This window comes from Schistosoma haematobium, chromosome 1 (assembly GCF_000699445.3).
Source record: "Schistosoma haematobium chromosome 1, whole genome shotgun sequence".
NCBI classification, from domain to species: Eukaryota; Metazoa; Platyhelminthes; class Trematoda; order Strigeidida; family Schistosomatidae; genus Schistosoma; species Schistosoma haematobium.
The window spans coordinates 45,766,280-45,819,913 of record NC_067196.1 but is presented as its reverse complement, the minus strand read 5'-3'; the positions used below and the strand labels follow the sequence as shown (position 1 = coordinate 45,819,913).

Genomic DNA, 53,634 nt, shown 5'->3' with positions numbered 1-53,634 from the left:
TTTTTATTAAAAAAACAAAACAAAACATAAAAAACATTTTTTTAACGCTATTACGTGGGCTTGAGTATATTTTCCATTTTTTCGCCGACATTGTGTTTTTACGCACATACGAGTGTATTTCGACATGCACTTACACTTTCTTTTTTCTTTTCCAGGACGACTGGAAAAGAACGATGCAGTTAACGAGGAGTCGAAATTTTCGTTGTAACTCTTTCTTTTTTTACTATGTTGTACCTCGGTCCCATATAGTAAGGAAAGACGACCAGACGCTGCTACACTTAGTAAGCTATCAGAAGAGTGTTTACCAACGACAAACTCGTTGGGTTTAAACTTCTGGCTGGCCACGTCTTAGGGTCGTCACTGCCCCACTAGGGGAGGGAGTGATCTGTAGCGGTAAATAAATCCCCAAAATAAATAGCACTGTAAGTTTTCGACATTGGATGCTGACCATATGTTTTAGTGGACTCATCTAGCTGAAGGCGCTCGGTCAGGCATCCGCACCAGATCACGTGTGGTAACGACGTGCTCAACATCAACCGCAATCGCTAACTAGATTAGATCAGAGAATTCCGATATATTGGTAATCGCCAAATACACTCTTCCGATCTCCTCGACTCTGTCTTTTGATTTCTCTGGGTGGGAACGAAATATATTAGGTGTTACTGGTAGAAGCGTTGTCAAACACTGAATACCTGTGACATCTTCATACGAAAACATTTGAAAAAAGTCCATGAACTGAGAGCGAACTTATTGTCAGGCAGCTATCAATTTTCTTGTCGAGTAGGCAACAAATGAAAAATCTTGGACCAGAATGCCAGGCAAAACTTTGGATTTACTTCAAATTCTTACGCTGAGATTTTACAAATATATTCTTTTCTTTAATGAAATCGATTTTCACTACTCATTGAACAGCTAAATAATCTGTCACAGATTCATGAGAGAGATTAGTAGTGGTGACATAATGTTTAGTATTCTAAGGCACGATAATGCAATTCGTAATTTGTTTGTGTATACTAAAATCTGTTATTTGTTGGCAGCGCATTAATTCAAACTGCTTTCTGAGGTGTTTTCGATGTTCAGATTGGGGCATGCTGCGGGATATAATATATAAGGGAAAGGAATTAGCTGACAAAGTGTAGGTTCTGGTAATTCAAAATTACTTTAGAAGAACGAATATAATGATGAATTACACGGAGGCGGAAATGAAGGTTCGAGAAGCAACTAATGATGATATGTGTTGTCCAAGTGGTCGTCTTTTACAAAAGTTGGCAGATTATACTTATACCTATGAAACATGCTTGGAAGTCATGTCAACTTTATGGAAAAGAATGCATCCTGAAGATAGGCTGAGTTGGGGGAGGGTTTATAAGGCATGTATATTTAAAAAGGGAGCTTCATTCATCACTATGTCTTTTAAATGTGTTCAAGGTGTCTCTCGTGTGCAAATAATTTCGTAGGCAATATAACTCATTAATCTTGATACGGTGTCTGCAAAGTTTGTCACATTTTAGCCATATAAATTATAGAAATCTACTGAAACTGTAGAGCCAAACAGTAAATAGTCAAGCCTAAACGCAACAAAATATGTTGATAATAGAAATCCTGAAGCTGATTTCACTTTTATAACACTTCATATGTCATTTGACCTTACCTTACTTAATTTTGGCCTTGCTAAATTATGACCTGGGTTGTCGACTTGTCTTATCAGTGAGCGACAATATTTCATGTCGTCAGATTATGGTGACCTTGTGTCTGATGTAGCCACAACATCATATGTACGCAGGATAAGTTAATTAGTCACTTTACGTGTGTAACCGACTCGATCTCGATTTTTGAATTTCCAGGGAACAATTTGATGACCAGTTCTAGATAAACGGAACAATAATAATTGACACCATGATTGATGGATAGACGGTAACCCAACTTAAGGCCATATCAACCCACAACAAGCATTTTGGTAGAATTAGTGTCTCACCCTTTCTTTATATGCAAAGCAGTTACGCCATTTCAACATTTGGGTTTATGCCCCTTGAACCTGTTTTGGCACATTTACCTCATATTCAAGACCTAAACTCTGTGTTCAAATCTCACAATCCAGGTCTGCCTGATGTATGTTAACTACCAGGTGCTGGACTATCTTGTGTAGATTCCAAAAGTTAACGAAGAGACCTTGAGTTTTCAAAGCTTCGGTAGATTTCGCCTTGGATTTATCTGTAATTTCGAGGTAATGATTTATGACAATTTTTCAGTTCTTAACAATAACAAGCGTAGTTTATAGTGTATCACTTGTTGGTTTTCTGTTTCCTATTAGGATCACTCACCTTCACTCTCTAGTCTCTTTCACTGGCAACGTTTTTAGTCCATTTTCTAAATGTGCTTTCGATTCCAAAACTTTTCGGCTACGTTCCGAAGTATGGGATTTAGTCTAAAACTTTGAGATCTACATGTGTGGGGGATAAGGAAATGAGATGACCGAGTATAATTCATTATGTTTGATTATGTTATACTTCCTTTGTCCTGGTGATGCTATTCAGCTACCGGAATTTTCGCAGGCAACATGTTCTTAAGCCTACAACTCAGTAGTTTAAAGTCATATGGTTTAGCCACTAAGCCACTGTTGATAATCTTAAACTAGGATACATTAAGAAATTGAAATATGTAACATGGGTTACTCGTTTTGGTAGGATTGTCAGAGAACGTTTAATTTGGATCTTCGCAGTTTTTAAAACTAGGCTTTTCGTCAAAAATCATCAAGATATGACATTGTGAATAATTCGTAACGAAATTACTTAAGTGTGAAGGTTCATAAGTTTACTGGATACAATCTTACACATAGAAGCATGTGGCTACTCAGTGGGGATAATATGTTTGTTTTTGTGCTAGTGTTTTAAGGTTTGCATAGAATCTTCTATCTAACTCACACTACTCAGTGAATTTGTTTCTGTGTGATAATTGGATATATGTTTATTGATCAGGTTATTTATCTTGTTAAAAATAATTGCTGAAATTATCCTTGTATATGTCTTTGTTTGGGTGGTTGATTTGATGAATTTTTTAACTGACTCGTGATAATTTTCAAAATATCCAGATTGAAATCTGTCAGTAGCTACCACATTAAGCAATCTGTCATCATAATAACGTACACTAACTGACCTGCCAGCTTTCTGACTTAATGTATTTCTGTATTATTATTTGAATAGTTTTTGGTGTTACAATACAGACCACTAAGGTTCCTTCCATAGTGGGAATTAATAGATCTACAACTTTATGATGCAATACCACTCCGATTTATTGTCATAATTTATTAAAAAATTTCACAGTGAAATTTCAGTACTAGTCCAAACGTTTCGTTTTATTTTTTACTTGTAGTCTTTGGTTGTCCTTACCTTTCTTTTGAAAAATGGTTCTGATTATGTGTTACAAAGTGCTCAAGATCATATATACGACATTCGTACACTCGAATCTTTTCGGTATTTTGATGAGAATGGAAAGGATCAAGGAATGAATGGTAAGCGATTGTTCAGTACTCCATAACGTGTTTATGTATTATCAGATTTTTATATGATAACTTGCAGAAGGAACTCTAAATATGAGTAAAGCACAATCAAGCTGTTAAAACTGGTGAATGATACGACTTATCGTGTATTTAGTATTTGTTAGTCACGAATGTTACTGTTAATTCGTATGTCCTTGTGCTACCGTGAGTGACCTTTATTTTACTTAAACGCAAACATTGGTACAAGAAAGCACCAAATAGATATGCGCCACATAGATCGAATGATTTATGTGAGGGCTGGGATACTACTTGGATGCCCAAACTGAAGCAGGTGGTTTTCTTGAGGGGTCACATCGCGAGCCTTCGACCTAAAGGTCTGATCCACAAGGTAGTGGAGCATCGTAAGGAGATACAGTCCGATGGTAGCCGGTGACCAACGATTCGTTCATACGCCGTTTCCTCTCTCAGGATACTGGAGCCCATGTGCACCATGGTTTGGAATCAGGGTTTCCCAACTCCCTTAGGTGGACCGTACGTGTCCACCAACTCGGTTAAAGCGTCGGAGTTTCGTTTGTTGTTTACGAAACTGAGAGAACTAAAAGCGAATGTCCGGCGCTCTAACCGAGTTGGTGGACACGTGGAGTCTACCTAGGGGAGTTGGGGAATCTTGATTCCAAACCTGAAGAATCAAACTGGATCTCAGCTTACCCTGGCATCTCATCTTACGATGCTCCATTGCTTTATTTATTATTATTGCTTTATATAATATGTCACTTATCTGCTTTCTTTTATTCCTACCTTATGTATCCTTATTTTTCAACTTATACATCAGCTCACCCATGGTGGAAATTCAGTTCTATCTAAACGTTCTCGAGTCACTGCCTGGTTGAAAATTGTATGCTACCACCGAATATGAGTACTGAAGCAGTTTTTCTGAAACCACGTGCACCATTCAAACTGGCTGTCTTCAACGTTCGCACACTTATGCAGGTTGGACAACAGATAGGGCTGGCTATGTCTTTAGAAAGTCTTAATGTCGACGTTTGTTGTCTATCCGAGACCCGTACTGAAGACTAGTGAAGTACTACAAATTCGCTCTCCATCTGTCGCTTCAAAAAGCTTGTTTTACGTGCGACTATCCGGGGACCCTGTGGCATCTTCGTCTGGTCTTGCTGGCGTTGGTGTCGCACTAAGCGTTAGAGTTGAGGCAGCACTAATCGATTGGATCCCCATTAAAAGTAGGTTGTGTGCTGTCAGATTAGGACGTTCCATCAAAGTGAGAAGAAATCGGCGTGAGAAACGATGTCTCTTCGTCATCTCCGCCTATGCCTCGACAGATTGCAGCCCGGATGTGATCAAAGATGAGGATTCAAATGGTTATGAACGGAATAGAAAAAGCTTTCACTTAACGGGCTTCTATGTCTAGTTGCAGTTGATCACCAATACCTCCAGACAGGAACCTAGGTATATTGACAATAATAGAGGAAAAAGGATGAGTTATGCCACCAGTTAGCTGTTTTTCTACAGAAAGAAGGTTCGACAGATATTGCAGTACTAGCCGGAGACTTGAATGTACAGATCAGGCGTTTAGGCACAAAGGAAAATCGTTTGAGTGACCAATGGGAATTTGTTGGTCACGGGTCAGATAACGGGAACCGTCTACTGCAACTTTGCATAGACCACAACCTGTTTCTAGCTTGCACTAACTTCCGGCACAGTCATCACCGATGTGCCACCTGACGCCCTCCATCTGCATCTCAAGCCTGAACTCAGATTGATCACATCGCGATCAGCTACCGCTGGCATGGTTGTATACAGGACTGCCGCTTCTTTTGGAGTACCTATCTGGACTCTGATCATGCCCTTGTTTGCGCCAATCTTACCTTACTTTTCAGTGGCCAACGAACTCATCGTCTTAAACGGATTGGTGTCAGTAAACTGTTGCAACCCTGCTTCGGTTTGGGCACCCGGGCAGTATCACAGCCCTCACACATATCAAATGAGATTTGTGTGGCTCATATGTAACTGGCGCCCCCTTGTGCCGGTATTTATGTTTTCAAATAAATAAATAAATAAAATATGTTGCAACTAAGTATCAAACCAAGCTAGGTTCTAGGCTAGCTAGCATTCCACTGAAAAGTATGGATGAGAATTGGTTGCATTTGCATGACGCTATGAAAATGGCGAGTCAAGTCGCTTGCGGCTTCGCGAAACGTCCAGCCTATAAGCACTGGGTTTCTTCAGGCGCCTTACAACTCACTGAGGCCCGTCGGTCTACTCCGTGTGACCGCGAGTTTGACCACAAACGACGACTGTTATGTAATGAAGTTGAGCAAAGCTTGCTTAAGGACCAAGAAGCCTGATGGTCGGTGGATACCAATGATTTGGAAGCAGAAGCTGCATTTGGTAACTGCCGGAAACTCTTTCAACTCATCCGGCCACTGGCAGCAAGAAGTCTAGTGTGAGCGAAACAATCTGTGAGGATGGCGTGACGCCATCTACCAACATCTGTCGACATCTTGGACGATGGGCAGAGTTCTTTGAAGGGCAGTTCAACTGGTTTGCTGCCTCGGCAAAATCTATCAGACTGTCCTGTCCTCCATGGCCTGTGACGACTGATCTACCAAGTGAGGCGGAAGTCCGCAAGAAATCCCAATTCTTGAAACGCTACAGATCCTCGAGCTCAGACGACTTACCTCCGGCTCTTTTTAAAGATGGTGGTGACTTTCTGGTTTAAGAACTGACTACGTTGTTTACAAAGGTTTGAGAGGTAGAGTGTTTTCCGACATTATGGAACGAGTCGACAGTTTTCCCTGTCTTTAAAAAGGGTTCACGTTAATTCTGTAACAACTATGGGGGATAGGTTTACTTCCGATTGCGTCGACTGGGATGGTTGGGGCCTGAACACCGATTACCACGACGTGCAATGGTAACCGGTGTTCGGGATGGTTGGAAGAAAGTTAGGGGCGGCCAAACCAAAATGTGGCATCAGTGCTTGAAGACGTTAACTTCTAGTCTGAGCCATGTTGGGAGATGCAGACTACTTGGTTGGGGTCCGCGTGACTATCGTAAGCAATGGTTGGAGATTGTGGGTGACATGGCTCAGAATCGATCACAATGGCGTCGGTGTATACACTCTCTATCTTCCCTTAAACTAGATTAAAATTGCTTCATATCTTTCTTTCTACGAACTAATTCTTTCTTCCTATACTATATCCTTATACGCAATCTTTCTTTTATATATTACCACCATTGACTTAAGTCAGTCAGTCGGCTACAACGTAGGACCAGACACATATATGCATCGGTCCAAGTTGCCACACCTCATTAAAACAACAAAATGAACACCGGATTCATAAAAGTAGTTAATTTAGAGGTGGTAATATATAAAAGATTGCATGTAAGGACATAGTACAGGAAGAAAGAATTAGTTCGTAGAAAGAAAGATATGAAGCAATTTTAATCTAGTTTAAGGGAAGATAGAGAGTGTATACACCGACGCCATTGTGATCGATTCTGAGCCATGTCACCCACAATCTCCAACCATTGCTTACGATAGTCACGCGGACCCCAACCAAGTAGTCTGCATCTCCCAACATGGCTCGGACTAGAAGTTAACGTCTTCAAGCACTGATGCCACATTTTGGTTTGGCCGCCCCTAACTTTCTTCCAACCATCCCGAACACCGATTACCATTGCACGTCGTGGTAATCGGTGTTCGGGCATACGTAACACGTGGCCCAACCATCTCAGTCGATGAAGATTCACAACCTTATCGACTGATTTACCATCATTCCCTAATACCCTGCGTCTAACCTCAGCAGACGCCAACAATATTTCTGAGGCATCTGTGGTCAAATACTAGTAGCTTACGAGTGTCTTCTACTCTTAATGACCATGTTTCACAGCCATAAATTAAAACAGAACGGACTGCCGCGCAGTATACTCGTCCTTTTATTGATAGACGGATATCTCGCCTTCGCCAAAGGTGACGTAAGTTGGCAAAAGCCAATTGAGCTTTTCGAATCCGTGCAGAGATTTCGTCAGACACCAACACATTAGGGCTGACCAGACTTCCAAGATAAGTGAAGTTGTCAACGCGTTCGACTACTTCACTCCCTATCCTTAGTTCAGGTGTTGACGCAGACCAGTTCTGAAGCAACAACTTGCATTTAGAGTGAGAGAAGTGCATTCCAAACATTCTGGCATTGTTGCTCAGTGCTACCAAAAGACTCTGCATTTTGTCAGCGTCTTCACCAAACAGGACTATGTCATCCGCGTATTCTAAGTCGATAAGTGGACCTCCTGGTAGGAGATCAATACCCGAGAACTCAGTCGACGAGAAAGTTATTTCCATCAGTAGATCTATGATGAAGTTAAACAAAAATGGGGAAAGTGGACAGCCTTGACGGACACCACTTGAGGTTGCAAAAGCAGATGAAAGTTCGCCATAAGCTCTGACTCGACTAGTAGTGTTCGAGTAAAGAGCCTTCACAAGGTTTATGTACTTCTGTGGTGCACTTTTCAATGACAGACACTGCCACAGAATCTCGCGGTCTACCGAGTCAAATGCTGCTTTTAAATCAAGAAAGACCACCATTGTCGGACGCCGATAAGTATGTCTGTGTTCTAGAACCTGACGAATGGTGAATATGTGGTCGATGCAGCCACGACCAGGTCTGAAGCCAGCTTGATTCTCTCGTGTTTGCAGTTCACGAGTCCTAGTTAAGTGTCTGATAATTATCGAGGCTAGTATTTTAGATACTATATTAGTTAAACTAATCCCTCTATGGTTGTCACAGGATGATTTTGACCCTCTCTTATATATTGGGACGATAAGTGATTGTGACCAGTCAGATGGGATAACGTCTAACTCCCAGGTCTTAGTTAAAATATTCGTCAACCTAGTCGCTAAACTTGGACCACCATCTTTAAAGACCTCTGGAGACAATCCATCTGCCCTTCCTCGTTTCAGATTAACTATAGCCTTTTGAACTTCTGCTAGAGTTGGGGAACCTACTTCAATGCTCCATTCACTCTGTCTGGGAATGGAGGGTAGTTGTAGAGTAGCTGAAGGCCAGCTGAACTGTTCTCTGAAATGTTCCGCCCATCGTTCTAAACGTCTGGACTGGGAGCAGATGAGTGTCGTCTTTTTCCGAAATAGTCTGACTTACACTTGACTTATTAATTCCAGTTTCTTTTATTAGTCTGTAGAGCTGTCTTGTGTTCCCTATAGTCGCCGCCTTTTCCATCTCTTTTGCTTTCGTTGCCCACCACTGCTCACGGTCGTTCCTTAGACTTTTGGTTAACCTAGATCTAATTTGTCGTCGCTCTTCATCGTGTTCAGAGCCTGATGGGATGAGTTTACGAGAATCCATCAGTGCAATAGACCTAGAGGAAATCCATTGGTTTTTTGTAACCCTGTGGTTTAAATCACTGATAGATGTCACTGCTGTTTGTATAGCTTTCCAAGCAACATCTGGGTCAACCACGTTTTCAGAACTACCTAATTGTGACCTCAGTTGTTCCTGGAACCTACTTTTGGTTTTCTCGTTACTCAATTCAGTTCTAATGGGTCTTTTTACTGAGGCTTTTTGGCGTCCAGTGAGGCACAAGCAGATGCGTGTCCGTATTAGGGCATGGTCGGAGTTCAAGCAGGTACTCCAGAATGAGCGGCAATCTTGTACCGACCCTCTCCAACGATGACTGGTGGCAATATGGTCTATTTGAGTCCATCGTTGGTTTGGTGTAGGGGGTCGCCATGTTAGACGATGTCTTTCCTTATGCTTAAAATTTGTGTTTGCTAAAAATAAACGATTGTCTGAGCACAGTTGCAGCAGACGATCACCATTATCTGTTCGCTGAACCGGAATACTGAAATACCCACCTAAATGCCTTTCTGTTTGGTTTAAATTACCTATCTGGGCATTAAAGTCACCCCCTACGAGTACTATGTCTGAACGTTTAGCTTTCTGAAGAAGTTCAGATAGCTTTCTGTAAAATTCATCTTTTACTTCATCTGAGCTGCACTCGGTGGGAGCGTAGGCAGAAACGACAAAAAGGCAACGACGTGTGTCCCTATCCTTCCGAGTTCTTACGGAGCCGTTTAGCCGAACAGCACATAAACGACTGTTAACGGGGATTCACTCTAACAGTGCTTGTTCCGCCCTCATGCTTAGTGCTATGCCTACTCTTGCCAGTCCACGAGAGCTGGCCGTCGGGTCACGAGATACACGGAGGGTGTATCTCGTTGGCTCTCCGTTTTGACGAGGTGAGGTCAAGGGAATGACCACACTGGGATCCTGTATGTGTGTTTCAGAGACACAGCATACACCAATGGTACGAGATTCTAGGGTTCTAGCGAAGGGAGCTTGTTGACCGATTTGGCATAGGGTGCGTACGTTGAAGGCTCCAATGTGTAGTTTGGAGCGAGGTTTCAGTAGACATGGGACAGTGTTTTGAGCACTAGAATCGTTGGCTATGGTGACGCTTGAGGAGGAAGCTGAAAGAGGAAATTTAGAGTTGAAAGTCGATGTAGGAGGAATAATAGAAAGTGAAGACGGAGGTTGGTTATGAATACAGTGGTCTTGAGTGCTGTTAGAGGTATGAGGGCGGTTATCACTTCCCGGTTGCCCACACCGTGGAAGGGTTCTTCTGGAGGTACCTGAAAAGGAAATTGGATTCGGTGTGGTCTTAGTGACCTAGGAGCGTGACCGCAGTGCCCAAGGGACAACTGCTTGAGGTCGGTCACACACGACCTTCCTATGGGTAATTTTTGTGTTAGCTCCGTACTTGTTGAGACCTTACCGCCGGAGACGAATATCCGTGGGATAAGGCGAGGTGTGCACTTTTAGGGTCGACCTTTTCTAACCCCACCCCTCCTTGTGAGAAGACAGCATCGCTGTCATGCTGGTTGCTTGAAGGAAACACCTTACTGCTGTCACACCTCTGTACATGTAGCAGTACGACTTCGCCTTCGGACCTTGGGTTTGTTGCTTTTAGTCTTACCGCTGTTCAAACGACCTGTCTGACATGGTAAGACCTTGAGGAGCAATTGTTCCAGCCAGTATAGCTCGGTTGCTTCACTACGATATGCAAGCCCGACCACCACGTCAAGGTAGCAACAACGGTCGGGACCATTGACTTAACTACTTCTATGAATCCGGTGTTCATCTTGTTGTTTTAATGAGGTATGGCAACTTGGACCGATGCATATATGTGCCTGGTCCTACGTTTTAGCTGAGGGACTGACTGCTTCCAAACTTTTGGCTTCCGTTGTACTTAGGTTGTTCAAAACCCGAGAATGATTGACTCGCCAGGAGCAGTCTGGTTTTCGTTCTGGTCGAGGATGTATTTACCATATCACCGTCATACTTGTCATAGGCGAGCAATCGTAGTGTTTCCTAACATCATGACTGCCTTCGATTCGTTGAACAGCACTGCACTCTGTGATTGTATATTGAAAAGGTGTGACTGCGACGTTTATTGACATCCTAAAAGCTCTATATACATGCACATCGCCTCCAAATGCCCTGGTATGGCCGCCCTCCCTCTCGAAATGCTCACACACGGTCACGCGTATACAGTCTCTGCCAGGGAAGTCCTACTCACTGCCTTCTCGTGGCAGGGGTGTTGTTTACGAAATCGAGAGGACGAAAAGCGAATGTCCGGCGCTTTAACCAGATTCCAAACCAATGGTCCACATGGGCTCCAGTATTCTGCGGGAACAAATGGCATATGAACCAATCTTGGTCACTGGCTACCATTGGACTGCATCTCCTCACGATGCTCCACTGCCTTGTGGGTTAGACCTTTAGGTCAAAGGCCCGGGGTGTGGCCTCCTAAGAAAACCACCTGCTTCGGTCTGGGCACCCGGGCAGTATTACAGCCCTCACACAAATCGAGTGATTTATGTGGCGTATATCTATTTGGTGCCTCTTTGTACCAATGTTTATGTGTTTAAATAAGTAAATAAACATGCACCTCAGGCAGATAGAGGGCATAAAACCACCTCTCTCCACTGTTCCACTCAAGCAGTGGGGTTAGACAGGTTTGCTCAATCTCACCATTCTTCTTCGACTTTACCATCGATGACATTCCGGAAATAGCCCTGATGAATGTAAGTAACGGCGGTGTGGATTTATTGCCTGGAGCAATACTTCTCGACCTTGAGTATGCGGATGATATTGTCTTACTGTGCGATAATCCTCAAGCCATGCAATCCGCACTTAATCAGTTGGCAACCAGTGTCCGTAGGTATGGTATGTGCTTTGCACCTTCGAAGTGTAAAGTACTTCTACAAGACTGGCAGGATTCTAATCCTGCACTCTGGACGGTGAGCAGATAGCAGTAGTCGAGAGGCTCGTGTATCTGGGTAGCTGCATAAGTGCTGGTGGTGGCGTGAGTGATGAGATCAACGCACGTATAGTGAAAGACAGAGCGGCTTATGCCAATCTGGGCCATCTTTGGCGCCTTCGTGATATCAGTCTGGCCGTAAAAGGTCGGATCTACAACGCGTCGGTGAGAACAGTTTTACTCCATACTTGTGAAACCTGGCCTCTCCGAGTTGAGGATGTTAGACGACTCTCTGTGTTTGATCATTGTTGTCTCTGAAGTATTGCTGACATCTAGTGGTAACACCATGTTGGTAATGCAGAGGTTCGGCATCGTGTGTTCGGGCACAGAGACGATAATGCAATTGGTGTCACCATCTTGAAACACCGACTTCGGTGGCTTGGACATGTTTTACGAATGTCGTCCCAGAGAATTCCACGTCGTGCATTATTTGCCGACTCTGGGACTGGTTGGAAAAAGCGGAGAGGTGGTCAGTGTATGACATAGTGTCGGGGTCTGAAAGAAAGCTGCAAAGGGCTGGCTTCTGTTGGTCCTTCACGACTCCCTGGCTGGGGTACAAGAGATGGTGTAACACATTGGCTAGAGACGTTATCAGATATGGCTCAGAATAGAAGTCAGTGGCGATCGTGCTGTTACCTTCTACTTCCCTCATAAAGAGTGGTTGTATCTTCCTTAACTGAAAGATCTCTTCTGACTATACGTTTCTGTTTCCCCCATTATTATTACTAGTTCACTACCATACACTAATTTGTGGTCATTATTGTTTTTTTTTACACGCACCTTACGTCCTTTAAGTCTTCCCATTCTCATCATTGTGTGGCGCATATATATTTGGTGCCCTCTTTTACCAATATTTATATGTTCAAATAAATTAAACAACAGTTTTGCCGTGAGAAAGTAGTGAGTAGGACTTCCGTAACGGTAGTTGTATGCATGTGGCCATGAGAGGGCATTTCTAGAGGAAGTGCTGACTCTCCCCTCCTCGGCCGTACCAGGGCACCATGCAATTGTTTTTAAGCACTTCCGTATAATGTGTGCTTGCTATCATTTTTGTTGGAAGATTCTCACCTTAACAATGGTTTTGATGTACTCTTTATGCAATTGAAAATTATTTGAAAGACTAAAATATGAACAATGAGGAAAAATTAGTCGCTCAAATTGCATTTATCTTCAGTTTTCTCGGTAATATAAAAAATAATGTGATTGCAGTTGATTAAAAATTTCTTATGTTATTAAAGAGACGAAAATTTACATTGTTTTAAACCCTTTGAAAGTTCGAAAACATCAACTATATAAACAGCCAATAAAATAAATATCATGAATAGTTCATGATGTTTCTAATTCATTCATGCTATCCTGGGTTAATAAGTCACTATTTTCTCTGAAATGTTACCTAAGATAATTAGTTGTAAAAACTTCATGGATATCTTATGTTGTAATGAGTGGCCTAGTTCTGTGACAGTTCTCAAACCAAATTGCTGCCAAGGTTCAATTCTGAATTGAATGAATGACTTTCAATTCTCTGTAAATTGTAGATAAATTAAACTGGTTGATAATGCAGTATTGTGTATATTGAGGAAAAATAACTTAGTTGCAAAGGAAATAAAGTTTTTTCGTAAACCAGTGTTTTTCACAGTAAAAGTTCAGATCTCAGATTGATTCATCACTCGTTTGAAGGTTTTCATGAAGAGTTTACGAAGTACATGTTTTCTTCGTTCATCCATACATAGCGACACTACTTGTATAATTACTTAGTGGTTACATGTAAATATCAGGGTCCTCCAACTAAGTGACAAAAGATGGACATAATGTGGTGAAAGTCTAATGTATGTTGAAAACATCTCGTAGAATGAAAATAAGAAACAGTTAATTTTATTCCAAAAACAGATGTGCTTAATGCTATTGCTGTGTTATTATGTTATATTTTGTTCAGTATATAAGCGCTCTTTTTCCATATACCTTAGTTTTAATTTAAAACATTCATATTATAGTTCGCATCAGAGTTCAAGAAGTAATCGACCTTATACAAGACTCAGAAAAGTTACAGCAAGAACGTCAAAAGGCCAGGGCTAGTCGACACATTTACACAGGTTATGGAAATACCAATGATTTAGATTGGGGTTATTCTTCATATAAGAATGGTGGAGATTACGGTCAAAGATCGTAAGTTATCGTTATACCAAATATTCTGTCAAATATTGCAGCTTACTTACTTACTTACTTACGCCTGTTACTCCTCGTGAAGGAGCATAGGCCGCTCACCAGCATTCTCCATCCAACCCTGTCCTGGACAATCCTTTCTAGCTCCGTCCAGTTGTAATTCATCGCTTTCATATCTGCTTCTATTATCCGACGCAATGTGTTCTTTGGCCTTCCTCTTTTTAGCTTCCCTTCAGGATTCCAAGTTAGGGCTTGCCTCGTGATGCAGTTCGACGATTTGCGTAATGTATGTCCTATCCATTTCCATCGTCTTTTCCTAATTTCCTCTTCAGCTGGAAGTTGGTTTGTTCTCTCCCACAGAAGGCTATTGCTGATGGTATCCGGCCAATGGATGTTGAGTATCTTGCGTAGACAGCTATTTATAAATACTTGTACTTTCTTGATTGTGGTTGTTGTAGTTCTCCAAGTTTCAGCTCCATACAGTAGAATTGCCTTGACGTTCGTATTGAAGATTCTCACTTTGATATTGGTTGAAAGTTGTTTTGAGTTCCATATGTTCTTCAATTGTAGGAATGCGACCCTTGCTTTGCCGATCCTCGCCTTTACGTCTGCATCGGATCCTCCTTGTTCATCGATGATGCTTCCCAGGTATGTGAAGGACTCTACATCTTCCAGAGTTTCGCCATCAAGTGTGATTGGATTGCTGTTCTCCGCTTTGAATTTGAGGACCTTAGTTTTCCCTTTGTGTATGCTGAGGCCTACTGATGCAGAGACTGCTGCTACACTGGCTGTCTTCATCTGCATCTGTTCGTGTGTACGTGATAGGAGGGCTAGGTCATCTGCGAAGTCCAAATCGTCTAATTGGTTCTGAGCTGTCCATTGTATTCCGTGTTTTCCTTCAGATGTTGAGGTCTTCATAATCCAGTCGACCACCAGAAGAAAGAGGAAGGGAGAGAGTAAACAGCCTTGTCTGACTCCGGTCCTTACTTGAAATGCATCTGTCAGCTGTCCTCCATGCACTACTTTGCACTGTAGTCCGTCGTATGAGTTCCGGATAATATTGACAATCTTCTCAGGAACTCCGTAGTGTCGAAGAAGTTTCCATAATGTCCTCCTATCTACACTGTCAAATGCCTTTTCATAATCAATGAAGTTGATGTATAGTGATGAGTTCCACTCAACTGATTGTTCGACGATGATCCGTAGTGTTGCAATTTGGTCTGTGCACGACCGATCCTTACGGAATCCAGCTTGTTGATCTCGAAGTTGGGCGTCTACTGCATCCTTCATCCGGTTCAGCAACAATCTGTTGAAGACTTTCCCTGGTATTGACAGTAGTGTAATGCCTCTGTAGTTTTCACATTTGCTCAGATCTCCTTTCTTTGGAATCTTGACGAGGTGTCCTTCTTTCCAGTCCATCGGCACTTGTTCCTCCTCCCAAATCTTTTTGAATAGAAGATAAAGCATGCTTGTGGTTGCTTCGACGTCTGATTTCAGTGCTTCAGCTGGTATGTTGTCGGGTCCTGCTGCTTTCCCGTTCTTGATTTGTCTGACGGCCATTCTAATTTCTTCCGTCGTTGGTGGATTGACATCTATAGGAAGATCTATGTGTGCTGCTTCGATGTCCGGTGGATTCATTGGAGCCGGCCTATTCAGGAGTTCCTCGAAGTATTCTACCCATCTGTTACGCTGTTGTTGAATTTCGGTGATTGGCTTGCCTTCTTTGTCTTTGACCGGCCTCTCTGGTTTACTGTATTTCCCTGATAGTTTCTTCGTTGTATTGTGAAGCTGTTTCATATTTCCTTCTCTAGCAGCTTTTTCTGCCGTCGTTGCTAGTTCTTCAACGTATTTCTTCTTGTCGGCTCTAATGCTCCTCTTCACTTGTTTGTTTGCTTCTATGTATTCAGCTTGTGCTTGGACTTTCTCTGCTCGTGTTCGGCTGTTGTTTACTGCTGTCTTCTTGTTCTTCCCTTCTTTGATCTTGTCCAGTGTTTCTGTAGAGATCCATTCCTTATGATGGTATTTCTTTAGACCGAGAACCTCTTGACACGTTGAAGTTAATGCTTCCTTGATGCCTTTCCAGTTGTCCTCCATAGTAGTTTCTTCTTCTTTCAGTAGATCTTGTAAGGCTTGGAACCTGTTGTTGAGAGCTATCTTGAATTCATTGAAGTTTGTCAGTATCTCGAAGGAAGGCTGTATTGAACCTTTGTATTGCTGTTTGTCCACTTGTCCAGTTCTTTTTTAGCTTCAGTTTTAAATTGGCTACAACTAGGTGGTGATCTGAAGCTACGTCAGCACCTCTCCTGGTTCTCACATCTTCCATTGTCCTTCGGAATTTTTTGTTGATGCAAATATGATCTATTTGGTTCTCTGTAGTGTGGTCCGGTGAGATCAATGTAGCCTTGTGTATACGCTTGTGTGGAAATATTGTGCCTCCTATGACCAATTTGTTGAATGCACATAGATTTGCAAATCTTTCTCCATTTTCATTTCTTTCTCCCAGTCCATGTCGTCCCATAATATCTTCATATCCAGTGTTGTCTATTCCGACCTTGGCATTTAGATCTCCCATCAGAATGGTGAGGTCCTTTCTTGGGCACTTCTCTATGGTTGACTGCAGCCGCTCGTAGGATTGATCTTTAATGTCGTCGTTGCTATCATTGGTGGGTGCATAACATTGGATAATATTCATTAAGATCCCCTCCTTTGTTTTGAATGGTGCTTTGATGATTCTGGATCCGTGAGATTCCCATCCTACAAGTGCATTTCGTGCTACTTTGGACAGCATAAGAGCGACTCCCTGAGTGTGTGGAGCATTTTCCTCTTCGTGACCGGAGTATAGCAGCATCTCTCCCGTGGCTAGCCTTTTCTGTCCAGCTTGGGTCCAATGGGTTTCGCTGATTCCCAGTACTGCTAAGTTGTATCTCCTCATTTCAGTTGCTATTTGACTGGTCTTCCCGGTTTCCCACATTGTTCGAACGTTCCATGTACCTATAAAAATTTTTGCTCTGGTTGTTAGAAGGGGCATCGGCCTCGTGGCCTCCGAAGGAACTCGGCTTTCACCATGAAGCGTCATAATTCTTCTAAATGAAGACCTTCTAACTCCCAGGGCAGAGTTAAAATGGTTTGGATTATTTTTTCTGGTAAGCGTTTTTTTAGCGAGTTAGTTTTCTACGGGATGGGGACGCTAACCCCATGCCCAACCCTCCTCCTTTACCCGTGCTTGGGACCGGCAGTAACCCTATAAGAGCTACAGGCGGAGTTAAATATTGCAGCTAGCTCTTTGAAATTCCACTGAAGACAAAGTGTCTAAATAATGACTTATGTGTTTCGGCACTAACTGTTTGTTTTGTGAATATATACAGTCAGTCAGTGATCTTGAGTGTTGTTAGAAGTATGAGGGCGGTTATCACTTCCCGGTTGCCCACACCGTGGAAGGGTTCTTCTGGAGGTACCTGAGAAGGAAGTTGGATTAGAGGAGGTCTTAGTGACTTGTGAGCGTGACCGCAGTGCCCAAGGGACAACTGCTTGAGGTCGGTCACACACGACCTTCCTATGGGTAATTTTTGTGTTAGCTCCGTACTTGTTGAGACCTTACCGCCGGAGACGAATATCCGTGGGATAAGGCGAGGTGTGCACTTTTAGGGTCGACCTTTTCTAACCCCACCCCTCCTTGTGAGAAGACAGCATCGCTGTCATGCTGGTTGCTTGAAGGAAACACCTTACTGCTGTCACACCTCTGTACATGTAGCAGTACGACTTCGCCTTCGGACCTTGGGTTTGTTGCTTTTAGTCTTACTGCTGTTCAAACGACCTGTCTGACATGGTAGGACCTTGAGGAGCAATTGTTCCAGCCAGTATAGCTCGATTGGTTCATCACGATATGCAAGCCCGAACACCACATCAAGGTAGCAGCAACGGTCGGGTTGAATAAATCCATATTGATATAAGATGAGATTTATGTGGGATTAAATATTGGTTTCTATAAATCCTTATGAGACATTAGATACCATAATAAGTAGTGTTAGCAATGTGCTTTATGACCCTAGTAATTAAGATTAAGATGTTATGCCAAGTAACTTGCTGCTATCTCCTCTCAGATGAATGAATTCACTCTTTCCACGAAATCCTTACCTTTGTTAGTCTAAACAAGAATTAATGTCAAGTTACATGCATCATATATATAATCAGTTGATGCGTGCATGATATATTATGTCGTAATCAAATAATATCAACCATTCGTAAGCTATGTACTAACTACTGGTAAATTGTTCACAAATTTCGTTCTTTCCTCAAAATTTTCCGTCCTTATTTATATATGCCACTAAAATTCAATCCATCGCTGTTCATCCTCGTATTTACGTTATTAATTTAAATACCTAGTTGGCTTCTATGCTATAATATAGATGTAATTTCTAAGAAACGTTTAGTCGGAAATATAAAATCTGTAAAACTCTTAAGAAATTAGACGCGATTTATTCCATACAGATTTTTATCGCTTCTATATATGTTTCAATAAATTAGAGACGACTAAGGAGTACTAGGTGAATATTTTCAAAATACACTAAATATCTTCAAGTGTTTACCTTTGGCTACTATTGTGCGCTTGCGCAAACCTTTTATATCTACTGGTTTGTTAGGGTCGGGAGAGGGTTTTGCGAATACTTACTGTCAGAGGGTAACTACATACGGCGGTAAATTTTGAATATCTCCAGAATTTTGTGGTAAAAGTATCTTTTAACTTACTACTCTGTATTTTGATATAGTGTTACACAATCACGCTAATTAGAGTATTAAACGTGTCATTTATTACTACGTGTCACTAATTGTTTCTTATTGTTTTCTTTCCCCCTATTCTTTTGGAATTCTATATATGTATATATGCGAATGCTTACCGTATAATTTGGTCCTTGGACCATTGTTTTTTCTGCTTTGTGTGCTTATATGTTTCATCCTTTTGTTCTGCTTTCCGCTCCTTGTATTTCATTGTAAATTCATGCTTGGCTATTTTGCTGTCCAACATATTTCATCCTTTATGTGTACTTACATACATATGTATATGCTCGTGCTTTACATGAATTCTTATGTTATTTGAAGTGATTCACTTGATGACTATGATAAAGAAACTTACGCATCCAAAAACTTTACATTTCAATCGCGTGCCAAACCTAGAGTGACAATATCCGAACATAAATCAGACCTACCCCCGCCTAGGTTGGGTAATTTTGATGATTGGCATGTGGGTAAAGAACGTGGTGTAATGGACGATGTTTTAGAGCAGTTCAAAGAAGCGTGGGATTTGGCCAAAGAATCTACTAAGGATTTAATTTTCTCCAAAAATCCTCAAGATAATAGATCAAAGTAGGTGGTTTATGTTCTCCAATGAAACAAAATGAGCACTTTTTGTGTGGAAAATACCGGTTTTAACGTTTATGCCCCTGTTTTGGTTGTAAATTAATATATGATAAATTTTATATGATCTATCATTTCATAATCATCAATATATTTATCTTTCAAACATGTATTATGGAGAAAAAATGAGTAGCTTGCTACCAGTCACATAGATTCACAGCTTCATCTAGTTTAATCATCATGCAAACAATCGGTAGCCTACAAGGCGTTTAGTTAATTATTGTCTAATTTCAACAAATTTAAATCATTAACTAACAATCTGTCGCATTATTCGTTATATTAACAACCATATATGTACCTTGATTCATCAAAGAATAACTTGTGATTGCTGATAATTTAACTTACGTTTGATAGACTTCATAATGTTCCATTCATCTCCCCTCTCTTTCACTCTCTCTGTTAATCCTTGGCATAAGCACATTGTTTTGATCATTGTGGTTGTCTTATTAATAAGTAAAGAATCTAATAACGCTAGGATACTTAAACTACTTTTGTAAGATATAACTGTCTTTGAAAATTCATTGGAATAACTTAATCAAGCTTGGTTTTTATGTGTGCATTCTCTTTAAGTTTGTATACGTTTGTCACATTCTAATGATGTAGTTTTGGTAAAAAAAGTTATTTTTTGCTTACTATAAAAAGAATAGTGATATTGAAACAAATCTTTTTTAAATCAAAAATTGCATACATGTTAATTATCGCTTTTAAGCGGCTTGTTTTTGCTTATGTAGCTGAATGTTTTTCATTTACTGGGGCAAGTTTTTTTACATGATCTCATATCGACACCTGATAATGAAAACAAAAGTTTGAAGAAAAATATCGGCGTATAACTCAAATACATATAAGTTCTTTGTTCATTGATTGATTGATATAGTTTGAATACTTACACCTAATTATTGTCTAAACTCTAATCCATAAATTGAGATTTTTAAATGAAAATCCATCGTAGCTGCAAGTAATTTATATGAGTGAAAGGTTTAATCGGCACAAGCTAAATAAGTTGCTTATTAGTGACAAGATTAAGTAACAAAACTGAGTAAGGTCTTTACACTGTATATTACTTAATTTATATTTTTTCTCTATGAAAAATTGAGTAGAAATGTTAGAGTTGTCAGGGACTACATGATTAGTGTCATATTAATTTCATTTGTTTTAATAGTTTGCTGTAATCGTAATCTCGATTATTTTTCTTTTTCTTAGCTCTCCTACAAGTACATATTTCATGAAAATAACAGTATATTAGCATATGCAGTTTTTTCTAGTACTGTTAAAAAATCTCTTGTACAAGCTGATTAGCACTTAACCATATTGGTTACGGACAATAATTAAGAACTTCATGATATAGGTTTAACACTTCTTAAAGTTCGTTAAAACGTATTACTGTAATATTTCAAGTAAATTTAACTTTAAAAATGCATCACTTTTCGACTCGACGTTGATATTGATGAGCATTTTATTATACTGAGTTATGTAATTTATCACTGCCGGTCAGTGTCGAATATTAAGAACATGATATAACTTGGCATTTCATAACCGATTCTCTTTATTATCATATTCTCTATTTGTCAGAGACTAATTACCCTTTGATTAACTTTTCATAATAGTATATTAATAATTATATATATCCATTGCTTAATGTGTAAACGGATTTGAGATAATTTGAAATTATTCAAAAAAAAGTGTGACTGCTCAAGAAGCTTGTTTGTTTCTCAAAAGTCACGTTCTATCATTGATTTGCTAAGTCAGTCAGTAGCGTGTAAAGAAAAAAAAGATAGCATATATCCCCGAAATTTGCAGCGTATCTGTTTTTCAATGTTCACTGTGTATGTTGTATCAAACATTTTCGGACATTTTTACGTTCACATGGTCGGTATAAGAGCATAATTACTACTGAGGATTTCATTTGAAGCTTTGAATTTGACTTACTTTTTTTCATCCCGCAAATTAAGATGCGCTATAGTGGTCTATTTAAGAAGACATGTATGTATAGCTTTAGATGACTGAAGTGAAATTTCCATTGAGAATCATGCTCTTATATTCAGTCCTCACCCACTAAATGAATGATAAAGTGCTCGATAATGCTGGACACCACACTTTTGTTGGACATTGAAAGGAGGATGGTTAACCTCACACAATAAAAACAAGCTGACTGTCGAGTATGATTATTAGTGGGACATTTCGTTCACTATTAAGCTAAATATTTATTTTAAAAATTACGATAAACAGTAATAAACTGCAAATGCACTCTTTGTCGGTCAAGAGCATTGTTCTACCTATTTATTTTACTTAATAATGACCTGCCATACAGAATCATAATATTTCTTTTGTTTGTCACTACTCAGTGACTTTTCCCTTAATTGGCATACAATTTAACAACTGTTATCGTCTTTCTTATGGGATTTATAAGGTTCTTATTTCCGGCGGGTATGTTTGTGTTTGTGTGTATGCCAATGCGTCAACATCCAGAAATTTTTATAGATACTTCATTGTTCATGTTGTAATTCGTTAGTCGTTACGTTCTTATATCATTTGCATGTTATTTAATTAGCTATTTTCATGACTAACAATTCAACTGGTTTATAAAGAAACTGTTTCCTTTTTATTCACTCTCAATCCCAGTTTAGTTATTTGTACAAATAGATATTTTTATAACTAAAACACAATTGTCGTTTACAATAAATAACAGTTTTATGCATTTCATTTACGTATTTTTTTAAAATAACCTCCAAAGTGAGTTCAATCCACGTATGGTTTCTGAAGAAGTTTACGAGTTCCCATCAAATGCTGTTGAATCCAGTGGAACATATGAAGCGAAAACCCAGTCATCCTATGGGGATTATTATGCACAGAATGAATTTTCATCGAAAAAAATTTCAAGATCCAGTAAATGTAATAGTGTTGATAGTCGTGTTAATAATAATAATAATAACGGCGACACACATACATCACAATCTAATGAAAAATCTCTGGGCCAAGTTATTGTGACACCTAGAAATCAAGTATGTTATTTTACCTAAGTTTTTAATATGTGTATATACAACAGTCTTTGTGTTCATTGTTGACTTCTAAAATAATATCGTAGTGAAGAAGGAGAATCTAAATGAGGCTCGGTAAAAATATACCGACTACCGTTTTCCATCTTCTGAATTTGTGCCGTTGGTTATTACGTTTCTCGATAGACAGTTTGAAGCCCACTCAATCATTTTAGCTACTTATTTTTCAACTGTTGCATTGTAACAATAAACTTTCTTGCTTTAGATTTGTTTGGACTGATTTTAATTATGTATAATAACCGTATACACCCACACACTTTTATGAAAAGCTTGTTACTTATGATGATGCTATTTAATGGAAAGCTCAAATGAAGATACCACAGTTCATGACATATTTCCTTCCTAGTTTATACTTTGAAATTCATGCATCATATTTATGATGGATGGGAAAAGTGGTTGTATCAGCTAAATTAGTAGAAAGTTTTCACAATTGAAGATATGATAAAAGATTTTGACTATTTAAGCACTTTTTATTAGATATATCTCTGAATAATTACAATTCGAGTGGATGTAAGAAAGAAATTGGATGCAATATTGAATAACTAGAGTTGAGAATTCTTTACTTACTTACTTACTTACTTACTTACTTACACCTGTTACTCCTCGTGAAGGAGCATAGGTCGCTCACCAGCATTCTCCATCCAACCCTGTCCTGGGCAATCCTTTCCAGCTCCTTCCAGTTGTAATTCATCCTTTTCATATCTGCTTCTATTATCCGACGTAATGTGTTCTTTGGCCTTCCTCTTTTCCGCTTCCCTTCAGGATTCCAAGTTAGAGCTTGCCTCGTGATGCAGTTTGACGATTTGCGTAATGTATGTCCTATCCATTTCCATCGTCTTTTCCTAATTTCCTCTTCAGCTGGAAGTTGGTTTGTTCTCTCCCACAGAAGGCTATTGCTGATGGTATCCGGCCAATGGATGTTGAGTATCTTGCGTAGACAGCTATTTATAAATACTTGTACTTTCTTGATTGTGGTTGTTGTAGTTCTCCAAGTTTCAGCTCCATACAGTAGAATTGCCTTGACGTTCGTATTGAAGATTCTCACTTTGATATTGGTTGAAAGTTGTTTTGAGTTCCATATGTTCTTCAATTGTAGGAATGCGGCCCTTGCTTTGCCAATCCTCGCCTTTACGTCTGCATCTGAACCTCCATGTCTATCGACGATGCTTCCCAGATATGTGAAGGATTCTACATCTTCCAGAGTTTCGCCATCAAGGGTGATTGGATTGCTGTTCTCCGCTTTGAATTTGAGGACCTTGGTTTTCCCTTTGTGTATGCTGAGGCCTACTGATGCAGAGACTGCTGCTACATTGGCTGTCTTTATCTGAATCTGTTCGTGTGTACGTGATAGGAGGGCTAGGTCATCTGCGAAGTCCAGATCGTCTAATTGGTTCTGAGCTGTCCATTGTATTCCGTGTTTTCCTTCAGATGTCGAGGTCTTCATAATCCAGTCGACCACCAGAAGAAAGAGGAAGGGAGAGAGTAAACAGCCTTGTCTGACTCCGGTCCTTACTTGAAATGCATCTGTCAGCTGTCCTCCATGCACTACTTTGCACTGTAGTCCGTCATATGAGTTCCGGATAATATTGACAATCTTCTCAGGAACTCCGTAGTGTCGAAGAAGTTTCCATAATGTCCTCCTATCTACACTGTCGAATGCCTTTTCATAATCAATGAAGTTGATGTATAGTGATGAGTTCCACTCAACTGATTGTTCGACGATGATCCGTAGTGTTGCAATTTGGTCTGTGCACGACCGATCCTTACGGAATCCAGCTTGTTGATCTCGAAGTTGGGCGTCTACTGCATCCTTCATCCGGTTCAGCAACAATCTGTTGAAGACTTTCCCTGGTATTGACAGTAGTGTAATGCCTCTGTAGTTTTCACATTTGCTCAGATCTCCTTTCTTTGGAATCTTGACGAGGTGTCCTTCTTTCCAGTCCATCGGCACTTGTTCCTCCTCCCAAATCTTTTTGAATAGAAGATAAAGCATGCTTGTGGTTACTTCGACGTCTGATTTCAGTGCTTCAGCTGGTATGTTGTCGGGTCCTGCTGCTTTCCCGTTCTTGATTTGTCTGACGGCCATTCTAATTTCTTCCGTCGTTGGTGGGTTGACATCTATAGGAAGATCTGTGTGTGCTGCTTCGATGTTCGGTGGATTCATTGGAGCCGGCCTATTCAGGAGTTCCTCGAAGTATTCTACCCATCTGTTTCGCTGTTGTTGAATTTCAGTGATTGGCTTGCCTTCTTTGTCTTTGACCGGCCTCTCTGGTTTACTGTATTTCCCTGATAGTTTCTTCGTTGTATCGTAGAGCTGTTTCATATTTCCTTCTCTAGCAGCTTTTTCTGCCGTCGTTGCTAATTCTTCCACGTATTTCTTCCTGTCGGCTCTAATGCTCCTCTTCACTTGTTTGTTTGCTTCTATGTATTCAGCTTGTGCTTGGACTTTCTCTGCTCGTGTTCGGCTGTTGTTTATTGCTGCCTTCTTGTTCTTCCTTTCTTTGATCTTGTCCAGTGTTTCTATAGAGATCCATTCCTTATGATGGTGTTTCTTTAGGCCCAGAACCTCTTGACACGTTGAAGTCAATGTTTCTTTGATGCCTTTCCAGTTGTCCTCCATGGTGGTTTCTTCTTCCTTCAGTAGATCTTGAAAGGCTTGGAATCTGTTGTTGAGAGCTATCTTGAATTCATTGAGTTTGTCAGTATCTCGAAGGAAGGCTGTATTGAACCTTTGTATTGCTGTTTGTCCACTTGTCCAGTTCTTTTTTAGCTTCAGTTTTAAATTGGCTACAACTAGGTGGTGATCTGAAGCTACGTCAGCTCCTCTCCTGGTTCTCACATCTTCCATTGTCCTTCGGAATTTTTTGTTGATGCAAATATGGTCTATTTGGTTCTCTGTAGTGTGGTCCGGTGAGATCAATGTAGCCTTGTGTATACGTTTGTGTGGAAATATTGTGCCTCCTATGACTAATTTGTTGAATGCACACAAATTTGCAAATCTTTCTCCATTTTCGTTCCTCTCTCCCAGTCCATGTCGTCCCATAATATCTTCATATCCAGTGTTGTCTATTCCGACCTTGGCATTTAGATCTCCCATCAGAATGGTGAGATCCTTTCTTGGGCACTTCTCTATGATTGACTGCAGCCGCTCGTAGAATTGATCTTTAATGTCGTCGTTGCTATCATTGGTGGGTGCATAACATTGGATAATATTCATTAAGATCCCCTCCTTCTTTGTTTTGAATGATGCTTTGATGATTCTGGATCCGTGGGATTCCCATCCTACAAGTGCATTTCGTGCTACTTTGGACAGCATTAGAGCAACTCCCTGTGTGTGTGGAGCATTTTCCTCTTCGTGACCGGAGTATAGCAGCATCTCTCCCGTAGCTAGCCTTTTCTGTCCAGCTTGAGTCCAGTGGGTTTCGCTGATTCCCAGTACTGCCAAGTTGTATCTCCTCATTTCCGTTGCTATTTGACTGGTCTTCCCGGTTTCCCACATTGTTCGAACGTTCCATGTACCTATAAAAATTTTTGCTCTGGTTGTTAGAAGGGGCATCGGCCTCGTGGCTTCCGAAGGAATTCGGCTTTCACCATGAAGCGTCATAATTCTTCTAAATGAAGACCTTCTAACTCTCAGGGCAGAGTTAAAATGGTTTGAATTATTTTTTCTGGTAAGCGTTTTTTTAGCGAGTTAGTTTTCTACGGGATGGGGACGCTAACCCCATGCCCAACCCTCCTCCTTTACCCGGGCTTGGGACCGGCAGTAACTCTAGAAGAGCTACAGGCGGAGTTGAGAATTCTTTGCTATGGTATTATATAAGGGAAATATCATTGTCATCCTAACATAGGTTTTCTTCCAGTTGTTGGTCGCAGTCATCTCCATTTGATATCAGAGAGCGTGTGTGGTGTGTGCTACTGATGTCGACAGTATGTATCGTCAGTCGAAAGTGAAATATCTGGCGGCAGAAGGTTAAGAAGACCGAAGAAAAGAGAACGGGAACAAAAAAAATTGGTGTAGAAAAGAAACAATGAAGTCTGAGACGGTTGATGGATATTTTGCAAATGAAGTGTTTACTGTGTGGTACACAGATTTTACTAAGAGTTTCTGTAACTTTGTGTTCAAATACATTCGATTGTCCCCATTTGTGTTCTCGTTCACTACACGTGTAGTAACCATGATTACGATGAAGTTTAATAAAATATTATTGCTTTAAGCGAAGTTCACTTAAGCGAGATTCTCCACCATCTCAAGATTTTATTCTTAAATCCGTATTTTATTAGCTACGGCGTATCGTTGACGTGACTGTCTGAATACCTTTGCTCAATGATACAGAACTTCTGTTAACTAATTAACTCGAATGTGATGTCTACCATTTTTTCCACTTTTGTATTCAGACTGTTATTGTTCTGTCACATTGCTGTTTTTTTCGTGTTGCTACTAGTCAGAACTGATTTTAATAATAATAACAACAACAACGAAAAATAATAATCCTGTATTGATTATTTCATTCGTTCGGTGGTCGATATTTCTCAACTATGTTAGTTCTTTCATATTATTCAGTGTTTTATATTAAATTTTGTTTATTTTTCTTTTCTGTTTATGCGTGTGTGTGTGTGACTGTGACTGTGTACAAAGTTTTTTTGTGAATGACGCATACTTATAATTTTCAGTTTTAAATTTATCTGCTTTTTCATATACTGTATTTACACTTTAGATTTATTTATCTATACATGATTGTTATCTCTTAGTGTGTTTCTTCATGATAAAAGGTGCTAGTAACACTCACGAATAAGTTATTGGCCATTTATTTTTCTTAATTATCTCCTAATTTAGATGATCAAAAAATGTAGTTTTCATATGGTTGTGCACAAATATTAAATTTATAGAAATATCCGTATGAAAATGTTAAAAATTGACATATATAAAATATTTTACCAATAAATCTTCACAGAACACTGTGTTTGTTTATTCATCACAAAGTTGACAGTATGTAGGTTAAGTAAATAATTTTAGCTATGTGTGTCAGTCAGTGAGCTTGTGTAAAGCTGGATTGATCAAAGTATGACTGTTCACCATCACCTGCATTATATGATATCTGGAGTGTACACAAGTTTTTGTAAGATTATAATAACCACTCTTTGTTTTCTCTCAAATTCTAATCTCCTGAATTCTTCGTGTTCCTTTTTTCTTCTCTTTCCAAATTTATTTCACTGGATTATACTCCTTGAATAACATCTTCAAACCCTAATATTTCCGACTACTGCTTATACTCTTACCACCTCTACCACTATGGGGTTTGAATCGACAACTGCATCTCTGTGTTAGTGTGGTATGGCAACTCGAACTGATGTACGTACGTACGAAGTTCTACGTTGTTACTGACTGACTGAAGATTATAATAAAGCATGCTACTAATTATTGAATTTTCTGATTGAGTTCAGTATTAATCGTTAGTCATCATACCACTTGTCATATATAGTGAATTAGTCTTAATTTTTATTGCTATCTGTAACACTTCTGTAACTGGTTTTGACGTTTTAGTGTGTGAATCCTTGACTCTTTTAATCCTCTTTCATACTTCGGCTATTATCATTCATTATTGATATCAGGCTGGCTTAGCGCACGTAAGGTAGTACCAGTATCTTTCACCTGATAACTTCATCTATGAATGGTGCTTCTAAGTAATTGATTATTGGGTATCCTTAGTTTAAAACAAACATACAGTAAAAATGTTGAGAATATAAGAATTGCAAAGGAAAATCTTCACGAAAATTACAATTATTCAGATCTGTTTTTTGATTGTTCACATAATATTCTTGTTGTTCCGTTGTACTATTTAAACTTGGATTAATTCTAGTTTGGTTATTTATTCTTTGAAGAAGTGGCTTACATTAAGTCACGAAACGTCAGAAAATCTAGTTTTTCTACTCATTGGGTTATTACAAATATATTATTATTTATTTATAACAATCTACCTAATGCTCAACTTATTCGAACAAATCATGTCATACCTTGGTAATGATATCTACAATTAAGATAATAGGATATTGCCGATGTTCAAACCAAATCAAGAATCAATACGTTTAAAAGAAGTTCGAGTATTATGCTTCCTATGTTTTTCAACATATAGTTCAGATGATTAAATAATCGTAATAAAAGTGTTTGACATAACCTTTTTAATTGCTAACATTATCAATAAAATTAATCATAAGTAAGTGCTCATTTTTTCTTAACAGCTACAAATATTTTTGATTAATTTCCTTTTTCTATTTTTGCGACCAGAGTACTGAAAAGAAAGACAACATAAAGCCAAGACCACCATCCTGTGATTTGTTAGATTCATTTGATAGTGGTAATAGTATCATTAAATCAGATCAAATGATAGATCTGTTTGATGCAATATGCAGTTCACCAACATCAACTACAACTGATGTACACTCTCAGCGGCAACAGCCAGCGCAAATGGGATTCGAAATTAATTGGCCTAGGAATGTATTAACACCATCAGGCGTATCTTTAAATACCAATTCAATTCAAAATCATGCTACTGCACCATGTCAAAACCCTGATAAGTAAATTTAATAATATTAATTATATGTTGAATGCTAAGCGTTACTATACATTTTTAATTTATCTCATAATTGCTTTGGTTATTTTAGCTTCCTTGATAAATTTGAATAGAACAAAGACAAGGTTTGGTGAATAAAATGAATTCATTTTATTTCACGGTTTCTCATCGTCTGCATACAACTTGAAATTACAAATAGTAATATAAATATGATTTTAATTCATTTTTGTTTTGGTCACTTGGATCTTCCCATTGATGTTTAGGACTGCAATTGATCAGTCGCTTATTGGCAAATGGGCATCCTGTACGGATCACCTCGACATTACCTTAAATCACAAGCATTATAACAAGAGATGGATGGTTGTTAACAGTGAAGTCCAGGACGCGCGTTTCGTCGTGGATTCCACCGCTAGCCACCATCCATCTCTGCTTATAGTAAATATAATTAGTAACAAACATTTAGCATACCGTAGTTTGCGAAGTTTAGATAAATGTTGAATTGGCAACGAGCCCCTTTCGTGCAAAGTAGTAATAGTTTTCTCAGCTCATTTTTGGGCAAAGGAGGTAATTTAGATTGTTCTTAAATAATATTTGCAGTTTCTTCTAGTGGTATACTCTGTTTAGATTTCTCTCCATTTCTTATTTTTCAAAAAAATGTATCCCAGTTGGTTAGATAATGAGTTTGGTGATTTCACTTCAGCACCATCTGTACAGTTTCCTGCGAATACTGGTCCAACAGATTCATCCCTCGATGGTATCTTTTTTTCCAACTTTTCAAATACTGAGGCTTATTCATCCAATCAAAATGTAAGTTGTCATTGTCAAATAATGTTGGATTGTGTGTAAAAGGGATCGGAACAATTGCTTGATCTCCAGAAGTATGTGCGATATCTGATTGTGTATTAACTTTTGTCTATTTTTTCTAAAGATGAGGTATTTATGAGATTTCAATTACACACTTTGAAACCAAAGGAAGAACTATTACATAAATACACTGTGACTATGTATTTTTTTTCCATTTAGTTTCTTTAAATGGTCAGAACGTGGTATCAGTTGTTTACTCTGTCCCAAATCATATTTGTATCTGATTCAGAGCTGTGATTCGTCCATAAACACGGGAACATCTCAGTGTTCATATGTACTGTTTCTAATCTTAATACCAGTAGTGTTAATGTTTGTAGGATATGATAGTAATTTATAAATTTTTTCAAACAACAAAAGTAGATGTAACGGGACTATTTAATTTTAGAAGTGTATCGTAACAAATTTCCTCCTGGTAAAGATTTTAAAAATTAACAGTTCATTACCATTAATATTTGGCCCATGGTATTTATTGTTATTCATTACATAGTTTTTGACATGAAACATCACTAGACAGTTATCAAACTTACTTACTGAAGCTCGAATTCTTCAAGTAGTTCCTGTGTTTTTTTATTCAACGTTTTTGTACTGTGATACTCTTTCCTGATTCAAAGGGTCAGTTATGTATCAGAAGTTTTTGAATTTGTCTAACTAATCATCAATCCCCATTTTCTGTTTATCAGGTAAAGGCTATTTATCGTGTAAGCGCAGGTTTTTATTTCAGAGGCACTTCTTCAATTTTCTGGTCCACAGATGGCGGCAGTACTAGTATTGTAGTGGACGCTACTCCCAAGGTTGCTTGTAAGTAGTATGCTGCGGGACGCGGCATCGAAGCTGTTACAGTCGTCAAACAGAGGAATGAGTTTTAGTACATCAGGAGCGCAGCGTAGGTAGAACATTTGAAGACTAGACGAGAAGGCAGTCCGGAATGCGGAACACACGGCAAGATGAAAATGGATGATCGAAGGCTGTGTATTTGTGTTATATGAAGACTTTGTAATTTCTCGCAATAATAATTAGTTTGGATGAACTGTTAGTTATACAGCACTTATGAAGTAGCTTTTGAGGACTGTCATCTGCTAACATTCTTTCTGATAGGACTTATTCGAATTCACTACTTATCGACTTCCATCATGTTTTCAACACCAGACACATTCATGTACTCTGGTTTTCATTTAAGATAGCTTTAACTGTCTCCAGCTTAATACTTATTGAAGTGAATAGGATTTTGAGCAAATGCATTATTAAGAAGCGACTTTATAAATTAATTAACTTTCGTAATTGCCTGACACCTTTCTATTCTGTTAGCTGAATCTAAGCATGTGCTCCAGAGTGAGCGACAGTCTTCTATCGAGTAGGATGGAAGAAATCTAGGGGCGGCCAGACCAAAACATGGCACAAGTCCATGAAGTCACTGACAAGTGGACTGAGTCATGTTGGTAGGTGTAGACTACCTGGTTGGGGACCGCGAGATGATAGCAACCGATGGTTAGAGACCCTGAATGACATGGCTCAAAATCGTTTGCAATGGCGCAGGTGCATACACTCTTTGTGTTCTCCCAAATTTTGATCTCCTTATTCCTCCTTGTCTCTTTTTTTTTCTCTTCCCAAATTTATTCCACTGTATTATACTCTTTAAATAACATCTCCAAACACTAATCTTCCCGATTACTGCTTATACTCTTATTACCTCTACCACTACGGGATTTGAATCGACCACTGCACCTCTATGCTAATGTGGTGTGGCAACTCGAACTGATGTACGTACGTACGAAGTTCTACGTTGTTACTGACTGACTGACTGATTCTGTTAGCTAGCAATTAATAGAGTAATTCTGTCTTTTGAATGCACAGAGTACCTTGTTGTGGTCCATGTGCTTATCGTATGTAGTGGTTAGAGACTTTAAGTGACACAACTCAGAATATTTTTATTGTTAAAGATGTGTTCCCTTATATCCTAAGTTTCTTGAGTATTTTAAGTTTTTTTCTGTTCCGTTGATTTATGTGTTTTCTAATCATATCCTCTGTCCCTAATCTTATCTACTACTAGGACTGACACTATTACTAATTGTAATACTCTGAAATCTATTCCGATATGATGCGGCAACGTGAACTAATGCACATGTTTGTTATACTGTTTATTTTTACCAGATCACTCAACTATTCGTCATAGGGGTATGTAGACATTGATTTTTAACGCTGTTTGTCCCTATTCATACTAATCAAATCGCCACAAATTAGTCAATAGTAATCTTTTCCCTTATCTGAGTGTTTATAATTTACCTTTCACTGTGCTTTTTTTCTTTGACTTATTAACTAGTCTCATCAAAACAAGCAAACTGAGGAATTCAAACAACACGTGGTTCAATCCAATCCAATTTCACCATCCAAATCTAAACCGCTAAACATTGGCAATACATGGAAAGAGTTAGGATCATTAAGTATTGATTTAGATTCATTAGCGAAACCGGAAAAATACGGTGCGCGAACACAAGCACCGAGTCTACATCAATTAAAACAAAATCAACAGCGTGTTCAATAATGGATGGTTTTAGATGTGTACCGTTTTCCTTGCTGATTGTTTAAAAAGAAAAATAATAGATATAAATAACTGATAGAAAATCATTTAACCACGTTTTGGAAACGAGATTATTTTTTATCCTAATACTTACGTCTGCGATGACCAATGGTATTGATGTGGATAATGATGATATTTCATAAATGTATTTCAGCTCAATAAATTGCTCTGCTCTTTCCTTATTTCGTTGGTTTTTATTCCACATACATTGTTCTTATTAATTGACTTATCTTGGAATGAAATAGAATCTAGTTCACTTAATTCCGTTATTTATTTATGTGGTTTCATAAATTGTGTTTGTTTTATGTATAATTGTGTGTCTGTATCTATATGTATGAGTGATGATCTTGAATGTACTTGTACGTCATATTTGTCTACTTTTCTGTATGTACAGGGATTTCTTTTTCTAAGAAAATAAATATTTGTCTTTCAAATAGTATTTTCTCATCAGAACTTATTTACACTTGAAAATTCTAATTCCATTTAATGTAATTGATTATTTAAACAGTAATTACATTTTACCCCATTTTATTTTTACCGTTATCATTATTTCTTAATTTTTAGTTCAAGCTTCTGTGATTATGCAACAGTGAATGCTAAACGTTTATTCTTTGTTAATCTATTTTCGAATGTTGCATATGAATACATGTATTCGTGAATATATTTATAGGAAAACGGTTAAAAAATAATTTAGTCATAGGATAAATATTTAAATACAATAATGTGCCTTATTTAATTTACTTGTTTACTTGACTTGTCTTCGACTTATTTTCAACATATCTAACTTACGTTTATATTCAATTATGATTTGATTGATACTTATCTATCATTACTTGTTGTTTTGTTATAAAAACGACATTGTCTATGTTATGCTGTGATTAATTTGTATAATTCGTTTACATACAGCCACACACACATAATGGGTTATCAAAATGTTTATTGTTTTTGCTATATTAGTTTGTTTTAACTGATCCTTTGTAAAAGTAAAAGAAATAAATATTATTTAGTAATTGTTATGTTTAGACCCATTTAGAAATTTGAATATGCGTGATAAATTCATTTAGGTCTTCCGCCTGTAAATTGTGGAAAGGCCTCCATAAATCTGAGCGACCGAACTGATTCGTAAGTTGTTGGATGAGATTTCTCATTTTTACCGTCCATGTAGGCCATCATGGATGATGTCGATCCTTTTGTGTCACTTGTTTTGTGATTTTGCTGGTGTTGCTGTCATTTCAATCCCCAATAATTGTGTTATATACAAAGCACTTAATGTAGATACTTTTTATGAAATAAAAAACAATTATCATAGAAAGGATCGTATGAAATGAAAATACTATTTGAAATTTAATTAGTATATTTCATTTGCCCACTACATAAACAGAAATATTCGGATATAACACATTTTATTCGTATGATGATATAGTCGAATAAACTCAGCTGATTTAGCTTATGTAGGTGAAATTAGTGTAATGTGTTTGAATATGCATGGAAACGGCATTTACGGTATTACATGAAAGACCAAAGCTTAACTGCGAATTTCCTTGTTGGAAATGCTGACAAATTCATGGAAAAGGGTTCTCCATATGGAGTTTTTATTGCTAATTGTAACCTTCCGTGGATGGGTCTCTTGTAGGATTGAGATATTTATTTTGACTGATCACTGAATAGTAGCCAATCTCATATCTCTCTAGTCCTTAGGGCTGGTTTAATCCTATCCCTCAAGATTACGAATACACTATGCTGACGAAAGTCATGCATGACGAAACCATGAGGGATAGTAGGCCTAAGTGAAGTGAATGGTAAGCATTTATGCGATTGTATTGATTTACGACGTTTGCATTTTATGATCTCGATTTGTATCTACTTTTTGTGACTTAGTTTCATACAAGAGTTTATTCGTACGGGTATACGGGACAACAGGTTTATTAAATAGATTTAAAGTAAAATAATAACTACGAACAACTGGTGTTTTACCTTTCAGTGTATGTACATGCAATAAAAATTACACTGTCATGATTTAACAGATCTTTATTACGTAATTTTTTGTACAGCTTTACAAAGAGCTGCCCCTGAAAGGAAGTGATGTCAACTTTAATAAACTATATTTCTAATATATCCGTATTACTTAAAATTTTCAATACACGATTGTTTTAAAAAAATCTTAATACATCCTGTTACGAATGGCAGCTTCATTTAACTTTCAAACATTTTATCTTATTTACTTTAAAGGGTCTTTGGATTGCGTTGACCTCAAACTCTTGTTAGTTTTGTGACTTTTTCACATTAAATGATAACTATCAAGGGAATCTGTTCTACCAGCAAATAACCTTCAGCGAATCCACTGTTATACTGAATATGGAAATATATTTTACCTTCAAAATGAGATTTCAATAAATATATAGATATATCAGAAGGGGCTTTACGAAGATTTTAGTAATTTCAATAGTTGAAATCATGAGTCACTTGAAGCTAGAACACCATGGAAAACCTGGAAGCACTAAATGGCCGTTTCGTCCTAGTGTGGAACTCTACAGCAGTGCGCATCCACGATCCCGCCTCACGAGATTCGAATCCAGGACCTATCAGTGTCTCACACAAGCGCTTGACCTTTAGATCACTGAGCTGGCCGGCATCCAACGGTGTTAATGTCTAACTTTAACCAGTTGGATTGGTTGGAATCTCGCGGGGGCGGATTATGGATGCGCACTGCTGAGGAGTCCCATACTAGGACGGAACGGTCATTTAGTGCTTCCAGGTTTTCCATGGTGTTCTAGCTTCTATTGAATTATATATATATATATATATATATATATATATATATATATATATATATATATATATATATATATATTTGTACTTTTGTGGATCTGCATTCACTATTCTAACGTTAGCTGGTATAAAATTTATTTATTTACCTATTTCTATAAAGCTTATGAGTTACCATAGTTACATTTCAAATAACAACAATACTCTATTTTAGCTTAAAAATCATCAGGAAAAGCCAGATCATTAGTCGTTTTTCGCACAGTAAACAAAACAAGACGTGTTTTTTCTTAAAAAACCAAGAGTTATAAATGAATGCAAATCGAAAATTATAGAATCTTTCCATATTATTTTAAACGTTTTAATTAACTGAAAATTTTTTTCCGAATATCTGTTTTACATTCCAACGGATTTAATGAAAATTGAAAAATGGCTCGAAATACAATTTACTTAGATTTAATTTATTCAGTGAGTTGAGTGAAAGCAGTTTGGGCGCTTGTATGAACAGTTTATTGAACGGTAGTCGTAAGCGCATTCCAATGTTTAAGTTTTCACACAATATAAAATAAAGCTTGCAAGTAGATTGATTAGAAAACAAAATTTCTAGATGAATGCCACAAAAGTTTTCTATTCATTCTCATTTAATTACAATGTAAAGATCCAGAAGTTTAAAGATAGATCCAACTCGAAGTACTTGTAACTTATACGTTAATGACAATCAATATACTATTTGTTATTATATGTAAGCCAATATACTTTAGATTTGATTTCAGACAAAAGCTTGTAAATTTTTTATTTGGTTTCTGTTGTTCAATGTTCTTTATCGTCTCGTATACGTTGACAAGATAGATCTATAATATTGAGGAAACAGTTTCTAAAACTGGGATCATTGGTATTATTTAAGCAGCTCAACGAATTAGTGATAATATCGCAATTTAAGCTTTCAAAAAATTTTTATACCAATACAACTTCGAGCAAAATTTCAAATGTTCTGACGATCACTAATTTACATGCAGATAATAAATTGTACGATATTCCAAATTCCATTTAATGTATGGTCGATAATTCTATAAACATGTTTAATGTAAAATGAATAAAGACGAGCTTATCTAAAAAGGTTCAGAGAGTGGACCAAACAAAGAAAATGTCGTCACATTATTGACAAGAAATCGTTATGTATAATTACAAGTATGATAGAAGTGTTTATTCATATCAATATTTATTTGATATCATGAACTATTCAAGCTTACAGGACTAGTTGTCAACTGATAAATTTAATGTTCACTGAAGTGTCCCAGGATTTGTATATATATTAGTGATAACAATTTAATTTGAAACTGTGAGGTAAACTAGTATCTTGAAAACTGATATTAGAACCAAGAGTACTCTCCATTTTAACAAGGCTGTTTTATTCAAATGAGAAAAGAGGTCATTTGAGAGATTACTGATTAATTCACATAGACTGTAGTAAATATAAATTAAAGTATTTTAGCAGTTTATACTAATCTTTAAATGTATCGTACTTATAATGCATAAAAACACAATTGAGTAATTTCACAGAGCGTAGTTTTAAGAAAAGGAAATATTCGTTTTCATTTTAGACAACACAAATCAATATTCCGACTATAAATTGACTGAGTTAAATCTAAAGTTACAAAAGCTGAATGACAATTTTGATCCCTGGCTGAAGTCAGTCACGAGAACAAGACATAATAATATAACTTGGACGATGGTTTTAATCCAGGACTGACAAAGTATTATGTTATTGAATAAGCCATGGTTATCAGTCTGTAATTAATCGTATGTAACTTCACATTGATAATTAGGATTTCATCACAGAACTACAAAATTTGAACATCTGTGAGATAGTACAAGGATTAAACATCTACTTTTGATCCGTTCCAGTTTATAATTGATCTCCCATTGATATCACTATACTGAGAAATATAGTCAAATATAGTTAATATCTAACTAAAAGTGTGAATAAGAAGTCGCTTGTTTTTTATTTCAAGAAAGTATTTTGACCTATTTTCAGCTATAAAATTTTTCATAATAGTATGAGTTTAGTGCTAATATATATAATGTACATTATCAACTATTCATATTTGGTTTTACAAAGTCAATACTGAATTGAATATTATTGATTTGATTTGGTTAATTGATTGGTTGATCTAACTTTATACAACTCATCAAAGGTATGTACAAAATGAAAGAAATAATGGAAGTGTTTACTTACTGTGCTCAGGTGCTTAGATCGTGTAAACAGTGTGTGGCTACGTATATATATATTTATCGGTAGTAGAAACAATGCAATGATTAGATGACAAACGTTTAAGAGACAATTGAGTAATTAAAACTTCAATCTGTTCAAATCAAATTTTGTTAAATAGACATATATTTTACTATAGATTATAGAAACTCTACCTGTTTGTACCATTACTGTTGATTGGTATTTTAGTTTTGAAAGGTAGTAGTATATGATCAATCATACTAATTAGATTAACTTTACCTAAAAGTGCAATACTTTGATAGAAATGTGTTTTTCTCTTGAACGTTGAATTCAGCCGATAATTTTATTGGATTTAATATTATTCAGTTTAGAAGTATAGGTTTATATACTCAGCTATGATATATACACTTTTATTTGGGTTATCGGGTTTACTTGTCAAGCGTAGGTGAGTTAGAGTTTGAGCGTGATACCTACTGGTGATAAAAGATGCAATGCTTTAAAAGGTTGACTATGAATGTTGATAAACATCATGTGAATATATATATATCACGATTGAAATTATTGATCAGGAGAATACCAAGTATCTTCTGTAAATAAAATACACACCTTTTACAGATATGTTTATACTGAACCCTCTGAATACCAAAATTTACCATGTATCTTATATGTTAGACTGATTTCAACAGTTTTTGTTGAGATGCTAGTAATGACAAATTTCTAGCAAATCCACTCTCAAATGATACATTTTAGTATAAATATATTTTACCTATGCATAAAGATGTTTTTCTTTCTATATTCACATTTTTTAGTTTATCCATTGTTCTCCACAATTTTTTTTCATATTTCACTGCTTTTGAATTTATCTGTTACTATATCTTCCATTTTTATCCATAGTTTATAAATGGAAAATACATATCTTTTGTTAAAGGGCTTCCATTGTCAGTCAGTTACCAACTGAAGAAAACTTTGATTTTGTGGTCCAGAATAACAATGAAAACGTTTCAGTTACAGCAATCAACCAGCATTTGTCAGAACGACAAATATACTTCATTATTTTCATGTTTAATTAAATTATATCATTTATTTTTTAAAAATACACTGTATGTTTATTCGTTTAAGAAATAACGACATTCGAAATCTTACTCGATCGACTTCTAGTTCGATTATCGGATGATCCTAATCTCATTTTCGTATTATTTCTAATTGTCGTCGATTTCTTTCACTATTAAATGTGAGCGCATTCCATGTGCTTGACAAACCTTTTTTCCTATTGTTTGCACTTCTAGATTCTTATACACTGTTTCTCATACCTCTCTGACACACAAGGTGTATCGAATCTTCTTTTAAATGGTTCCAGGATGCAAAATTCTGAGATGTAGTTAACAGAAAGTATGTTGATTACATTTGAATTGCAAATGCTTTTGAAAAATTAACGCTTTTATGTCATATTAATAAAAAATGGCCAAGCTAGGAATCAATGCATTAGATAGTAGGTTGATGGAGTGGAAAACTTTATATTCCAGAATTTTATTCGTTTTACTATGAATAAACTAAGCGAATGGATTCTGCTGTTACTGAACCATTCAGGATGCTACATTCATACTACATTATGATCTAATGGTGGTCAAAAATGGATATGTAAAAATTTATTTTATTAATCACAAACTAGCTATTTTCTGATATTTCTGGGGCTCAATGATTTGTAAAGTACTCTATACTGGGACGATAACCAATCAGAATTCTAATTCCGATATTCGGTAAGCTTTGAGAAATCGATTTGCCACAAGATCGAAATAATATGTAGTATAGTAATAGTTGATGGATTAAATGAGGGCCTACGATTTGTAGAATATGTGCACATAGTAATCCCGTTATTTGATAATTATATAACAAAAAATATTAATAATAATAACAATAACAATTCGAAAACCATTTCCAACTTTTACAATATATAACGCACCGTGACATAGGGCACTTACGAAATTATCTTATCTGCTGTCGATTCGTGTATTATCGGTGTAGTCGATTCTCAATATTTTATTGGTCAACTCGATTATATAACATGGATTTATGTTTTCAAAAAAGCTGAACAGTTTGAAGTATTACGAAGAGAGATCCAAAGTTTTTTCATCATAGTAATATGCAATTTAATACGCTAACCGCTACTAAATGGTAATTTGCTTTAGTTAAATGGCCTAAAATAAATTTTGTTTGTAATTAAATTAATTAATATCAACTTTTGATAATAGTTATTTTCGGAAATCAATATAAGTTAACACCTTTAATATGTTGGTTCGTTAAGATGAGGGTTTAAATTAAATTTACATTTTAATTCTAAAATTATCCGTAATGTTAACGAAGTTTGGTGTAACCAGAATCTTTGATTATTTTTCTGTATACTTAATTTGTTTGTTTTGTATGTTAGATTTCAATATTATGAAATATTTCATTTTAAGCTCTAACCTTAATCATACTTTTATTTTTTCATTGGGTACGTCAGTTAATGTGAATTATTGATTATAGCTTTATTCAAGAAATAAAAATATGTTCTTGTGATGAAACGTCAGCTAATCCCTGTAAAGTTTGATAGATTGTTTGAAACAACGTGTTATTGTTTAAAACAAATTAGTTGTCGAACTTAAGAAGTTGTATGACAAATACATATTTATTTCAATGAATCGACAAATTTTAAATAAAATTTATACATAGGTTTTAGGTTTGAAATAAATAAATAAGTTTAAGATCGCGTTTCTCTTCGAAGCATAAAGATTTGAAGTTCTATTGAGTATGAGGTTCTTGGCGTATTCAGCTGATAAATTCTGAGCTAGAAATTAACATTGGTCGATTCATTATCTTAATCAAATACTTAACACTTTTTTGATGTTCTCTGGTTTTTAACATTAATTCAGATTTGAGTATTTACTACTTAAACTTCTTAATATAGTGGGTCAGTTACAAATCGTCAAATGACTGCCTAAAAATGACTTTGCTTTCTGAGGGATGAGCTACAAACCTCTGATAAGCTTTATTTCATAAGGATTAGGTAAGTTTATATATACATGAGTGCATATACATGAATTCCTTAAGCCAAATAAAGTTTGTTCTTCACTCTTCTTCTTTTCTCCTGAATAGATGGATTCGTATATAAGAAGAGTACGTATCAGTATCAACGTTTGGACATACCTCTGTACTAAAATATTCATTTTTTAAACAAATCTGTAAATTTCTGTACAAAAATCGAAGCATACGAAACATAAACTCAATACAGAGCTGGCTAGAAATGTATACTTTCTGACCAACGCTCTACATGCTTTAAACCAACATAAGAAATTTAGTGAGGGTTATATAAAACTGAATGAAAGGAAACCAGAAAAACAAGAGAAAACTGGAAAAAGAAAGTTAAATAATAACGAAATGTTTATAGTTTTGTAGAATACAGCTAACTGATATATTAAATTTGAGTGTTTTACTATGTACCTCTTTATACAACTTAAATATTTGTGAACAACTTAAGTTATTATATCATTGCAGAAAAACAGCCGGTGATTTCCAATTAACCGCGTAATACATAACAGTAGTTGTTGCTCCAAGATGCAAAAAACAGAGATTTTGTCACCGTCTATCTATTATGAATCGAAATATTACTTACTGCATATTTATTTGTACCCTGTACTGTAAGTTTTACTTGATGACTTTTATAACAAGCTAGAAATTAATCATACAGGACTGCCTTATCAAGATATTACGATGGTCTAAACTATATTACTCTTGAAGAAGATTGAAATACTCTTTGAAACAAATACATTTTATAGCATTAGTTAAACATTCTGTCATTTATTAAAACAAACTTGAGATATTGTTATTTATAACTGATTAAAAATCACCAATACAGCATTTACTATCTTAAAACCAAAATTTAACGAAAGGCTTTTGAAATCATACAGTAAATTCAGAATTTTAAAAAAAACTTCGTTGTTAATCGATTCATATGATTCCTTTTTTTTTACATTTAAATGATAAAAATTGAATTCAAACTTATATAGAATGAAGCTGTTATTAAGAATTGATTTACATAACATTCATAAATTTATATAATTTAAAATATTGATTTTTATCCTTTTAAAAGAACATGATGAATTGAAATATTTAATCTTCATTAAAAAAAAATCGATATGAGTTCGTTCAATTAATTTTTAATAGAATGGAGTATAATTGTGTAGATTGTTTTTGTTTTTTTAAAAACAATGTGATATTTTCTAAAAGACTAGTATATTGTTGAATGAATAATGAACACATATTTTTGTAATTTATAACTGATTGACTTCTCAATAATTTGTACATGATGTAACGCATCAGTTTTATGATAAAATGAAAATGTATTATTGCTGTACATATAAGATATATTATCATACCTATTTGTGTATTTATTGTATGAGATTATTAATTTTTAAGTGATTGTGTAGTAAACTATAACTAAGCAGTAAATCAAGTCTAACTTTGGTTTATGTTTTGATATTTATAGAATGTTGAGTGTTTTAACATTTATTGTACATAAATAAAAGTATTTTTTTTAACTTTTTTATGTTATGCGAAACAGATTGGGTGTGCAATTCTAATGTTATTTCGGCGACACTATAATGATAAGAGATCTCGGATTTCGGCGAGAAATTCACCCATTTATTTAGCTAAATAGAGTTTTAGGATTATAGCTGATGTCAGTTCGTGAAAAAACCCTAAGTCTAATTCCTAACCCTAACCATCAACTGTAAATCATAATTCTAATTACTTACACTAGTTTGTGACCTTCATTTGATCCTAGTTATTAGATGGACGCTCTCAAGATTACTTTAGCATCGTTCAAAGGTCGTCCATGAATTATAGTCTCACCGTTATTTCTTTTAAAAGGACAATAATAATTTTTTTTGATTTGATGGTTTGATTTAATTCTGGGCTAATATTTAATCTCCGTTGGTGTTATCTGCGCAACACTGAAAAGTGAATAAGTTGTGTTTATAATAGTTAATAGATGAAAATTGAACAGTTTCAGTTTATAAGACACTAATAAATCAATATATTTGAACAAATGCTACAAATTAGGGTAGCAATTCATTTATTTATAATAACAATCAATTTAAACATATTTGTGTAGGTATCAAATAAAACCTTTAACTTATGAATCATATCAAAATAGATTAAAATACCTGATTTACCTTTATGTATGTATTCCGTGTCACTTTTATGGATTTGCGTATATATAAGTAGTCAAAATCAATAAGGAATGCACGTTAACTCATTTTTCAAAAATGAAAATGGTTAAAGTTTTTGTGACCTAGTTTTCTAATTTGAAATACTGTTTTCAGTAAATCAGTAAATTATAGTCAAGATCAAAATAATCATGTACATTTTGTTGTGTTATAGATTTTATTCATAACATGATGGGATAAGTAATTATCATGGATCCACAAATTTCATCGAATTTTAAATAATGATCTGTATAAGTGTGTAGTGGTGAATAGTAGATCGAAAACTTCAGTAAAGATATCTTTGATGGATAATATTACAACCGAATTCAGTATGAAGAAACGTGTAAGTAGATGAAGATTTATTATTTCATTTTTACCAAGAACTAGAATAACACTCTTTCAAATGAGATTACAAATAAATTACAAAATACCTAAACAGTTACTTCGTTTATAATCCACATTTATTCACATTGAATCAGCGATATATTATACTGGAACTCGAAATACGTAGGTAAAGTTTAGATTTGTGAACCGCTTGGACGACAACAGTGATTAGAGATGTCTCAACTCATATGAAACAGTTTATTGTAACTGTAAGAGTCTATATAACGAGAGCTTGATCATCTGAATAAAACAAGCTAAAAATCAATATGCACAAAAGTTTTCTTCTCACACTAATCAAAACTAATGTTACTTCTTAATAGTTTGTTTTCTTCCTCGAAAATGAATTAATATTCTAGTACATTTATTGTAATGTAACATATTTTTTTAATTTTTGCACTAAAATAGTTTAAACTATATTATTTTAACTGACTAAAGAATTGAATATTTTGCAAGACAGCTACAAATCTCTGAAAAATTCCCACTATATTAAAACACAATTATATGAACGAAGAATATTCTTTTTAACAATTTCTCATCAGTTTCTACAATTATCTCATATCCAAATTAATAATCCTTAAAGTTAGTCAGACTTAAGGCGGAGTACATCATTTGGAAATTGTAATGTGTGAATCATGAATTGTTGTTTGTTATATAAAATCAAATCAAATCGTTAATGTTGGGGCTGGCAAATATGAAGTGTTAACTTGAATCAGTTTATAAGCGAAATGAAATTGTGCGATAAATGATCAGAATAAATATGGTCAACATGGGGTGAGAGAGGAAATAATGGAATAAAAATCAGAAATCACGTAATATATAGAATAATATGAATTTGGTCAGATATAGAAAACAGGGGTGGATACCGAATAAATCCCTCAAAAAGGTTATCAAGTGTAATGATAATAATAATGACAGTGATAAAGATGATAATAACAATGGTAAAGATAATATCAGAACGGGTTTTGTGGAGATTGTAGTAAATTCAACAGTTGAGATCAAGAGTCAATTGAAGCTAGACCACCATGGAAAACCTGGGAGCACTGGACGGCCATTTCGTTCTATTGTGGGACTCCTCAGCAGTGCGCATCCACGACCCCGCCTCGCGGGATTCGCACCCAGGACCTATCAGTTTCGCGCCAGGCGCTTAACCAACTAGACCACTGAGCCGGCACCCAATGGTGTTAATGTCTAACTTCAACTAATCCACGAAATTGAGCGACACATCCACCATTGTCTTCAGTGAGTTACTATCTCACAACAGACCTGGTTGAACTCCACTGGTCACTACTTCTCACTAGAACTCCAGGATATACCTCTTGAAGTCAGTCACTAGTGATCATAGGTTGATTAGTATCAGAAGGGGTTTCGTGGAGATTGTAGTAATTCCAACAGTTGAGATCATGAGTCAATTGAAGAATAATAAGTTTCGGGACATAAAATGAACATTGATCAAATTACGTCACCATATTGTAAGATTATTCATTAACTAGTTGGCCAGGGTAAAAGAAGCGGCTGGACATATTTCTTTTGGATACAAAGCTCTGACATTTTGATCCAAATAGCAATTGCTTCAGCCGTCTGTAGGATTCTCAGTCTGACAGAATTAGGGTAGACTACTGTTAACACGATATATTATTGCGAAAGATTTCTCCATGTCGGGTGTATGTCCCGTGTGAACTAGATGGACTAAAATGGAGCAGTTAAACGTTTTAACTACACATCTGCTTAACCACACTGGGATGTGCTCACGAGCTAACAAATTCCTAGAACATCTGCCGATATAACTTACTCCACAGGAGCAGTTGAATTGATAGATACCGAAACAGGTGGCTAGTTTAGACAATTTATCTTTCGAATTCGGAGTGATTATTGGACGTATGAAAAACATAAGTCGTAGTTTACCTGCATTAAAAGTCCTTTGAATTGATCTGCATAACTTCAGTCTTAGCATTTCACTAGGTGCATCGCCTCTGAATTGTAAGCGTATATACAGAGGCTTTTTATTTACAGTTAGGCATTCTCTATGCTCTCTCTTAATGACAATGTTTTTATTCATTTTCCGTCAGGGTTGTGTATAATCACTTTGTTTTATCTTCAATCGTATTCAGAGAGCATATAGTCTTAATTCTATGATGCATTGTCTTAATAAGGTTTCTTTTGTATTACTGAGGAATAAAACTAAGAAAGTTTGTATATTGGCCTGTCCGGGTAATTTTCCTGTTTATGTTTTATCTTACTTACATGTCTTCTAATCAGAATAAAAGTGTAACTAACTTATTCATCATTTTAAATAACAATATTAATTAAACAAATATGGAATATTAAACTAAATTGAAATTCAATTATTTTCTTCCTCTTTTAATTTTTTTATCAAAAAAGTATTTTTCTATATTTTAAAATGAAAAATTCATTCTTTTTATTCAATACTTTTAATTCTTAAAATAAAACTCATACTATTTTATTCATTAAATTTCTGTCATTTTATTTTTATATTTATGAATTTAATTTTGATGTAGTTTTGTATTCTGATTTGGATGACTTGGTCGTGGAGCTTTTACTGTTCTTTTGAACGACATCATCAAAATTATCCACCTGAGTTACAGATCCTCTCCACCATCTCAAAATCATATGAGTTTAATTCGTTGATCGTTGGAGCTTTTTTTATCCTTCTTCTTCTTCTTCTTCATCATCATCATCTTCTTCCCTGTTTTTTCTTTCTTTTTGAAGTAATTGTCTAGTTAAAACTAGTCATTTGGGTTTTTTTCTTATTATTTAACTGCTAAATTCAAATAATGTTGATAGTAAAAACAATACGAATTAAAACAATATGAGAAGAATAAAATCATCAACTGAATTTTTTTCCTTTACAATCCCTTTTTTTAAACATAGTTTAAAGACTAGGATGAAACGGCCGTCCAGTACTTCCAAGTTTTCCATGGTGGTCTAGCTTCAATTGATTCATGAATTCAACTATTAAACTAATAAAAAAAAATCATCTTGTTTACTAAAAAAAAAGAAAAAAGAAATAGAAAGGATTGAATATTGTTTTAAACAATTGTCAAAATAGACAGTATTGTAAAATAGGGAATAAATGGGTTCATTATTGTTTATTAAAGCATATAATTTCATGACAAAAAAAGCAGATTTTAGAAAAAACAACAAAGAACAATTAAATATATGTATATTTACAAATATATGCCTTCACATATTTATAAAACAGAAAAAGAAGAGTCATGCCTGTTTACTTATTGTTGTGTAAATAAATAAATAAAACAAATAAACAAAGAGCTACTGTGATTCGCATCAACTTTATATAAAAAAAAGACATTCACTATGTAAATGTAGGAGGTAGTAATCGATAATTATACCAAATTTATTCGCAGTAATATCGATTTGAACAGGGCGGTAATTTAAATTTAAGTATATGTCATCCTATTACATTAATGTTTTGTGAGATTAGTTGTTTTTTTTTCTTTCTCTTACACATAAAAAAGGTGATAAAACGAATCGATTATTTTCAAATTTACTTAAAATAGATTTTAAAGAAAAGCTACTAGTCAATTACTGGTGTAAAGTGACAAAAAGTTTAAAAAGGCTTTTGTGTAATTTGGGGGAGTTTGGTTTCATTGTTATTTCACTTAGATGTTGACAAAAATTAATAGGTCTAATTTTAAACGCTTATAGGGTACTGTACTTATTTTACATTCTTATGTCAGATCAAATAAACACAGTAAGATAGTATACAAAATTGCGGATTTAATACATCAAACATTATTGATTCAAATTTAAATCTTCCAATGAAGATTTTAAAGTGTTTAAAAATAACTTTTGAATAAGTCAGTCAATGTGAAATATTATATTCAAAGTTTTCTTACAGGAAAGTGTTACTGTCTAATAGTAATCTAATTCCTTTGAAACCCTGTATCATTTAGCTAAGCTACATCATTATCTTGAATTTAACAAATATTGATTGGTACAAAATATCTATATTACAGTAATTCTTGACATACAACAATTAAACCAAGTTCAACAGGAATTCACTCTAAACTTGGTTCATTCATTGGCAGTATTTGCAATGTATGCTGTTATTGAGTAATAAGAATTGGATATTTTGGTTATAAAGAATTAATTTGATTTCTGGACAACTTTTGTCAGAGTGTGCTTCATGTTGATGTCTACATAAGTGCTCAGAGAATTCAGCAACACCAAAAGTATGTAAATGAAATGAAAATTTTCTCCCTCACTTCAAATATCTCTGAAGTCTTCTTCGTATCTCATATTTTTAAAATTGAATTTGGCAATACAAAACCATAGTTCTGATAAGCATCATCCCTTTGGAACATTTAAATTAACAGAGAGATCTAACTGCAGAATGCTTTTGCTTGAAGTATGAAAGATTTTACTTACACATAAAAACTTAGGTTCGAAATACAAGATTCATCAAAACTAGGAGTAAAAAAACTAATCAGCTCCTAACAGCTATCCTCTAAGGGAAAGTTTTATGAAAATTACATTCCAAAAGTCCTAAATAATTTGAATATAAGCAGTTCATGTTAGTCAAACGATAGTTGTATTTGTATAATGTAAAACTGAAATAATTTGGATATTCAACGATTTCACTGAAGCGGCTAGGACTAGACTACTAAACAAACGTCAGTGTTGTTATAATTTTGCTTTGAATATATTTCATACAGTTGGCTGTAAACAACTGTGAAACTGCCTGTTCAAACTGAGTGAAAGTTCTTTACGGTTATTTAGGTTACTTATAGAGTTCATTTGTCACAAACTGATTCCAGTCACCAGTGACATCGGGTGAACGTTACGCCATATCGTGAATCTATTGAAGTTGGAATAGGGTGCCTACTCAAATAATTACAGTGGTTAAACGTTTGTTGAAAGACATTAAGGTCTCGAGTTCTTTCCATACTAGGCCAAATCAACTGTTCTAATCTTCAGTGGTAACTTTTTGAAGATCAATCTGTAGCGAATTTAACATGCGAATCAAATCAATCTCCACAAAACCGATTTAACTCAACTAGTTTGATTATTGTTCGAAAAGAATTATGAAAGATTTTCATTAAGCCGGATGTGATAGTGGTAGAACTAGTGAATAGAATAATGGAACTACAGTGACCAATTAAAGGTAAGCTGTTTGTTAACGTAGTATCAAGAACAGATGAATAAATATATCACTAATATGGCTGTTAACTGATGAACATGATAGTGATTTCCGTAAATAGATTAATATACATAGGTATTATGGATCGTGATTTTATAAGCGTTTTTTTACATGAATGAGACTATATATTGTATACAAATTTGTGATCACGTTAACGAAATGGCAGAAAAACATTAATGACTGCTAATTACTGCATTATGAATAAAAAAATCGGAATTTAAGCATATGACCAGTCAGAGGGGATTATTATCATGGGATGGTTATATTATGTTAATCTTTTAACTACATTTTTGTAGATTATTCAATTCACGAGAAAATATTTGCTATTTATACATTTCTGGATATTCATTCTCCTGTCTAGGTTGTCTGTCGCTCATTATTATGTAGAGGATCATTCAGATCGGTTGATATGATTATTCTAATTTTGATCTACAATACATCAAGAAAAACCAAAACCCAGTACTGATATTGAAATTAAACGATTAAAGAAGAATAAAATGGGACATATCATGTGTTGAAACGTAGACAAATTAGTCAAAAATTCTCATTTAACAATTAATCATTTCAAGTGTGTGTTTTTTAAGAGCAAGATCGAATATGAGTAATGTTGAGTGAATAGGAAAAACCGTTCCTTGTTTTTAAGTTAGAAAATTGTTTGGTTGGATAGATGAATAAAATGCTAAATTTGATCTAAATGGTTACTTAAATTAGGTGTCTTGTGATCTCCAGCTATGCAAAAACCAGTCTTTTTTTAACTTTACACTGATCAACATTATGCTAAAACGTGAATGAAGTTTAATAAACTATGCATTGATCTGATAGCTAAGTCATAAACGGTTTTGTATTTTGATAAAATTATAAATAAATGATTTAAGAGTAACGTAATCTTGAATAACTCATTAGACAAAACATTGTAAATACATCTAAACTTCAATTTCAGTAACACGCCTATAGTTGTAAAGCGAAAAATGAGTTTTAGGTGTGATGATGTAGTGAAATTTATTTAAGTCAATTCAAACAAACAGCTTTAAGTAAACAAATACACATTTATTTTGATGAACTATTCAAGTAATAGATATCTTTTGAGTACTATCATCTTGGTTACAGATGAAGTGAATTGTTTTTTATTTGTAGGCAGAATGATATTCTGATTTAAATAGAATAAACCAGAATTATTAAACTTTGATTGGTACGAAAGGTCATTCAATAATATTTCTTGGATATGATTAATATTGTCTGATATAACTTAATATATTTGTTCAATATTTTGTTACTACAATCTGTAGTAAATTCGTATTATTTGAGATTTAACTATACATATTGGTTATATATAAAATTATTATAATGGTAGATATAAAAAGCCTTTCATGTGTATATGATACTAGAAATGAATGTTTATCAAGTATTATGTTGAGTCATTTTAAATGTGTTAAGTTTGAAAATCACGTCACAGTAAGGTATGAAGTTGTAAATCAGTCAGCAACGAAAATGAATAAACGCTCATCATTTATGGTAAAATGATTGAAGCTAACTAACAGAGTTCGGCTCAGTGAGTTAAGAATACCCTATTTACCAGAATACACAAAAGCTTTTATTCGAATTCAGTGTGTTTCTGGGGTCTCATTTATGATTCTGTAGCGACCAGAATTTAAATATTTCAATAAGGAGGAAGAAGATATTGCTAAAATCTAAGTGATTGAATTTTAAGTAAATCCAACGTTTTTGCTCGGTAATCTGGTCCAAGCATTCTTCCTCCTTAATGTCATACATTAACTCGGCGCCCGATCATTGTGAAACTATTGGTTCAAATTTAGATGAAATTTTTATATTCAAATATTTCATTTTGAATACAGAAAATGATCTGACCAAACCAAGATAAGTTTGATTCAGTCAAAACACAAGGTTCTTCTCTATAGGGTATGAAGCTTCTAAGAGTCGCTCACACTCAACCATGATATCTTAATGATATAAAAACGCAATTTAATGGATGAATGTCTGTGGTGCTGTCGAGTAGTAACAAATTATATAGAAAAATGCCGAATACCTCAACAATGCTGCTAGTCCACTATACAGTCAAAAGTTTCTATAGTATAAAATGACATACTCAATATCAAAATATGGTTTCTAAATATATTTGTTATGTGCCTGAGAAGTAAAAAGAAATTTCCCAACAAATTAGGGCCAGAATTCTGTTTGCAAGTTTCAGGCCAAGCGATAAAGTTTTCAACAGACAAGTAATGAACAATAATGACCAAAACTCCAAGCCATAACCTCGTGTTTAATAAAATAAAACCTTATTGTCAACAGTCCGTCATCACACAAAAACGAAATGGAATATAAAACGTAAACCTCAACAAAAGAAAATAATAAGTGTTTATCAGAAGAAAACTGAGAAATATGAAAACATTAATACACAAGTCCTGCATAAAAGTCAACAAATACAACAATAGAGGAAATTAAAAAATAGCAATACTACCAATCAGATCACTTTGGAGGGATTTTCAAACAATTCATTCTGTCACTATGACAACTCTAACAACTAGGATGACATCAGAAAAACTTTGGATTTTTTAGTATTGGTATTGATTTGAGTAAGAGCGATATCATGAAAACAATTAATTATTTTTTAAAAGTGAAATTAAATTCAAACAAACGAAGTAACATTTAATTACTATCAATCGTATTGATCGCACAAATCTAATTTTCAGAAAATTTATTGTTTTTTTATAGCAACAGAACAATCTATATAATGATCTGATGAAGTTTGTTAATATACAAACGAACTGATTTTTCCACAGTCACAACAAAAAATAAATATTTCGAAGTTAGAGTAGCAGTTTTTATATCTTAGAGAAGATTAAATTACGAGTAACCTCTGTGGTCGATTAATGGACTAATATTATCTATATATTATTATCATATAACTATTCAGTAATTAGATTATGTATATCCATATTCCTCTTATTATAAGCTTTATTTTGATCTATAGATAATTATTGTATGATTGACTGTTCTTAAATTATACTCACTTTATTAATTACCGTCTCCCATTTTCACAGCCACATTTTGGCTTTATTGTGTAATAAATGTTATTTCCTATTTCATGGTGCGTTGTGGTCTGTTTGGTTGATAAATAAACCCAGTACGTCTGAAATAAATGATTCGCAAAGAGGAGACTGTGATTAGCAATCTGGACTCAACTGGACGGGCGAGGCGAGTAACGGACCAATAGGACGCTAGGCTGATCAGCCCGGTCGAACGTCATTGATTTAGTACAGTGTAAGAGCGAATAAATCGTATTTTGATTGGCGAATAGATTACGTGATAACTAGCGGGCCATAAAGACACAACAGCAGTGAATGCCAGGAAAAATTGGATAGTTGTTTTTAGAGGTTTTGTCATGGTCTCATCAGTGAGCCATCATTATTCCAAACAGCTTAAAACTCAAAACCTTTAGGTAACAAAGACAGTGCTTATTATAATATTAAGTCACTGAGTTAACTCTTCAAAATCTTTATTTCTAACTTTAATGAATTCACCTTGATGAAGAGTCGCTAGTTACGATGAGAACGTAGACGAAAAATTAATGAAAAATTATTTCAGTGGTGATAATTAACACTATAATCAAGCAGAAAGCAAAATAGGACAAATTAATAGAATTGTAATTTAAGGAGAAATTAGAATGCATAACGAATGAAAAGGAATTTTATTGTTTGAAGATGCCATCATCTGGATTAAAAGCCAATATGCCTAAGGTTAATCACTGTTAAACCCAAGTACATATAAACTCCCACTAATCAGACCCATAACGTTGTTAGCTATTACAGATAACTTATCATCATCGCTCACCACATTTAACTTTGAATGATTAGAAGAAGTGATTGATGGGTTCTGTAGTTAAAATTTACAATTCTCAGTGATCAACAATAATACACATTCTCAATCTTTAAGGACCGTGGTCTATGACTTTAAGTAACGACTACGCAACTGTCTCGAAGATTATGAATATTAGGGTAGTGGTTGGAGGTAGTCAACCAGAAACTCTAAACCTAGGTTTCGTGTTATTTGACAACTTGACTTTGTTAATTATAATAAGTGTAAAATTTATTTATCTTGCTATTGAAAATTCTACACTATACACTTAATTACAAGTCAGATAAATAAGATATATATATGATTTATTAATTTGTGTAAATAAAATCTTATAAGTGGAATTCAATACTTATGTAATAAATAGGTGAATGCTAACGGTCTGGATTTGAGTTTAATTTTTTCTTATGAAAATGTTTTTAATAGTTGAAATCATGAGTCAATTGAAGCTAGAACACCATGGAAAACCTGGAAGGAATGGATGGCCGTTTCGTCCCAGTATGAGACTCCTCAGCAGCGTGCATCAACGATCTCGCCCCCTGCGAGATTCGAATGCAGGATCTACCAGTCTTGCGCGCGAGCGCTTAACCATTAGACCACCGAGTTGGCCAGCATCCAACGGCGTTAATGTTTAACTTCAACTAATTCAACTAATGTTTTTGATTAATAATTATTTCCATACTTTGTAGTCTTGTACACTATTTTAAAGATCACGAAATAACAAATTGTATTATGCTTTTAGTGAGTTGGAGAACCCTGTTAAGAATTACTAGAACTTTAACTTCTGAAGGTTGTCTAGAAATTGTTAGTTTCTGAGAGAAAAATTCCTCAATGAAATGTAAGGATATAACTAACTTGTTGGACATGGGTTTTGTCATAATGAACTTTTTGAAGTTAGTACACAAATAGCACTACGCTAGATCAATTTCATTTCATAGTTTACGGATAACAAGACTGATACGAAATTTCAAACCTGTATCATTTGATATTAGTGTTAACATACATGGGTTATAAGTGAAAAGTTCTTTAGTCAAGTCATTATTTTAAAATATTTAGACAAATATTGCATTGTACATGATAAATATTATTAGGCATTGAATTTTGGAATGTTCCAGTAGATTTTACATTTAAACAATATAAGTAAACGGTTGTTTTTAAAATATTTCGCATTCGCTTATAAATTTTAATTTTGTTGTTTATCCAAGAATGCATCTTAATGAACCAGTAACAATAATAGAAGAAACTAGGTAGCTGAAGGAAACAAATAATTTTGAGAACTAATGCGTTATTATAATAGATCATTTAATTCCAGCTACAATGGCTATAATAAGTTATTGAAAGAGTAAAATAAGTAGACATTTTAGTTATAAGATGGAAGACAAGAGATTAGTGAATGAGTTTCAGAAACAGTAAAATATAAATCAAAAGGTTATGTAACTGTATATTCAAATGTGAGACCAAGTTAATTGAAGAATTAAAAC

General features: G+C 35.5%; 1 protein-coding gene across 1 annotated transcript; it reads left to right on the top strand.

The window, feature by feature from the left end:
* The first annotated feature begins 1,005 nt into the window (after positions 1 to 1,005).
* On the top strand, positions 1,006 to 33,494 carry CLINT1 (Clathrin interactor 1). The gene is made up of 8 exons (XM_035730746.2): positions 1,006 to 2,224; positions 3,370 to 3,508; positions 13,843 to 14,014; positions 19,109 to 19,372; positions 22,155 to 22,422; positions 28,760 to 29,049; positions 29,711 to 29,852; positions 32,227 to 33,494. Exons 2-8 carry the CDS (start codon positions 3,502 to 3,504, stop codon positions 32,446 to 32,448), a joined length of 1,365 nt encoding a protein of 454 aa, XP_035586291.2. The 5' UTR covers positions 1,006 to 2,224; positions 3,370 to 3,501; the 3' UTR covers positions 32,449 to 33,494.
* Positions 33,495 to 53,634: the final 20,140 nt, after the last annotated feature.

Excerpts from the sequence above, each read along its gene's own strand:
- CLINT1 (XM_035730746.2), top strand. Across the intron at positions 19,373-22,154 it reads CCTCAAGATAATAGATCAAA|TGAGTTCAATCCACGTATGG; the intron begins GTAGGTGGTTTA and ends TAACCTCCAAAG. Across the intron at positions 29,853-32,226 it reads CTTATTCATCCAATCAAAAT|TCTCATCAAAACAAGCAAAC; the intron begins GTAAGTTGTCAT and ends CTTATTAACTAG.